The 65,536-nt window shown below is 62.9% G+C and overlaps 3 protein-coding genes across 11 annotated transcripts; 1 reads left to right on the top strand and 2 right to left on the bottom strand.

Moving 5' to 3' along the window:
* Positions 1 to 11,327: 11,327 nt before the first annotated feature.
* On the top strand, positions 11,328 to 21,808 carry MAFK (MAF bZIP transcription factor K). 4 transcript variants are annotated; one of them, XM_070363145.1, is made up of 3 exons: positions 11,328 to 11,519; positions 18,665 to 18,744; positions 19,461 to 21,808. In XM_070363145.1, exons 2-3 carry the CDS (start codon positions 18,709 to 18,711, stop codon positions 19,896 to 19,898), a joined length of 474 nt encoding a protein of 157 aa, XP_070219246.1. In that variant the 5' UTR covers positions 11,328 to 11,519; positions 18,665 to 18,708; the 3' UTR covers positions 19,899 to 21,808. The 4 variants fall into 4 exon arrangements, with proteins under 4 accessions (XP_070219246.1, XP_070219244.1, XP_070219245.1 ...); XM_070363143.1 differs by lacking the exon at positions 11,328 to 11,519 and adding an exon at positions 11,619 to 13,536; XM_070363144.1 differs by lacking the exon at positions 11,328 to 11,519 and adding an exon at positions 11,619 to 13,601.
* A 78-nt stretch (positions 21,809 to 21,886) lies between these two features.
* Positions 21,887 to 34,892, bottom strand: TMEM184A (transmembrane protein 184A). Of its 4 annotated transcripts, XM_070363140.1 has the most exons (11): positions 34,583 to 34,892; positions 31,454 to 31,619; positions 31,137 to 31,232; positions 30,299 to 30,487; positions 27,790 to 27,955; positions 27,306 to 27,396; positions 27,125 to 27,200; positions 26,904 to 26,995; positions 26,012 to 26,181; positions 25,363 to 25,560; positions 21,887 to 24,706 (listed from the first exon to the last, which is right to left on the bottom strand). In XM_070363140.1, the coding sequence occupies exons 4-11, from the start codon at positions 30,485 to 30,487 to the stop codon at positions 24,444 to 24,446; spliced, it is 1,245 nt and encodes a 414-aa protein (XP_070219241.1). In that variant the 5' UTR covers positions 31,137 to 31,232; positions 31,454 to 31,619; positions 34,583 to 34,892; the 3' UTR covers positions 21,887 to 24,443. The 4 variants fall into 4 exon arrangements, with proteins under 4 accessions (XP_070219241.1, XP_070219242.1, XP_070219243.1 ...); XM_070363141.1 differs by lacking the exon at positions 31,454 to 31,619; XM_070363142.1 differs by lacking the exons at positions 31,454 to 31,619; positions 34,583 to 34,892 and adding an exon at positions 34,259 to 34,382.
* Positions 34,893 to 37,932: 3,040 nt separating this feature from the next.
* Positions 37,933 to 39,665, bottom strand: PSMG3 (proteasome assembly chaperone 3). 3 transcript variants are annotated; one of them, XM_070363152.1, is made up of 3 exons: positions 39,645 to 39,665; positions 38,853 to 39,101; positions 37,933 to 38,393 (listed from the first exon to the last, which is right to left on the bottom strand). In XM_070363152.1, exons 2-3 carry the CDS (start codon positions 39,066 to 39,068, stop codon positions 38,241 to 38,243), a joined length of 369 nt encoding a protein of 122 aa, XP_070219253.1. In that variant the 5' UTR covers positions 39,069 to 39,101; positions 39,645 to 39,665; the 3' UTR covers positions 37,933 to 38,240. The 3 variants fall into 3 exon arrangements, with proteins under 3 accessions (XP_070219253.1, XP_070219252.1, XP_005887375.1); XM_070363151.1 differs by lacking the exon at positions 39,645 to 39,665 and adding an exon at positions 39,521 to 39,636; XM_005887313.3 differs by lacking the exon at positions 39,645 to 39,665 and having other exon boundaries at positions 38,853 to 39,485.
* Between the last annotated feature and the right edge of the window lie 25,871 nt (positions 39,666 to 65,536).

Below are 65,536 nucleotides of genomic sequence, written 5' to 3'. Positions count from 1 at the left end.
GCCCCAGATGCTGAGGTCGGGGTCACAGAGGTCAGAGGTCAAGGGGTGATGGACAGATCTTTCCTGTTGGGATACTGGGGCAGCAGCGCTGGAGGCCCGTCCCCCACAGCACCAGCTGGCCACCTGGAGCTCTGCCGCGCCCGGTCCAGGAGGGAGGAAGGGGCTGCAGGGACAGCGAGGGGCCACCCGGGCTGCCCCCAGAACTGGGGGCCCAGGAACCTGCTTTCCACAGGTTACCCGAGAATGCAGGGATCTCCAGGCCTGCCTGAGACCCCACTGCGTTCATTAGCTTCCCAGGGAAGCCCCTCTGCCGGGCAGCTGGAGCACAGGCGTGCCCTGCAGGCTGGGTGTTGAGGTTGGGCGTCCAAGGAGGGGCCCTCTGCCCCTTCCAGCTCACAGAGCACCAGCTCCTGGGCTCCGGCCGCACTCTCCATCTCTGCCTGATCCCCAGGCCGCCCCTCTCTGGTCCCCTTTTCTCAATGGATTTAGGGCCCCCCCAACCCAGACAACCCCAGCTTGAGGGCTTTCCCTGAATTAGGCCACAAAGACCCTGTTTCCCGACAAGGTCCACTCTGAGGGTCTGGTGTGGGCATGTGTTCTGGGGCCGCCCTCCCGCCCATGGCAGCTGCATTCCGAGGACCCTCGCCTGGTTTGCCGTGCGCCCCGACCCCGTCCGGCACCCCAGCCTTCTCATCTCTGCGCGCGCCAGGCTCCTGTCTCAGGGCCTCTGCCTGCCCAGGCTCTTCCTGCGTCAGAAACCCCAGGCGCCGCTGTTCTCACCCCAGGACCATGGCCCGGGCCCCCAACAGCTCCCTTTGGAGCCCCTGCCACCCCGAAATCCTATCGTTTACCTCCTTCTTTAAGGCCTGCGTCCTCCTGCCTCCCCCCCAGCAGCACCTCGCCGGCGTGTCCCCTGCCAGATGAACGTGGGTGGGGTGAGTGGACCAGGCAGGCAGAGCGAGGTCGCGACCTGAGAAGCCGTGATGGGCCGGTGCGGGGTTCAGCCTGGACAGACGCGTCGGCTGGACAAGCCCAGGCCTCTGACCCCCACTGCCCCAGGTCATCTGGGTGGTGACCCCGGAGCCACGGTGAGAACCCTCGCCCCCAAGACTCCTCACCTAGTGGGCGCGTGGTGGGCACACACCTCCACCAAGCCCCCACGGCTCTGCAGGAGACAGGAGGGCAGCCCCTCCCTGGCACCTGCAGGTCTCAGGAGCTGAGGGGGCCCGTAGATGGGGGTCAGAGGTGAGAGGCACCTACCCCGGCCCCCCGGGTGGGGGTTGGGGAGGGGGCAGGACTGCAGCTGTGTGTGGTCTAACGGCCTCCATGCAGGAAGCAGCTGCTCCAGTCTGGGGCCCTGGGCACCCCCTGAGCTGGTCTCCAGCCCTGGGGGGCGGGGTGTCCCCGGCTGAGGTCTCCTTGCCTGGGGCAGGGGTCCCCAGCCCAGCCAGGCCTGGCCCGGCCCAGCACTCACAGTGGGGGCTGGGAGATGGGTGCCCTCCAGCAACCACCACAGGCTGAGGACCCATCAGCTCCTAAATCCAGAAGCCACCTCGTCCGCGCTGGAGACCGGGTCAGCCGTGAGTCAGCGGCCGTGGGGACTCTCGGGAATTCCCTCCGCCAACGCCGGGCTGTCGGGGGGCGCAGGGGCCTGCCGCGGGGTGTGGCTGTGGTGAGGCCAGCTGGGGAGTGGGTGCCCTGGGCGCCTCCGCCCCCCCACCCCGCCTGAAGCCTCTCCGGGGGCCGGGGGGGCTGGGGAGGTGGAGCGGAAGCCCCAGGGAGGCCGCCTCTGGCCGGAGGTGGGAAGCGCCTTCCGACAATGGTCTGAAAATAGAGCTCCTGAGGAAGCTGACCCGCCAGGGGAGGGGCGGGAGCAGGAAGGCTGCCCGCCCGGAGGGGCCCCAGGCCTCAGTTTCTCCGCCGGCACAGCCCGGGTGTGGGGCCGTGCGGCTGAGGAAGCAGGCCTGGGGGGCAGCCCCCCACAGGAGAGCCTCTCTGAGGGCACGCTTCCCACCAGGCCGCGGGCATGCCCAGCAAACGGATTCCAGGGTTAGTCCCGTGTCAGCCGGCGCCCCCTCCCGCCCCGTGAGGGCTGGCACACTCTGGGGCCTGCACCCAGGACCAGGCTCAATGCCTCTAGGGACAAGACTGAGCCCAGGGCCCAGCTCCGGTGGGAACGCCAACCCACTCGCGACACGCTGCTCCCACGCCTTCGAGAGCCTGCGAGGCGGCGGGAAGCAAGTGTCAGCCACAGAGAGCAGGGCGGGGTGGAGCCGGGTGCCCCGGGGTGTGGGGGGCCGGACCCTTCCACCTGCGGAACCCTGGGGCCCCAGGGAACCCCGCTGGAGAACCAGGGCAAGCGGACTAAGCAGCAGGGACCCCAGGTCCAGCCCGACCCCCTGACCAGCGCTTCACCGGGTTCCAGGCTCCCCTAACGGTCGAGGCTGAGCACCTCCACCGTGTCTGGGAAGCCCCAGGCGCACCTGAGGGGCTGCTCAGCTACGGTGGGGAGAAGAGGTCAGGGTCAAGGGCACGGGGCTGGCAGGGCTGGGGTCACTGGTGTCAGGGCCAGCATCACAGGATGGGAGGAGCTCCTCCAGGCCTGCACTCACCCTGGTCAGCGGACGGAGACCCTCAGGCCAGCCCCTCCTTCTCGCCTGTCCTCCGACTGGTGGGCTGGACGGGGGTCCTGCGACACCCACGGCAGCCCCAAGCCCATGCTCCCGTCTCGCAGTCCCGACACCGCCTTGGAACCTCCCAGCTCCCCAGCCGGGTTTAGCTTCCTTGTGGGGTTTGCCCAAGTTGCCTGCTCAGAGCGTGCACCAGCTTTGAAATTAGAAAAACACCCTCACGGATTTTGCTTTCTTCTTCCCACTTAAAAGCAGATGCAGACAAATGTCCCCGAGGCTCCGGCCTCCTCCCAGGCCCGCTTCTCCCGGTTGACACTTTTCTGTGGGAAGTGCCCTCACAGGCTCACACTCCATCACGTGTTCCAATGTTTAGCTCAGGACTGAGTCAGATGTCCCCAGGTTGGCTTGGTCTCCGTGATATTCTCAGGCTGAGCAGAGGCCGGTGGGGGAGGGGGCCCGCCCCCAGGTGGGTGACTGCAGGCCCCACGGGTCACGGGACTCTGTATTCACCGCCCGTGTTACCACCTCTCCTGGCCCAGGGCTCACTGGGCTCAGCTGGGCAGTTCTGGGTGTGTGTGTGTGTGTGCGCACACACACGTGTGGGGCGGGGAGGCAGGGACAGAGGGCCGGACGGGAGCACCGCGGTCAGTCTGGTCAGGGGTCAAGACCTCCTCAGGGGCAGCTGCCCACGGCTCGGGCCTCCTTACTGCGGGACACCAGGTTTCCAGGTCAGGAGGCAGAGAGACAGGGCCCGGCAACCCTGTATAACAAGGGTGTGCACTTCCCCGGTGGCCCAGTGGCTAGGACTCCACACTCCCAGCCAGGAGTTTGATCCCTGGTCAGGGAACTAGACCCCCTGGACCACAACTAAGACCCACCACAGCCAAATGGCTTTTTTTTTTTTAAAAGGACATGTTTGGTCTCCGTGCAGACCTCCCGGCGGGGAGCTCCTGAAGCCCTGAAGCTTCCTGAAGGGTAGGGTTGTCTGCGGTTGTTCCTAACAAGCCCCCGTGGACCCCACCAGAGTTCATGCTAAGGAGGTGACTCCCGGGTGGAACCGCCCTTGTGAGGAGGGGGTGGACCTTACAGCTGCACCCCATCCCCAACTCCGAGGAGGTGGGGGTGGGGGGAGTGCCGGAGAAGGTCCGGTGAGTTCAATGGTCAATGGCCAGGGGCTGGATCGATCATGTGTACATAGCGAAACCTTGATGGAAATTCTGGAAGGAGCTCTCCTAGGAGCCTCCGAGCCGCTGCAGGCACAGCTGTGCAGGGAGGACGTCTGCACTCCGTGTGCGCCCTGGCCCGCCCCCTCACAGCCTGAGACCATGCCCCGGGGCCTCCCCACGCCTTCCCTGTGACCATGCCCCGGTGGTTCCCAAGTTGCAGCTTCAGCGACGCTCTGCCCTGAGTATAAGTCCTTCCTGTGCCCTGTGCATGGGTCTCTTTGAATGAATCATTGAACCTGAGGTTGGGGTCATGGGAACCCCCCAAATCTGTAGTCAGACAGGTAGATGAGAGGGGAGCCTGGGGACCTGGGGCTTGAAATGGGCTCCTGAAATCGTGGGGGGACCTTGTGGGACCGAGCCCTCATCCGCGGGGTCTGCACTGACCCTGGGAGCTAGTGCTCGAGTCAAACTGAGTTGTAGGACACCCCGCTAGTGTTGGAGAGTCACAGAGCTGGCTGGTATTTGGAGAAACCGAACAGCTCCTTTGGTGAGCTGGTGTGGACACCCCCCCAGTGTCCTCTGGGGCCCGGCGTGCTTCCGTCTTGAAAACGGGACTCAGGGCCCGGCCGCCACTGAACACGGCACATGGTAACAGCTATGCCTGCTGCTTGGAGGACGCAGCGGGTGCTGCAGTTTGGGGAGATTACGGATCAGGCCAAAATAAACTCCTGTGTGCAGGCCGGCTACTTGGACTGACTTCACCTGCCCACAGTCACCCGGACGTGGTTCTCTGTCCTCCGTAACTGGGAGGTGACGGAGCTGTGGCTCCGGGTCCTTGGCGGGGGCATCTGGTGAAGCCATCTGGTGGCCTCACCCTGCGTCTGGGGCCGAGAAGGACACAGAACGCAGCTGCTTCTGTCTTTGTTGTTGCGGGGCATGGGGGACACGAGACTCGCGTTTCCCCAGAGCAGTTTCTTACCATCCTTTAAAAAAATCAATATACTGTTTATTGATAGGGACTGTGTGGATATATTGGAGAAGGAAACGGCAGCCCACTCCAGTACTCTTGCCTGGAAAATTCCGTGGAGGGAGGAGCCTGGTGGGCTGCAGTCCATCAGGTTGCACAAAGTCGAACACGACTGAGCGGCTTCGCCGGCGTGTGTGTAGTTGTCGTTTGGCTGCTAAGCTTTGCCACCAGGTTCCTCCGTCCATGGGGTTACCAGGCAAGAACGCTGGAGTGGGCTGCCACTTCCTCTCGTTCTGCCCTGCAGCCTTCTTTGCTTTCTGGGGCTGCCCCGTGCATTCTGGGATGTTTAGCAGCATTCCTGGCCGCCACATGCTAGATGCCAGTAGCAATTTTTTTTCTCAATAGGACAGGGGAGAACCGCTCAAAATGTCCTCTTGAGCAGACCCACAGCATCGGCAGGGAAGGCTACAGGGCTTCTGTGTAGGTATCACACACAGAAAGCATCACTGGCTTCACTGGCGAGGAAGCCTCTGGCTTGCTCTCTGAAGCGAAGGCCACACGGCTGTGTAAACACGCACCATTATCGTGGTCACTTACGACTCCAGACGGAAAGGCATGACTTGGGAAAAGAATTTTTAGTTTTGGATCCTGAAGTCAAGTGCAGTTACCGAGAGAGGAACTTCTGGCCACAGTCTTTGTCGCTTCTCCAAGCTGTGACAACCCAAAATACAAAACTGTGTCCAGTCTTGACCAAGTGCCCCCAGGCCCGAATCATCCCGGTTGAGAACCCCGCCCTCCAGCATTTCTAAGTCCCACGGGCAGGAAAGGTGTGTCTCTTTGCAGAATCAAAGGATGGAGGGACCGTGGCGTGGCATGCGGTCTCCCTGCCCCACAGTTCTGTGAGAACCAGCGCTCGGAGCCGCCGTCACTGCGGGCCCTCCTCCTCCTTTATAACCCGCAGGGTCTGGGGGCCCCGAGACAAGGGAGTGAGCATCTTTAGTGAGACGCTGGTGGCCACAAGCCAGCTTGCCATCGCCTGAGTCTCAGGTGCTCCACCTGGGAAAGGAGGCCAAGTAACACCTGGATAGCCCGTGGGTGCCAGTGTGGGATGGGGCTGCAGACCATGAGGGCAGCCAGCATGCCCCCCCAGGCTGGCCGCTGCGGACGGGCTAGAAATGTTGGGGTGGGGCGGTCACGGGACCCTCACCTGGGAGCAGGAGCTTTGCAGGGCACCCGGCTGCCGCCCAACTCCTACAACTCAGTTCCACTCCATCACTAACTCCCAGGGTCAGTGCATACCCCATGGGTGGGGGTTCAGTCCCGCGAGGACCCCCCACAACTCCAGGAGCCGGTTCCAAGCCCCAGGGCCCCAGGTAAACACAGGAGAGGCGGTGGGCAGGGAGGTTGCGGGGGGTGGAGGGAGGTAACTTCTTTAGGAAACTTGATAGAGTTGTTCTCAAAACGTGACTGGAGACCAGCTTTATTACTCAGTAACACGTGAACCTGGGACCGTCTCGGCCGCGATAACTGAGGTCTCGTCCTTTCTCGGAGCGCTCTCCCGTGTGAGCCTCGGGCAGCTCTGCGCGATGGACGTGGAGAAGGCCAAGCGCCTTGGGAGCCTGACTCCGCTTCCTCCCTCTGCGGCCCCCTGCTCCCCTCCCAGGGTGGAGATGGAGGGGCCCCTTCCCCGGAGCTGGAAGGGGAGGAGACCGCTGGGACACAGAGGGTTCCAGACGGACCCTGGTCCTGGCCAGGCCACCACCTCCTTCGCCCCAGAAACCGGAGGCGGGGAACCAGCAGGCAGATGCTCCCAGCCGCCCCCTCACCCCTGCTTCCTGGCGGGGCCCAGGCTGCGGGGAGCAGCGGGGGGGCTCTGCACTCCCAGGAGGGGCCTTGGCCCCGGAAGCCCCCTGGGGAGGGACCAGGGCCCGGAGCGGGTGCACACATCTCCCAGCGAGGGTGGCCCCACACGGGCCTGAGGGCCAGCGGCAACCCATGGTTCCTCCAGAGCCCTGCTGGCCTGTCCGGGGCTGGGTGGGGCGTGCAGGAGGAGCCCCTGCAGTCTGCCCCCACCCTGCAGTCCAGCCCCCCACCTTTCAGGGGTCTGGGATCCTGAGGGCAACTGTGGGGACGCTGAGGGGTCGTAACTGCTGGGCCCCCCCACAGAGCTGAAGCGGGCCCCTCGTCCCCTCCCCTGCAGACAGAGTCACTGGTCTTCAGGCCTCAGTGTCCCTCCCTTTACCTGGACCTTGGCCAGGGCCACCTGAGTCTGCCCATGGCCTCCAGCTGTCTGGGAGGAGGGAGGAGCTGGGTGGACCCTGGGTGGAGAGGGGGGCCCAGACTCCTCCCTGGGAACCAGCTCTACCCAGCTGGGCAACGAGCAGGTCTGTCTACCGCAGGCGGGGGCCCTGACGGTCACAAGCCTCTTCCCAGGGCAAAGAGGAGCCGTTTATCTGGTAACCAGCTCTGCCTTCACCATAAAGCCGTCATAAATGGGCTATTTGTCAAGGCCAACCAGGACCCAGAGCTGTGCAAAGGTCTTCACAGCCATTTAGAAAGTGCACTCTCATGACAGTCGTGTGAGGTCAGCCTAGTTCCCTCCATCTTATTTCATTTTTAATTTGACTTTATAGCTTTGAATAGCTAACACGTTGCACGGTCTGCCAGCGGAACTGACGTAAAGAGGCTGACATGGCGCCTCGTTTCTGTCCCACGGCGTCGGCCCCGCCAGCCACAGGCAACCCCTGCCCCCGGTTTCTGTTCTACCCCCAGCCTGCCTTCTGCAGGAACAGACGTGAATGTGGCCGAACGTCCTCCATGGAAACCAAGCTCCAAGGATGCGCAAGTCCCTTCACAGCACAGGGGACTTCCCTGGTGGCCCAGTGGTTACGACTCTGCGCTTCCACGTCCAGGGGCCAGAGGTTCGGTCCCTGGTCAGGGAACTGAGATCCCATATGCCATGAGGCACAACCAAAAACATATTTTTTTAAAATCGCAGTATTTGCACGAAACCTACACACACATACTCTCAATCATCTGTAGATTACCTGTGACATTTAATGTGATGTAATTTCTATGTAAATAGCTGCCAGTGCATTGCAGACTCGAGTTTTTGCTTTCTGGAACTTTTGAGAAGTTTTACCCCTGAATATTTTCAATCTGAGACTGGGTGCACCTGAGGATATGGAACCGGAAGATACAGAGCGCCAACTGTATACGTTTTTATGTCCTTCCCTTGCTGACACTAAAGGCAGCACATCATCCGCTAGTTCTGCACCTTGATGCTTCGTGTATAACAGACCCTGAGGGCTTTGGTAACGCGCAGGACCTCGCGCGTACTTTTTGCATGGCTGCGTGGTACTCCGTGATGCAGGCGTCCGCAGTTTATTCAGCTGGTCCCTTGATAATGACAATGTGCTGGCTTCCCGTCTTCCTTTATCGTAGGTACTGCCACAATGGTGAGCTCATACACCCAGCTTCACATGTGACCAGGTGCCCATGTGGCACAGATTTCCAGAAGTGAGTGACTGGGTCTAAGGCTGAGTAAGGTCCAAGGCAACATGGAAGAAGCTGCCAGATACTCCCCCAACCCCCCAGCAGTGCGCTCCAGGGCTCCTGCCTCCAGCCTCTCCATCTGAGGAGGTGCTCTGGCCTTGGAGCCTGGAAGATGGGCCGGGCGTTGCGATGCCATGGTGGCGTGCGCTCCGTCTGCGGTGGGCGTCTTTGCTGCGTCTGTCGTGTAGATGTCCTTTTCTGTCGCTGACTCTTCCTACCCTGTGCTCCTTCTGTTGGTCTTTTACATTTCTAGGAGTCCTTTGCGGACGAGGAGAGGAGTCCTAGTCTATTCTTTGTGTGGTAACTTTGCTTATGGTGATTTTTGCCTTAATTACTTTTAAATTTTTTAGTGTTTTGTGGTTGTGCTGGTTCTTTGTCGCCCCCCCGAGCTTTCTCTAGTCATGTTGAGTGGGGTCTCCTCTTCGCTGGGGCGCGCAGGCTGCTCCTTGCGGTGGCTTCTCTCGCTGCAGAGCGCGGGCTCCAGGGCACACGGGCTTTTGTTGCTCCACAGCATGTGGGATCTTCCCAGACCAGGGACCGAACCCATGTCCCCTGCATTGGCAGGCGGACTCTTAGCCACTGAGCCACCAGGGAAGTCATTAAGTCATTTTTATGTTTCGACTTTTCATCATAATTAGAAGAAACCTTTTCCCACTGAGAAGTTATAAAGGAAGTCACTCGTGTATTCTTCAATATGTGAATGTTTTCTTAAGGTTGTTTTTCTTGTCGTGGCGACATACAAATAAAGTGTAATTCCCCATTTTAACCATTTTTGGTGTTTCAGCTCGGAGGCGTCAAGCACGTTCTCATTGCTGGGCAACCACTGCCATCCACTTCCAGAACCTTCTCATCATTTCATGGCTTCTTTTAAAATATTATTAATAATTACTTGATCCCTTCGAGATGCATAATACTGCCGTACCCTGTAGGTAAACCATGGGCCCAACTTTATCTTATCCTGAATGGTTATCATGTTGTCTCAACATCACTTTTAAAAAGCCCATCTCAGGACTGGCCTGATGGTCCAGTGGCTAGGACACTGTGCTCCCAGTGCGGGGGGCCTGGGGCTGCCAGCGCAGGTTCGATGCCTGGTCTGGGAACTAGATCCCACATGCCACAGCTAAGATCCAGTGCAGCCCAAGTGATAATTAATTAAAAATAAAAAGCCCGTCTTCATTTTGGTTTTATCAAGCCCATCTTATTTTTTATTTAAAAAATTTATTTTATGTTGGAGAATTGATTAACAGTGTTGCATTAGCTTCAGGTATATAGCAAGGCGATTCAGTCATACATGTATATGTATCTGCTGTTTTTCAAATTCTTTTCTCATTTAGGTTATTAGAGAGTATTGAGCAGAGTTCCCTGTGCTATACAGGGAACTTGTGATACAGGTCCCTGTTGGTTACCTGTCTTAACTACAGCAGTGTGTACATGTCAAGGCTAAGCTCCCAACCTTTCTGCCCCGCGAGACTCCCCACCCCGGTAACCATAAGCTCCTGCTCCAAGTTTCTGACTCATCAGGCCCATTTTCCAGCCGAGGAAACTGAGACCCACAAGTGGACCTGCCTGACTGGCCCCGGCACAGGCGCACCCCCAGCTCCCACAGCCACCTGCTGCCGCTTCTGCGTGCCGCCCAGAAGTGGACCTGCGTGACTGGCCCCAGCACAGGCGCACCCCCCAGCTCCCACAGCCACCTGCTGCCGCTTCTGCGTGCCGGGAGGTCACGGCACTGAGGAGGCCATTTAGACAGCGCCCTTGGTAACCAAGTTAATACAAAGAGTCTGCAGGCTGGTGAGGGGAATGAGGACAGGGAGGAGAGAGTCCGTCAGCCTGACCTCTCACCGTGGTGTCCTGCTGAGAGAGCCACAATCTGGGGACGGAGGGCGTGGGCTGGGAGAAGGGGAAACACCTTTCAAATTCCAGCTCTGAAAACATCCTGGAGAGGCGAACGCTCCTGTGTTTGTTGGCAGCTGTTACTGCTGAGGCCATCGGCAAAGTCCAGCATGCCTGGTGGCCCCACAAGGCCAGGGCACCCTGGCAGAGCAGGTTGCTCAGAAAGAAGCCCACCTGTCATGGGGACTGCAAACGGGGGACTCGAAAACCCCTTGGCACTTTCTCCCATTTGTTGCTGGGATACACTCTGAAGGGCCCAAGATGGTTCGAGGCCCCCTCGCCCTCATACCAGCCTTAGCGACTTTCCCTGCTCTCTCAGAACCCAGAAATGTGGCCTCATGGACGTAGCTCATTATTTCCGAGAAAGATCCAGAAACTGTCCAGGGATCTGGCATGCCATCCAAGTGCTGAGGAGGGGGGAATGGGTCAGCTCCCCAGCTTCAGCCTCCACGTGCAGCAGGAGCGGGCTCTCCTCTCCCGGGCTGGCCCTGGCCTGAGTCTGGGCAGCATTCTATTCTGCTTTTTGGGGGTCTTGCCACCCCACAGCAACCATCAGCTGGGCCTTAGGTGGGCACTGTTTCCAGGTCATGGGTCTTGGAGCCCCTTAACACTGAGGCTCTGGGTTGAAACCATTTAACACCATTTTATCTTGTTCTCTCTACCCATATCTAGGTCAAACTGGTAAATCAAGAGATCGGGGGTCTCTGAGGGCCCTGGTGAGTCTCAGGGATGCGCGGGCCTGGGGGATGGGGGCCGTTTAAGATTAGGTTCGGGAGGTCAACCGGCGAATATGGATGTGGATTGCAGACAGGAGTTTGCCCTTCCATCGAGCTGAGAGCGGACGAGCTCGAGGGAGAATGGGGTGCTCCCGGCTCTCGACATCTGGGGACTGCTGCCGCCACCGCGCGGCGCGCGGCACCTGCGGTCACAGGTACGGCGGGTCGACTCAGCGCAGGTGGGCTCGGGGGCGGAGCCTCCGCTGGGCGGGGCCTGGGCGGGGCGGGGCGCGCGGTGGGTGGTGCCTCGAGTGGGCGGGGCGCTGGCGCGCGCGGCGGGTGGGCGGGGCGGCGCGCGGTGGGCGGGGCGGCGTGACGCGCGCCGACGCCGATCCCGGAAGCGGTGTCAGATGCTGGGGAGCCGGGCGGGCGGGCTGGCGGCGGGCGGCGGGGGGGACTTGTTGTTCTCCGTGAGGTCGGAGCCCGAGCGCTCGGCGGAGGCAGCGGCCGACGGGAAGCGCGAGACTGAGCGCGAAGAGAGCGCGTGCCCGCGAGGACACGCCGCGCGCCCGCGCCCCCCGCGCGACGCCAGGTGAGGGGCGGACGGGCGGGGCCGGGCGGGGGGCCGAGGGGCCGCCCGGGGGGCGCCCGCCGCCGAGTGTCTGCCGCCTCGGACCCGCGGCCGCTGGTGTCGGACCTCGGGACCCTGGCCCGGTCGGCGCACCTGCGGTCGGGTGTCCAGCCCCGAGCGCGCCGCACGGGCGGGGGGCCCTTCCTTGAGGGCGCGCCCCCATCCCTGAGCCCCGGCCCGCGTCCGGGGGAGGCGGGCGCCTGGCGGGCCCGAGGAGGGACGGGTGGGCAGCGCGGCTTTTCGGCGGGCCCGGCGCCCCTGCCAGGCCCGCCCCACCTGTTCTGCCCTCCGGGCCCCCGGAGATGCGCTTGGGGGAAGCGGGGGCGCGGCGGGGGCCACGTGCCGGGGAGCGCATGGCGACCCGGGCGACCCGGGCCTCGCGCACCTGGGCGCTGCCCGGCTTGGCGGCGCGGTCCCGCCCCAGCGGCGCTCAGGCCGGGCCTGCGCTGCCCGCGCGCGCCCGGGTCCCTGCCGCGCCGGACGTGCGCAGGGCGAGGAGCAGGGGCCTCGCTGACCGGGTCCCTGTCCGAGCAGCCGACCTGCCGGGGTTCACCGAGGGAAGCCTCGGCGTGGGAGCTTGTGGTGGGGAGGGGGGCGACGAGCGCGTTATTTCCCGAAGTCCGTGGCTCGCGTCTCATCTTTCTCTTCTTTGAGTGGGGGTCTCCGCCTCTTCTAACTGGAAACAGAGACCCTTCGCTACTTCTTTTGAGTTCCGGACACCGCGCGCTTCCACACACCTGCCCCGCCACCTGGCCTCGGGTCTGCGTTGGGAAAGCAAGGTCGCTTCGCCCTGGCCCCCGTCCCCTGGCCCCCGAACCAGTGTCCTCACTCGCCACGTGTCCCGGAGCCCTCAACCAAGCGGCACTCGCCCCTTCTGCTCACATTCCGGGAGCTGCCTGCGGCCGCGTTGTTTCTGGAAGTCCCCTGCTCTCCGTCTTGTGTTAATGATTACGCTCTTGTTTACCTTCCCCACGGTAGGGCAGCCTAGAGAAGTGAGGTCCTCCCCCTGACAGTCCATTCAGAGTTGACTGCCACTCAGCCCCCTCTTGCCAGGCGCCTGTTCTCCCGAGGTCCCGGGACTCGGACGTCCACATGCAGCCCATAGTGACAGCTCAGTGGCTTCCCGGCAGTGTGGCTTGGCGGCCCATCGCCCTCCCCTCGCCCCTTTGTTGGCATCTACCAGGTTTTGCCAGCACAGTGGTTGCTGCCCAGGAGTCTTAATGAAGTGTGGCCGGATGCCTTGCCTGCCATCTCTGAAGCCCAGTCCGCAAGCTTGATGTCTTTGCTGGCTGGTGGGGGGTTGACCCTTTTTTAAAAAGCGTTCCTTTAAGCAGGTGGGAGGGCCTGGAACACTGAAGGTAGGCTGTGCAGGTGGGTGGGGCACACCTGCCTTGTGGATGGTTGCCTCCTATGCGAGAACTTCCCTCCCTGGGTCCAGTAGGGATGTTTGAGCTCGGTAGAGGGTGTCTGCTCTTACAACTTAAAGCTGGACCTCTCGGTGTTCCAGAATAAAACATTAATTCAGAACCACAAGCGAGGCTTCTCGCCTGAGCGTGTTTGTGTCTCGTGCTTGAGCAGGGCTGGCCTTTAAGGGACAGCTTCCAAGTTGAGCATCGCTCACTTTCAAGGTAGTTGCTAAAAATGGGAGTTGAATCGCGGCTACCGGGGAAGTCGGCTCCGGGGCTTGCTGTGTTCCAGCCCTTTCTCCAGCCCTGCACTGAGGCTGCCGCCAAGCGAGTTCGTTTTCCGGGCGTTCTTTGTCCACTGAAGTGCGTGTTTTCACGCTCAGGCTCTGCCGTAGCTGGAGAGTTTGTTTACAGTCTCAGGCAGCCCAGAATTCCTGCCCGTGTCCTGGCCGTTCCCGAGTCTAAAGGTTTCTGGATGGACTTTCTGGACGGCGGGTCCAGCCCGCACGGGAAATGGAGCCCCGGCCAGTGGGGACGGTCCTCTGCGTGGCTGCTCCTCGGGGCAGTAAACAGTGAGTCACTCTCCTCTCTGCTCCCCGCCTCCCTGTCCTCGGCTGATGGAAGATGCACTGCTCCGGTATTTACTTTTGCTTTTTATAAGTCACAGACTCGTCATGTTTCCTCTTTCTTACAGTTTCAGGAAATTGAGAGTGTCATCTCACAATTGTAGAATTTTAGAGCAGGTAGAGATGAACCTGCGGGATCTCAGTCTACAGACACACAGTTCTCCCCAAGGAATCTGAGCCCCACAGCGCCTCACCTGCCAGAGGGGCGGGCCCCACGCCCAGTGCCTGGTGTGGCTGGCCTGCCTTTCTGCGCTGCCCACCTGGGTGCCCTGGGCAGAGGGGCAGAGAGGACACGGGGTGGGACGCCCCAGCCCCTCCCTCACACAGGCGCTGTCACCTGCTCACGCAGCAGGCCTCCCACCTGCCAGGAGTCATGGGGAATGGGGAGGTGAGAGCGCCCCTGCCCTCCACCCATCGAGGGAGGCAGGCCTTGGACAGAAAGGTCAGCGCTGGTCCTGAGCGCTGCCCTGGATGCGTGCTCAGGAGGGGGTGCCCACCTCCCACACATGAAGCGAGGCAAGGAAGGGGGCAATGGCAGAGGGGCAGGAGCTCGGGAGTGGGAAGGCCCCCGGCACAGATGAGTGGGGGGCTTCAGGAAGTTTGTGGGGGAGGCCTGGCACGGCAACAGGTGGCCCCGGGAGTGGCGGCTTCAGGAGGGACCCCCCGCCTGCTTGTGGGGGCTGTGCTTGAGGCACTGGGATGGGAATCCAGACCAGACTCGGGGGCCCGTGCCCAGGCGGTGCCAAAGGGCTGCAGCATCAACGGGGATGCAGGCCAAGCCAGCAGGTGGGCGCGGAGGGGAGGGGGGCCTGTGGCCGCCACCCACGCTGGAGACCCAGGAGGAGCGTGGTGCGAGAGGGGGTGTCTCTGGGGCCGTGCGGGCTGGGGTGGTCCACCGCTGTCGCGTCCCTGGCTGGACAGAGAGGTGGGGCTGGTCGGAGCCCTGGTCAGCCCCGCTGGGCTGGGGCAGAGCAGAACCCCCTGCCGTGGGGGCTCCAGGGGAGCAGGGGCCCAGCCTGAAGCTGTGGCGGGGGTGGGGCGGCGTTCAGCTTGCTGTCAGCCTGGCGGCTGCCTGAGTCTCCTCTGGACATGGCCAGGATGACACAGCTTCCTCGGGCTGCAAAGGCAAGGTGACCAGACGTCCTCCAGGCCAGGCAGACAGTCACGTCTTGCCGGAGGGCAGCCAGCCAGGGCCAGCCTGCAGGCTGGGTGTGGGCTGGGCCGGTGGGGTGGCCGGCAGGGTGCGGCGGGACACACCCCCGTCTCAGGGAGCTGGCGCAGGCGGCGGGCACCCTCCTGTTTCTGGGACCTGCCTCTGCTGGCTCCTTCCAGGGTCGGATGAGTCGACGGGTGCTTGTTCGACAGACAGGCTCCTGCTGTGGCACCAGCCCCAGGGGCAGTCGGCTGAGGGTCTCTCAAGAGGAGGCCCCAGTCCCCAGAGCAGAGGCAGCACGGCATGGTGGTTCTGGCTTTGGGGTTCACTCTTGGCTGCCACGCCCCCCGGACGGCCCTGAGGCCTGGCAATGGGAGGTCCGCTCCGACCCCCTCTCTCAGGCTGAGCGCTGTGGGCATCGGGAACCTGCCCTGCTCGACGCTGACGTTGGAGACTCGGCTTCTCCCGCCCGGGCTCACGACCTGGGCATGCAGACTGGTCGTGCAATCCAGTGAGAATCTGAGACTCTCGAGGCCCCCTTTGCTCCTGGGTGATCTAAGCCCAGGGCTGCCCAGGTGGGTCGCGCCCCCGTTTGCCAGTGGCTGCCCTGATGAAGAACGGGTTTCCTGGGCCCCGGACCCTGGCCCGGCCTGGTGAAGGCTGGAGCACACAGGGGCCGGCCAGGCCGTGCGTCACCCCGGGAGCCAGGTCTCAGCCGCAGCAGGGACTTAGGAGGAGGGCAGGAAGTGATCCTGGCCCCGGCTCACCTGCCTGCTGGAAGGGCAGTCCTGTACTGTCAGACCTGGGCGCCCTGCCCTGCCCTGCTTCTCATGGGCCCAGAAGGGGAGGCACGCTCCCGAGTTCACTGCAGGCCGTGTGGTCTCCAGGTTGCCTCTGTCTACGCCGCTGGGTCCCCTTCCCTACAGAGGACGTCCTCTTTTGTGTTCAGCTGGAACAGAGTTTCTGGCTTTGGGTTGAAAAGCAGCCTCTGAGCCGACAGTTGGCTGGGAGGTGCTCCTGGGAGAGGTGCTGGCTGCGTGCTGCACCAGCAGCTCCTCGGGGCATGAGAAGGGGCAGAGCAGCCCCGTCCAGTGTCCCAGCCTGGCGCGGGCCCGGCTTTGCGGGTGGCGGCACCAGGAGGAGCCGCTGGCCGGGCTGTCGGGAAGGTGTGTGAGGGTCCAGGCTCTGACGCAGCAGCGCTGGCCCTGGGCATCCTGCCCACCCCGGCCGCCGTCTCCCCTGGCCGGCTCCCACCTCTGCTGGCCTGCACGGCTGCGGGGGTCACAAACACCTTTTCAGGGCAGCTCTTCCCCAGTCAGTTGTTCTACAAACTCTCGTTCACACCTGCAAAACTCTTCTCTGAACCTCTTTCCAAAAGCAAGCTGTTGTTTTCTGAAGCCTGAAGTGACGTGAGGTCGGTTCTGGGGGTGTTTCGGGTGTTTTGGGAGAGCCGAGTAGCCTGCCACTCCTGTTCCCTTACTGAGTCCATGGAAGGGCTCTTGGCCCGCTGACCCACAGCCTGACTTCAATGTGAGCCCCCGGGCCCTGAGGGCGTTGGAAGCCGAGCACTAACGCGCCTGGGTCTGTGGGGGTCACGCCTGGGTCTGTGGGGGTCGTGACGATGGACAGGGCCGGCCAGTGTCTGCTTGCCTGGGGCTCGCCTCCCTTCCCCTGGGGTGGGGGTCCTGTGCAGACCCTGGGGTGAGCGCCCAGGGTCAGGGTGTTGTCTCTGGGCATCACCGGAGTGGCCCAGCTGAGGACGTTTGGCACTGGGCCCTTGGTTCCGATCCCCTCATTTTTCAGAAGAGAAGACCAAGACCCACAGAGAGGAGAGGTGTTTCAGAGGCTGGGGACCAGCCCCTCGGCTCTGTCTGGTTGGTGGGGGCCTGAGGACTGAGGGCAGGCCCCGGGGGGACCCCAGCCAGGCTGCTCTCCCCCGTCTCTGCCAAGGCTCCTCGCCCAAGTCCTGGGCCCAGAGGCCAGGCGGTGGGCCAGGTAGACTCAGTGCCGGCAGATGTGGGGCCTGGGGTCTGCAGCCAGCTCGACCCGGTGGACGGGGATGCCGAGCCCCAGTCCCGTGTGCGTCCTGGGCCCTGGGTGCCCACCCGGTGACGTCACGGTGGGCAGGTCCCCAGGGGAGGCGCCCCTGGGAAGGCGCTGGGGTCCCAGCCAGGCTGGCGCGTCCCTGAGGGTCTGCTGGGTCCAGCACAGGCCCCTTGCCCTTCCTTTCCCACCGGGGGTGGGCGGGGCCTCCGCCTGTGGGAATGTGAGCCCAGCTCTGTAAACAGCTGGTGACTCACCGCCCAGCTATGCCCTGGCGTGCTGGGAGCGGGCTGGAACGATAGCGGCCCCTCCTCGCTCGACGTGGAGAAGTTTCTCATGGCCTCTCGACCGCCCGGCCCACCGGCCCTCCTGGTGGCTTCTCCAGACCGGGGCTGACTCCCGAGCTGGAGGGAGGGGTGGCCCACGGGGCGCCCTGGGTCCCTAGGGGTCAGGCCGCAGTCAGGCTGCAGTTCTCACCTCTTGTGGGTTCACCTCCTGGGTTCACCCAGGACACGCAGCCGTGTGTCCACCGTGGGCACAGGCGTGAGCTCAAGAGGGCCCAGGGGCCCGGTGCCCCCAGGGCTGGGAGAGCAGACTGGGCACAGACCGGGATGCTGAGACTGTCTGGTACTGAAGGGTGGGCGGGCTGCCAGAGGCGGGACCAGTGCCTGGGGGGAGTCCAGGTGGCACCACCATGAGGGTCCCAGGCTGTGGGAAGACTGCCCAGCAGGTCTCCCTCACCGTGAGACACAGCCTCTGCTGCAGCTCCACCTCTGGCCCCAGACCCTCCTTGGGTGTCTCTCTCTGCTCAGTTCACCTCAGAACCGGGGCGGGCCCCGAACCTGTGAGCCCGAGACCCGTGCATGAGTCGGGGCCGGGTCTTCTGCACCCCTTCCCCGGCTGTGGGCCCGGGGGGCCTACTTGCCGCCCCACAACCTGTCCTGTCGGCGCAGCCTGCCCAAAGCCATTGTTGCTGTGGGCTTCTCCGTTTCCATGACGACCATCAGGGGCTGGCTACTTCCCAAGGTCGCCATGGCAACTATCAGAGGGGAATCATGCTTGGGATGCTTTGGCTGGCTTTTTCATGAATGATTAGAATGTGTGACACAATGCAGACGCGAAAATGAGAAGGGCGGGCGGTGGGGGCTGGCGGGCGGCGGGGACAGCTCCCGCCAGACGGTCGGTGGGCGCTGGAGGCGGTGGGAGCCCCCACTCCGCCTCTGGGCCTCGGGTCATGGCTGTGGGGCGGCCTCAGTGGAGGGGGTGATGTCACCGCTGCAGTGCCCCAGGAGGAGGTAGGTCTTCCGGGGAGGATGGGGCTGCCCCACCGGTCGTGGGGGCGAGCTCAGCAAGGCTGGAGTTCCCCAGAGGGGGCCTTCCTGTTGGGGGCCAGGTGGTTCCAGGGTGACGGGGTCCTGCCAGGGTGGGCGCGTCCCTGGGGCCAGCGTGCTTCTCGGCTGAGGTGTGGCCTCCTGGGAGGGACTCTGCTGCTGCGCACGTGGACCCCAGGTGAGGCGTCCCGCGCTGCCCAGCTGCCGCCGTCCAGCTCAGGGCGAAAGCAGGAGGCAGCCGCGGCTCCTGCCTGGTGCCGGCCCTCGACGCTAGCGCCTGTGGCCAGGGCCCTGCAGGCGGGGCAGCTGTTGTGACCGCTGCTGGACGAGGTGTGTCCAGGCCACCCCGATGGCGGATGCTGGACTGGAGGAAGTAACCCGGTGTTCCCTCTGCCCTCGGCAGAGGTTCAGGCCCACCAGGATGCCCTTGCTTACGGGATGCTGTGACCCCCTGCAGGGGGCCGTTCCCGCTCAGGTCACTTGTGACGGCAGCCTGTCCCCCCAGCCCCCACCATAAACTGACTGCATGCATCTCTCTGATTTCCAGCTACCATTTCCAGGTGGTTCTGTCCGGGTGACTGTGCCCAGGTTATGACGACTAATCCCAAAGCGAACAAGGCGTTGAAGGTAAGGGAGGGTGGGTGCAGCCCCGTCTGTGTGCCAGGCACTGGCCTGGGAGAGGCCCCCTCTGGCCCCAGAAGCCCAGGACCGCCCTGGTGTGTATGGAAGGGCGCCTGTCAGCAGGGTCGGGAGGGGGCTGCGGGCTGGAGGAAGTACCTGAAGGAGGCGGGAAGAGTCGGGGCTGTGGCCTCAGGAGACGTTGGGGAGGAGGGGTGGGTGCCTGCTGGCCAGAATGTGCTTGTCAGCCCAGCACCCGGATGTGGGCGCGTGGCCTCTGATCCTGCAGAGCCCCTAGGGCTGGCCGGAGTCCGTTCTCCGTGTGTGGGTGTGTGTGTGTGGGTGTGTGGCCTGCAGACCTCCAGGCCCTTGCTGGGTCCCGCTGGGTCAAGGTGGCCTTGGGGACACCCCATGGACCGGAGGGGCGCACAGGGTGGGGCAGCCATCTGCCCAGCAGACCGGACCAGGCACTGGAGGTCCCCAGAGGGCAGCACAGCTGGGACAGCCTCACGGGGTTGGAGTAGCCGGCTCACAGCAGGGCATAGCCAGTGGCTCCCTCAGGATGGCCTGCGCCCCACGCCGTGTGTGCCCGACGCCCGGTGAGGCCGCGGTGCCTGTCCCGAGCCCAGTGGAGGGCAGCCTGGGGGCAGAGGGGCCCGGTCCCTCGCGCTACTCACCGCCCGAGTCCTGGCCCCTGGAGCTGACCCTGCACTGTGGCCCCGCAGGTCAAGAAGGAGGCGGGCGAGAACGCCGCGGCGCTCAGCGACGATGAGCTGGTGTCCATGTCGGTGCGGGAGCTGAACCAGCACCTGCGGGGCCTCACGCGGGAGGAGGTCGTGCGCCTGAAGCAGCGGCGCCGCACGCTCAAGAACCGGGGCTACGCGGCCAGCTGCCGCATCAAGCGCGTGACGCAGAAGGAGGAGCTGGAGCGCCAGCGCGTGGAGCTGCAGCAGGAGGTGGAGAAGCTGGCCCGCGAGAACAGCAGCATGCGGCTCGAGCTGGACGCCCTGCGCTCCAAGTACGAGGCCCTGCAGACCTTCGCCCGCACCGTGGCCCGTGGCCCCGTCACGCCCACCAAGGTGGCCACCACCAGCGTCATCACCATCGTCAAGTCCGCCGAGATGGCCGCCTCCGCCTCCGTGCCCTTCTCGGCCGCCTCCTAGTGCCAGCCCGGCCGAGGGGTGTGGTCCCGCGGACTCCTGCGGACCGGCCGGCGGGAACAGACGGGGTTCCGCGCGCCGCCCGCCCTGCACACGCGAACATGCACGCGCACCGCACGCCCCGCCTGCCCTGGGCTCCGCCGCCCTCTCCGGGCCGTCTCCCGCTCCGGGCTGCCTCCCGGGCTCTCTGTCCGGCGCCAGCGGGGGCAGGGCGTGTGGACGGAAGGCCCTCAGGAGGCCCCTGGCCCAGACGTCTTCCACCCCTCCCCAAGCTGCCCGTCTGCACGAGATAGCGTGTCCACACCCCGCACGGGCCCCCAGCTGGGCCAGCACCCCTTCAACACGCTGACTGCACCTGGGCGCCCGGGAGGAGCCGCCCCCCACGGGGTCCAAACACTGTGATCCTGCTGCAGCCTCGGCCAGAGGCCCAGACCCCCTGAGTGGGTGGAGGAAGGGCTGTGCAAGCGTGTGCGAGGGTCACCTGTGCGTTGAACATGTGCGCACGTGTGCCTGCCCTCCTGCGGGGTGCTGCCGCTCTGGGGACCTCGGGAGCGGCTTGTCACTGGGCCCGCCCACGCTTTGCGTTTCCTCTCCGTGTCGGGTGGCCCAGGGGCGGTCCCCAGCGAGGAGCAGCAGCCACCTGGCCGGGAGAGGGGAGCCCCGGGGGTCAGGCAGGGGGAGCACGTTTTCTGGGGAGCAGGTGTGAAGTTGGCAGTGGCCGAGGTCCTGCTGGATGAGACGGAAAGCACGGAGGAGGGTAGGTTGGAGGACGAGGAGTGTTGTTGGTGAGGATGGGGGAGGGGTGGGCGCTGGACTGGGGAGGCGGCAAGGACCAGCCTCCTGGGGACACTTGGACGGTCTGTCGGCAGAGGACGTGGCACTCTGCCACCTTGGTGCTTAATCGTTGCCTGGAACCTTCATCCGCTCTTCCTCTTGGCACTCAGAGCCACTGATGATCGGGTGGCCTTTGCTGGGTGTCCCTTCCCTGAGTGTGGCCAGGCTTGGGCGCCCCTTCCCGCCCTTCCTGGGAAGGTGCCAGGCCGAGAGGCGGGTGGTGGGTGGGTGGTGAGCCCCAAGCCCCCCGCAGGCCAGAAGCCCTGAGCTCCAGCTCCCGGCTCCTTCTCTGCTTGCTTTCCACCGATAGCCCACCCAGGAGGAGGAGGCAGCGTGTGGGGTGGGCAGAGGGCCCCAAGGGCTGCAGATGAAAATTGTCCCCCTGTCTGGGGGGAGGTGCGGCCTCGGGGATGTCTGGGTCCCTTCAGAGCCAGGCGGGCATGTAGAGAAGCTGTCCGCACCATAGCCATGGTAGGTAATCCACATTGGATATCAATAAGGACCATGGGGATATTTAAAAGAGAAAAGTATATATATATATAAAATTATATACACATTTTATCGTTCAGATTTTCGTACCTTTTCTTCCTATTTGATACTGTAAATCTCTATAGAGCAGAGCTGCCTGGCAGTGTGGGTGGGGGGGACCCCCTCCCATGCCTGGCCTCTCAATTCGGCTGCCCACCGCCCAGTGCTGCCCGCCGGACCTCCCTGCTCCCAGGACCAGGCCTGGGAGACCCGTGTGCCCCCTCCTCCTTTCAGAGCGTTGGAGTTTCATTGTCACAGTTTTAATATATGGGTTTTTTTATTTAAGAAGACAGGCCCGTACCCCTGCTCCCTGGCGACAGGGCCCTGTGCGTCAGCTCCACACCCGTCTTCCACACCTCCGGCCACTCAGCAGTTTCATTTCAATATTTATTTTTGTGCTGCTTTTATCATGATATAAATTATTGAGAACAGACCCTATGTCGTGGCCCCGAGGTGGGAAGCGGCCCGCCCGGCTGGCCACACCTAATTTATTGCTGTACATCTCTGCTGTGACGCTTTTGTACCTTTCAATAAAGAGTTTTCTGGTTTCACGTCGTCTCGCCGCATGGCTACCGCTCAGGGACAGCTGTCTGTCCGTCCTTCCCCTGCCCGAGGGGGTTGTCGGCGCTGCACGTGCCCAGCCATCGCCGTGACCACGCCGCCCCGGGGCCGGGTCAGCAGCGGAGCTGCTGGGGGTGGGCGGCCCGGCCTGTGTGGGGCGGGGTCAGGCGCCGGTGGGTGGGCTCCCTGGGACCCCACTGCCCCGTCGCGGACGCCCGCACAGCTGTCTTGGCTGGGGCTGCAGTGAGCCCGCAGGAGGCGGCAGAGCTGGGGTCTGCCCGGAGTGTAGGGAAAGCAAGGAGTCATGCTCCCTTGAAAGCCAGTGCTGGGGCCCGGCCAGCCTGGGCCTGCGGGGGTGGGGCGCCCGTCCTCAGATGCTGCCCCCTCTGTGCTCCACGGACCCACCGAGGGTCAGGCGTGTTAGTACTCGGCCTCGGCCTCTGAAGAGAGGCTTGCAGGGGAGCTGCTCATCAGCGTTTCTGACCGCTGTCGGCCCTCCCGCCCACCCCTGCCTGAGCTGACCCGGGCAGCACCTGATAACCCAGGGACTCTGCTTCTGCACCAGCCACTCCATGCGAGTCCACGCCTGGCCTCCACCGGCTCGTCCTGCGTGCACTGAGTGCCCTTCCGTGGAGTCAGGTGAGGGGACAGGTGCGCTCAGCTCCCCCCTGCCTTCTCTCAGCGAGGCTGGACCCCCGCCCCAGCCTGCTGCTTCTCAGGACCCCCAGAACGGGGCCAGAAACCAGGGCAGGCAGCAGCCATGGGTGTGGGCCGGGGAGGCACGGAGCATCTGCATCCTCTCCCTTGGCTTTGTCAGGTCAGGAGGGCCTGGCCACAAGCAGAGGGGCTGCGGGGCCAGGACCGGGGTGAGCCGCCCCCTGCTTCCAGGCTCTGTGACCCAGGCAAGTGGCCCAACCTCCCTGGGCCTCCCTGAGCCTTCGTCAGGGGGTGTGTGTGTGTAGTGTATGGGTGTGTGTGAAAGAGAGCCACACACACACAACGGGTGCTCCCTGAGTGCCAGGCCTGCCCAGGAGCCCCCTGCCCCAGGACCCCACCACCCTGGGGTCTCCAGGAGGAGGCCTGGCCCCGGGCCCTCCTGGTGCACAGCTTTGGGCAACTCACACCACACGGAGGTCCCTGTGGACAAAGCCTCTGGGCTGCCGCGCCCCCGTCTCACCACGGTGCCGCAGAGGCCTGTTCTACAGCCTCCAGAAAACCTCCCTCCTGGGCCGGCACGTCTCTGGGGAGCCCCGTGGCTGCTCCCACACCAGCTGACAGACGAGGGGCCTCCCCGCGCTGGTCTGACAGCCGCAGAGGGTGATAAGGCAGGTGGGGACTTCCCAGGGGGTGGCAGGGAGGAGGCCGGCCTATCTTATCAGGCAGGCGGGCTGGGCCCTGGGAGAGGCCGCTGGCCTTGAGCCCCGTGTCCCCGGGCCCAGGGGTGATGCTCTGGCCCGGACACCACAGGCCATTTCTGCCTGGCTGAGCCTCCCCGAGCCCTTCGGCCATTCGCTCTTTCCCTGGTGAGGTGGGGGCCAGCGACCGGGAGGCGGGGGGCATCGCACCTGGGTGGTGCCCGGGCCTTCCTGCCCACCCAGCTGGGCCACTGCCCCCACCCTGCTCCTTCCCTTAGACACACTGGATCGACTCAGCCTCCCGGGTGGCTGCTGCCCCCTCCCCAGGTGCTGAACCCCGACGCCTGGGGCCCACCCTCACTTCCCCAGCTCCTGTTCCCCTTCCCGGGTCCCAGGCTCCCCCCGCACGCCAGCCTGGCACAGGGAAGGGGAGAGGATGGGGAGGCAGCTCCAGGGAACAGTTCCTTCCTTGGCCTCTGGGCTCTGCACACCCAGCCTTCTCAATCCATCCCAGGCAGGGCGGCACAGGGCCTTGAACCGGGAGAGCAGAGGCTCTGGATCTCAGGGCCTGCGAGGGGCAGGCCGCCCCATCTCAGGTCCAAGCCCCTCGCCCGCCTGCTCGGAGCTGTGACCGTAGCCGGTCGCCCATAGTGGATGCGACCTTCCCCGCAGCACCCAGACTAGGGAGGGTGGTGTCAGCTGTGCCCCCCACCCTGCAATCCATCCGTCAGAGTGCTGACCCTGCAGGGACACAGCTCGCTGGAGGCACTGGAAAACCTGGCTGTTTATGTACGAACATGTGCAGCTCACCAGGAGACCCTGTGCCCTCCGCAGGGGGCCCTGCCCCCCCAACCCACAGCCAGCACACCCTCTGCCTGGCGGGCCGGCTGACTTGGGGGCTTGCACCTCAGCCCCTCCCTCCAGGGCCCACCCCGCCTCCCGCGGCCCACGTGGAGCCCTCCCGTGTGGCCTTCAGCTCCCGGCTGCCCCGCCCGGGTTCTGTCCATACGGGGAGGCTGCCTGAGCTGCCGGCCGGGGGAGCCCGGCAGGTCCCTGGGGTCACCAGGTGGGCGCAAGTGCCTTCTTCTGGGGCTGCGGGCCCACCGGGTGAGGGAGCGGCCCCTGGGCGCCTGGCAGGGCTACCAGGTGACCCACTCCACCGGCCGCAGGTGGGTGGGCAGGAGGCTCCCAGGAGAGGCCTGACCTTTGGCAAGATGGTCAGCGGGCAGGGCGCCCTGTCCCTTCCAGGCGGCCGCTAACCGCAGGCCCCCTACAGCTCCTCCGCGGGTATTAGCATCCTCTTCTCCACGTTGCTGCCCTTCCTGCCCCCACCGGGGCCGCCATCTGGGCTGTGGGTGGGCGTGCGGGGTGAGGGCACACTGCCCTGGCCGGGCCGGGGGGCCTCCTGTGTGGCCTGCTGCGTGTACTTCTGGTAGGCGGGTGAGAAGTTATGGATGGCGTCCTGCACGATGTCCTGCGGGCTCATGGTCTCCTTGAGGCCACTGGAGATGCTCTGCATGGGTGCTGAGGGGGCTGGTGGCGGGCGGTGGGTGGGCTGGGCGCACCCCGGGCACGCACCAGCCCGCCCCTCATGCGCCCAGCCCCCAGGACCTGGCTTCCTCCCTGCCAGCCTGCGCACTGCCCAGGGCTGAGGCCTCTTTTCTGCATGTCCAGGTCCTGGCTCAGCCAGCAGGGGGTGACTCCAGGACCCCTGGATCTCAGCCCAGCCCTGGGGCACTCCCAGCCCAGACCCTCTGCCAGGTCGCCTTGGGTTGGCCCCCACCTTATCTTCACCTTGGGGTGATCCCTTCATCTCCTCACCACTCCAGGCTGACCAGTCCAGGCTGAGGCCCGTCCCTACCCACATGGGCCTTTCTCTAGGGACACCAGCGCCAGCCAGCTCCCCGACTCTCCTGCCAGGCCTGTCTGAGTGCCTGGGAGTACTGGTGAGGACCCCTCAGGCCCAGGGGCAGGGACTCACTCAGCTCATCCCACCCCTGGTCTCCTCCCTGGGACTGTGTGAAGGTGACGCCCCTGCTGGGGCTCGTTCCTTCCTTGGGGCCGTCTCCCTGCCCACCACGGTGAGATGGGGAACAGAGGCGTGGTTTGGGAGCTGCCCAGGCCCCCCCAGCACCCCTGCCCTAGAGACGGTCCAGGAGCTCCTCACCCGGGCTGCGGGCCCTGCATACCTGGTGAGCTCTCTGTCTTCTCCGAGTACACCTGGCAGGTGAAGGCATAGCGCAGGGCGATGGACGCAAAGAGCATCTCAATGCAGATGATGAAGTTCTGGTAGCCGGCGGCCACTGTGCCGGCCCCCACTGTGCTCCCATCGATGACCTGGACCTCGGGGATGACCCCACACCTCTCCAGGATGGCCAGCAGCAGCCCTGGGGAGTGGTGATGGCTGCTCAGTCAGCTGCTCTGGACAGGAGGCTGGACGGGAGCCGACCCCAGCCAAGACCCCGCCCGCCCCCCCACCCAGCCGAGGCTGCGTGAGCTTGGTAGGGGTCTGCAGGGTCTGAGCTCAGTTCAGGGGGACTGGGTGCCTCCAGTGCTGGGTCCTTGGCGGCACAGCGGGCATCAAGAATTCCCAAGGGCCTGTCTTGCTCTCCCCCTGGCCCCAGCTGCTCACTGTCCTCTGAGAAGTGGGGGCCGGGAGTGCCCAGGGGGTGGTGGGTGCATGGCTCCAGCACCCCTCTGGGCGTCCTGACTCCCCACATCAGGCCCCATCTGCTGGGGGGTCCTCGCTGTCTCCCCTACTGAGAGGGCCACCGGCTGACCAGGGCTGCAGCTGGGGGTGGGGCTGGGCTTGAGGGCACCAGGAACATGCCCACCCACCCTGCCAGAAAGAGAGGAAGATGACGGCCTTGATGGTGAGGAACTTGAGGACGGGCTCAAAGGGCTGCAGCAGCTCCCTGGTGGCAGAGTAGAAGAGGAACAGGGCGTACAGCGCCAGGCTGACCGAGGCGTTGTAGACGAGGGTGACGTACAGGTAGCCGCTGCGGACGCTGCGGGCCAGGACGGGAGCCCGTTAGGGCGGCCACAGCGCTGTGCCCAACCCCATCCCACCCACTGTGCCACCGGCCTGAGCCCCCAGCCTGGGCACCGCAGAGACTCAGACCTGGGCCCCCCTCCAGGGCCGCACGGGGCACCTGGCGGGGAGGCCGAGGAGCTGAGGGGCGCTGGTCTCCAGCTCCCGCCCCCTCCAGGCAGGAGCCCCGCTGCCCCTCCCCAACCTCCCTCCATAGGAACAGCCCTGTGCAAGGCAAACCCACGTCGTGTGCGGGCCTTGGTGTGCATGTGACTGTGTGAGCAGGAACATGTGTGCACACGCATGCACACGTGAGCCTTATGTGTGCACGCGCATGTGTGCGCTCCTCTGTGACAGCGTGTGCCTGCACATGTGCATGTGTGAACATGTGTGCACGTGAGCAGGAGTGCGCAGGCGTTTGAGATGCGAGCAGGAGTGCGCATGCGTGTGGGATGTTCCTGAGGCCCTGGCCCAGGGGCACGTACGAGGGCGGAGCTTGGCTCCCTGGGTGCCCTTAACTCCACCCCGGCTGTCCGGGGGCCGTGGGGTCGGGGCCGCGAGGCCCTGGGGTACCTAGGCCTCACGTGGGAACAAGGGTCTGTTTGCCACAGCCTTGCCCCCGGCCCTTCCCCCTGTGCTAAGCCCTGCCTCCCGCTCCGGCCCCCACCCCGCCCTGCCCGCATCCCGGCCGGGCCTCACTTGAAGTCCCCGTCGTGGTATTTGCCGAACGCCTGCAGGACGATGGTGACCAAGGCCATGATGGGCTTCACAATGCAGAACTGCAGCGTGGCCTGGGGGTCGGGGAGGGGCTGAGGATGGTGGCTGGGGGCCACTGGTGAGGAGCCAGCCCAGTAGAGCCAGCCCAGCATGCTGGGTGCGCAGGGGCTGTGGGGGGCTGGCCGGGTGGCCCAGGGACTCACCTGCTTGCAGAAGCGCAGAAAGCCGATGGAGTAGGTCATGCCCCGAAGGCAGCAGGTGCCGTGGAAGCAGCTGGTCCTGGGGTGCAGGAGTCCCTGAGGCGTGTCCCCGGAGGATACCCCCAGAGTGTCCTGGCTGCCCAGCAGGGGGTGGGGGACCCGCGGGCTCTGGGCAGAAGCTTACCGGACGGGCTTTCCCCGGATCTCAGCCATGATGGCGCTCTCACCCCCCAGGTACTGGAAACAGAGGCTCAGGAAGCTGTAAATGACAAAGGCTGCAGAGCAGGGTGTGGGCAGTGAGCCTGGGCCGCCCACGAGGCCCACTGGCCACGCAGAGCTCCTGGGCACCCCCTGCCCAGGAGACACAGACACACTCCTCACGGGGCTCGCAGCCCAGCCCTGGGACGTTCCCCCGGGCAGGGGGGTGGGGCCAGAGCAGTCCCTGTGGCTCTGACTCCCCCACGACCTGGCCCACGGCCTCTCCCAGGCTCCGGCCGGCCCAGCTGCAGCCCCTCCCCCACCTTGGGAGCCCGGGAATCTCCTTGGCACCCCTGATCTGGCCATCTGGCGGGGCCCTCGCTAAGCCAGACTCAGGCTGGCAGGGGCTGTGCAAGCCCCTGGGAGCCCCTCACTCGCTCCCGGGGCCCTGGAGAGCTGGCAGCACCCACCTTCGTAGCAATCCCTCACGGAGTCGAAGTAGATGTAGTGCTGGTGGCCCCCCAGGAGGAGGAGGCTGAGCCAGGAGTCGAAGGCGTAGACAGGAACGATGAACAGCAGGCGGATGATGTAGCGCTGCTCGTGGGGCACCGTGTAGGAGCGCAGGTGCAGGTAGATCTGGGCAGGCAGAGAAGGCAGGCCTGGGGCTCGCTGCCCGCCCGCCCCCAGCCCCCAGCCAGCGGGAGGGAGCAGAGCCAGCCTCTCTGGGCCCTGCCCTGAGCCGACGCTGTGCACCAGGAGCGTGCATAGTCACGGGCGTGCTCATTCATTCATTCAGGGGTGGGCATGTACGCTGGCCTGCGGAGCACTATGGCACGGCGACATGGGGCATTAGAACAGCTGATGCCTCCGACCCCTCCTCGGGACTTAGCCCACGGAACAGATTTATTCAGAGACAAGGACAGGATTCACGTTCAAGGATGTTCATCGTAGGGACACAGGAGACCGAGCCTGGTGGTGGGCCCTTGACTGCCTTGCAGAGGGCGACCCTCAGCCCCGGGCACCAGCCTGGGGGGCTGCTCCGAGAGAACGCAACAGGACGGCAAAGCAAGTAGGGCCCAGGTGTGTGCCAGAGCTGGGCAGAGATGAAGGGGAGGACATCCCTGGATGAAAGGGACAGATGGGTAGTCCCCATGATCACCTGTAACCTTCCTACGTCATCTTTGTTTTCTACGAGGATATGAAAAAGCAGTGAGGGGAAGAAGCACAGGGACCCAGGCAAACAGGTAGCTGGCCATGGGCCCCAGCACCCCTGGGAGGCTTCCTGGAGGAAGCGCCATGAGGGAAGGGGGAGGGGCAGGCTGAGCGCAGAAGCCCAGCCTCTGGGGGCACAGCCCGGGGTGGCGGGGGCAGGCTGGCATCATCAGGCTCCTTATCAGCTGCTCCCTCCCCAGCGGGTGCATTGGGAAGGGCACAGCTTGACCAGCTATCAGGAGACAGACTCGGGCCCTTGGGCACGCACTGCCCACTGCGGGCCTCGGCAAGCCGCTGTCCCCTCAGGCCTCAGTGCCCCGTCTTTAAAGTGAGAGTTGAGTCGCTTTCTGTCCCCCTGGGTGGAGAGTGAGGGACTCCCTGTTGGGGTGGGGGGAGGAGAGGAGGTGGGGGGCCTGGGAAATGCCGCCCACAGGCTCTCTGTCAGCCCTGCCCAGGCCGTGGGGCCCCGGGACACTGGGCTCCAGACACACGCTCCCAGAAGGTCAGGGCTGAACAGAGGGCCAAGCCAAGGCCCAGACTGTGGCTGGAACTGGGACAGCCTGGACCCAGGACACTGGGTGCCCACCCCCCCGGGTGCTCGTTGTCCCACAAAGCACAGCCGCCTGGGAACCTAAAGCCATGCTGCCACCAGGAAGAAGGCCTGGCTTCCGTGTGATGCAAACGCACCACCCACCTGTCTTGTCTACCCATCCAGATGCTCCGGGACAGCTTGCTAAAACTCAGGGCAAATACTGCCTCCTCCAGGAAGGCCTCCCGGATGGCCCCAACAGGAAAGGGCCACCTTCTCCTGCCGCTCTCGGCTGCACCTGGCCCACCCTAACATGCTTGCCCTGTCCCCCTTATGACCGGTTATCTGAGGCCACGCCTAGACATGCACCAGCCTGGGGGCGACTCTCACTGGGGGGGCATCGGCCCCCACGGCCCTGCCTCGAGGCCTCTGGCCTCCTGCTGTCCTGCCAGCCAGTCTCCTGACTGCCCCTGCCGCAGGCTCACTCCGCCAGTCCAGCCTCTGCAATGATGCCAGCCAAGCCATCCTACGGGGCTACTCTGCCCTTGGTGCCCAACCGCAGCCTCCTCTGGCTCCCCAGCACCCCTGGCTGAGGGCCAAACTCCCACATGTCCGGGGAGTGCCTCCAGCCGGGGAAGCCCTCTCCTGCCAACCTGCACTCGTGCCTCTTTGGGCTGGTCCTGGGCTCCCGAGCTGCTCGGCTATCTGTGATGCCTGGTACCCACTGCCCAACGCTGCCCCCAAGCACCGCCTCTCACCGCCCCCCAGCCACTCCCTCACTCTCTCTGCCAGGCCTGGCAGTTCCACCTGGGGCGACCTGGGTCCCCAGCTCTGGGCCCCTCCAGCCACGCTCTGACCCCCGGGAGTAGAGGACTCTTCCCCTCCCAGCAACGTGGGCCTGGGAAAGACCCCCAGTCTTTCACAGCCTCACTCTCCTCGTCCGTGAAAGCGGACCCTGCCGCTGACCTCAGCGAATGGACCCACGGCCTGACAAAGCGCCCCGGGGTTGGGTGGGGGGGCCGGGCATCCAGCGAGAGTTCTTCCCACTGCTGGGCGGAAGCTATCTGTCTTCCCGCCCGGCTCTCTGTGTCCCCTGACCCTCCCTGGCCCCACGTGGCTGTGGTGAGCCCCGGGACGCTGCTCCTCCAGCCAGCCAGGCCTCAGGGTCTGCCCCAAGGCCGAGCAGGCCCCCTGGGGCTGGGCTGCGGGTCCCCAGGGGGCACCGAGGGGAGGCTCACCTGGTGGCCGGTGAGCACCAGGGCCGCCCACACGAAGACGCCCGAGACGCCGCGGGCCAGCGGTGAGGTGAGGAAGAGGGGCCCGGGGCCCTGGGAGCCGTTCCCCGCACGCTCCATCTGCGGTCCCGCAGGCCTGGCCGGTGGCGTCCACGCCAAGGGGGTGCCCAGGAGCCCCGGGGTGTCAGTCATCTGTAGAGGGAGGAAGGGCACATGGGGCGTGGAGAGGGCAAAGGTGCGCTGGGGGCGGGCGGCATGTGGGCGGGCCGCAGCGCCGGGCTGTGCGGCCAAGCTGGGCTTTGGCCAACGGCCCTCCCGCAAGGGTGCCAGGCAGATCCTCCTGCCTGCGTGCCTGGGCTCTGGGCAGCCCTCTGTGTGCAGGGACCCAACTCCGAGGCCCGGCCCCGAGGTGCTCTCCTTTCTGGTGTCTGCCGCCTGGGCGCAGACACCGGCCGCCCGCCCGTGACCTGGGGCGATGCCCCCTCTGGTGTCCTGGGCTTGGGGGAGCCTGCGTCCAGGAGCCAAAGACATCAGAGGAAGTCGGGGAGTCCCCGTGGCCCTGCCTGCCGGGGGTGGGGTCTGGGAAGCCAGCCAGACTGGCCCTGCCCTCAGCAGCGGACGGGGTGGGGGGCGCGCCCGGTACCCACCCACCCAGCCTGCCTGCCTGACCATCTGGCGTCCTGCTTGGCCAGGGCTCCTGGCCACCCCAGGACTGCTCGCCCGTCCTGGGTGCCCGCTCTGCAGCCTCTTGTAACCTGCTGGGGCGCCAGGCACCTCCCCGCTCTCGCACTCGAGGCCTCCACCCCGCCCTCCGGCCCTGGTCACAGGGCCCAGCACCTACCTCTCAGGCAGGAAGCTCCCCGGCCAGTCCTGGGCGCTGGGCCTCTAGGGAAGCCAGGCTGGTCGTTCGCGTGGCCAGTGAACCCGGCAGGCGGCCCTGGTGGGGGTGGGACCGGGCTACCTTTGGGAGGCCACACTAGGCCCCGGGAGGGGCGGCCACCAGCAGGCACAGCCCCGTGGCCCCCCCAGCCTCAGGCGGAGGGCGGGCCAGCAGAGGGGCGGCGCGAAGGCGGGCCCCTCCCATGACACTCTATCCCTCCCCCGGCTGCTTGCTCCAGGCGGCTGGCTCCCGGACTGCCTGCCGCCAGGTGCCCTCACCTGCCTGGACCAGAAGGCCAGGCCCACGGGGGCCTGAGACAGGGGGCGGGTCTGCGGCGGGCCAGGGTGGGCTGCACTCCTGTGGGTACAGGCTTCCCGTTGGGCTGATGGAGTTCTCCGAGGAGACAGTGGGCATAGCGTGACATCGAGGGTGGATTAAATGCCCCTTAAAATGGGTAAATCGATTATTGGGTCCCAGCCCCCAAAAGTCTACTGGGAATGTTCCTGTGTTTGTCTGCTGGAGGAGGGGAGGAGGGGCCTGGGTGAGTGAGAAAGGCAGCTGGGCCTGCGGGGTCCGCCCTGGCCGGGGTGGCAGGGGGCGCCTTGGCGGGCGTCAGCGCGGGCACCTGCCCACATGGTCTTTCCTTGGTGCTGCCCACCCTCCCTGAGGCCCTGGGTCAAGGCATCAGGCTCCTCACAGAGGCGGGAGTTGTTGGGGAGACGTGACTGGGCTCCCCAGGGGTGTGGGGGTGCTCCAGAGAGGCTGCCGGCCCCTGCGCCTGCGCCCGTCCACCCATATGGTTGCCCAGGGAGCCCCCAGATACGCCCTGAGGCCCTGGTCCTGACCCAGAAAGCCCGGGACTGCCCCTCCCCCAGACCCCTGCAGGCTGCCTTGGCCAGAGTCCCCTGGGCCCAGTGTCATCCTGCGTCCCAAATGTCACCTCCTTCAATTCCACAGGCGCGTCAGAATCGCTGTGCCCTGCCCAGCCCACGCCCGGGCCCCGGGGAGCCAGCGCCCTGCGCGTGGGCTCCCACGCTGCCTGGCAGGTGGCTGCTGCGGCCTGTGGCTTCTCCCGCCGCCATGAGTTCCCGCGGGCCCCCGGCCCCGTCTGCCCACTGCGCGGTGGCCGCACGTTGTAAGCCTGGGCGCCCACCCGTCCTGCGGCTTCCTGATCAGGTCGCCCCAGCGGCTGCCTCGGCCCCGCCTGCCGCCGGGATCCCGGCCTCCTCGGAGGCCCCTTCACCTCACTGTGCCTCTGTTTTATTGTCTGCAAAGGTGAGTCTGGGTTCCACCAGCCCTTCCGTGGGCGGCTGTGTGCAGACTGCAGGCCCTGCCCCACCTGCTCCTTCCTTGAGCCCCAGACCGCAGATCGCAGACCGCAGAGCAGGGCCACGTACCAGGCGTGGCAGGACCAGGAGCCCTGCGGGAGTGAGGCGTGGCTTCTCCCGCTTAGAGGGAAGGACCAGCTGTGCCAAGCCCGCGCGTGACTGGCGAAGGGTCCCGGGTCTGGGGAGGCGAGGACTTCAGCACCCAGTCCTGGGAAGGGCCAGGGCGAAGCTGACCCTTCAGCCACCATGGGACTCTTCAGCCAAAGGAGGCCTTACGCTGTCACAGCACTTCCTGCTCGCCCTCCTGGGGCTGGACACTGACCGAGCCTGTCTCGGGACAAACCTGCCCACCCAGAGGCCGAGGCCCCTGAATGCGGGTCCCATGACAGGTGACGGGGCCCCAGGTGGCTCCCGGCTGGGTTGCGGGAGGCTGGGACGCTGCAGACCCATCACAGACCTCAGCGCCCTCGTCCCAGCGCCTGCCCCTCACCTCAGGGACCTGACACCCGGGGCACTCAGCCTGGGTCGGGCACCGAACCTCCCTCCAGGCATTCCTGCCGAGCCAGCCCCTTTCTAGGCCGGCCTGCTGCCTGGGGACATCTCCGGGGTCATGCGGGGGCAGACTCCCTGCCCGCCCTCCTTGCATCCAGGCCCTTCCCGTGCCGAGAGCAGCCCGCCAGGGTCCTTTGATGCCCCCTAGGCCCTCGCTGACAGTTCCCACAGGCAGTGAAAGGACTCACCCCTGGGCTGTGGCTGCTGCCAGCAGAACGGCCGGTGACTCAGCCCACACCCGCACGGCCTGCACAGGGCGGCTGTCATGCCCCAGGACGCCTCTGCAGCCCGCGGGGGATGAGTCCCGGCCTGGCCGCCCACCAGCCTGCAGGCCCCGAGCCCCTCCTCCACTCCCTCTGTGCCTCAGCTTGGCGGGGGGGGGGGGAGGCGCTGAGGGGCCTTCCAGCTCTAGTTTGGGGGCAGTTTTGGAAGCATGGCCTCTCTCTGTCCAAGGTGCTGGCTCCTCACCTGGGCGGAGCCCCGGGCCTGAAGCCGGGGGTGCCCGGCCCCGGGCAGAGGCAGGCCTGGGAGCCTGAGGGCCTCTCACTGTGTCTGTGGCCATGGCCGACTGTGGCCTCTCCGGGCCCCGGTTTCTGCGGGCGATGATGGCCGTGTCCGGCAGGGCAGCCCTGGTCAGCACGGGACTCGGGAGGCGCTGCCGGCTCCTCCCAAAGGCGGCCTCGGCTGCCGCCGCCGGGGGCTGGGCGAGGGTCCCGCCAGCGAGCGCACGTGGGTGGCCTTCTGCTGCCCAGTCACCGAGCCAACCAGCCCTGCCCCGCGATGCGCGGGGACCCACACGAGGCTTTCTCCTTGCATCCTGCCCGTGCCCAGCCGAGTCCCTGCCAGGCCTGCTGCCTTGGTCCCCGGGACAGCCTGTGCCTGCCTGGGGCCTGTCCATACCTGCCTGTTGCCCCAGAGCAGACTGGGGTGCTGACCTGGGCCTGGCCTGACCGGGATGGCCTGAGGGCCTCTTTGGCCACGGGGTGGCACCCGGGGCACGGGGTGCCTGGCAGGGGGCACAGCCTCTGGGGTGGAGGTGGGCTGGGGATAGAACTGCTGTGAAGCTCAGAATCTCAGGGTGTGGGTGTTTCTCTCCAGGGGTGCACAGGGGTCCAGCCTGGACACATCTCTCTCCTGGGTGTGCGGGCACGCCCACACACACACACACACACGCGCACACACACACACACACACACAGCTCACCTCCCTGGTAACGCCCTCAGCCGTCCGGCCGGGCCCCTGAGGCAGGTCTGACGCAGGCCTCCGGGCCTGTCGGGGTGGCGGGCTGTCCGGAACCACCGCCAGACCTCCAGGCCTCTGCCGCACCTCCTCCCGGCGGCTGGGGTCAGTCCGATAGGCCTGCTGCTGGGAAGGTGCTGGCCCTGCCCCAGACCCAGCAAATGTCTCCCTGCTGCCCGCCCCAGCTGCCCTGCCAGGCCGGCCCTACCTGCCTGGGTAGCCCAGCCACACCCTCCTCCGTGCTCTGCCCAGGGCTGGGGCCAGCAGTCCTTCCCACCCACCACCCACCTGGCTGTCATGGCTCCAACCTCCAGGCGTGGGTCTTGCTGGACCAGTGACTGCTGTGGCTCTGGGTCCTGCGTCTGCCCGGCCCGTCTGTGTGGCCGGGGGGTCCGAGGCCCGCTTCACATGCGGCGAGGGTTGAGTGGGGTGATGTGGCGTTTGCCACACTCGGAGCACCCCCACCCAGCCCTGCTCTGTTCACGCTGCTCCGTTCACGCTGCTCCACTTTCCTGTCTTCCGTCCCTTCTGCCCTCAACTGCCCCACGTCAGGGAGCCGCGCCTCCCGGGGCTCCGGCACCTCCCATGTCTCGCAGTCTGTGTGGAATGTACCCTTCTGATGTCCCTGGTCCCCACAGGAAGCCAGGCCTGCCCCCTGCTCTCCAGCTGTGACTGTGAAAGCCAGCGGCGCGCTCACCTCCACACCACTCAGCCAGCTCTGAGCTCGTTCTCGCGGATCCGGCCATCACCCTCGTCCCCTGCCCAGCGCCCCCTCCTGATCTCCAGTTTCCCTCCAAGGCACGAAACAGAACAGCCGATGCCAGCTTATCTAGCTGGGCCTGAACCCGCTGCCTCATTCAGTGGGCTGTCTGTCATAATTGGTTCAGGAGGATCCAGGGCTCCATCAAACCCCGGACAAACTGCTTGGATGGATAACGGAGGATGGCCGCCCTCCTGGCCTCTCTTGACCGCCAAGGGACCCACTCGCCCTTGACTCTGAGCTGGGGCTGCAGGCCCGCCCTTGACTCTGAGCTGGGGCTGCAGGCCGTGTCCACTTAGGAAAAGGCAGCAAGTGGGAGAACGTGGGCTTCTCTGCTTGCAGCTCAGCAGCAGGGGTGTCTACACCACCTCACCCCACCCCGCGTCCACCCCATACCGCGCGTCCCCCCCACACTGCGTTGGTCCGAGGGCACGGCCTTGAACAAGGGCGCTTCCTGCACCTGTCGGCGTTGCAGGGGCTGGCACACCGACCCCACGTGTGTTATTCACATTTGGCCGTAAATTGCTGGGAGTTGTAATTACAGTTTGATTGCTGGGTAAAGCACCATATGCAGCCTTTCCATCTAAAGGAATAACAATTTCCACGAAGCTGACAGCCCTGCCTGCGGAAACCGCGGCTTTATGGATCTCTTTATTGGAGTGTGTCTCTCCTCCTGAATTACAGCAGCTGCGAGCAGAGCACCGCAGAAAGGGCCAAGCGCCTTCTCACACGAGCCGCCCGTCTTGATTTACAAGGCAGAGCAGAGCAGTGAGGCGTTGGCTTCAGTGACGGAAGTCTTTGCTCTCGATAGCTACGACAGCTTTGGGCAGCTGTAAGTACCACTTGGGACAGCGCTGGGGACCCTGGTTTCAATTATACGTCAGCCGTCCCCCCACATTCCCGGCGGGCAGCTGTGGGACAGCACAGATGATGGGCTCAAGTGCGTTTGCATCCTGGGGCCGGTCCCCTGGGGGCCTGAGCAACTCGCCCCGTCCTGCTGAGCCTCGATTGCCTCCACTGCCCACCTGCCTCCTAACACAGTCACCAGGACTCGGTCAGACGGCAGGGGCGCCGCCAGGGCCTGGCGCGCAGGAGGCCACAAGGCTGCGCACGAGCCCTGCACGCAGAGCACGGAGGGACGTCCGCCCGCCGTGTCGACGAGGATGGCCTGTCCCTTAGAAAAGGGACCAGGGAGTGCCAGCGTGGGGCTGGGGCCGGGTGAACAGTGTGGGAAAGTGAAAGTTGCTCAGTTACGTCCAACTCTTTGTGACCGCATGGACTGGAGCCCGCCAGGCTCCTCTGTCCGTGGACTTCTGCAGGCAAGAGTACCAGAGCGGGTAGCCTTTCCCTTCTCCAGGGGATCTTCCCAACCCAGGGATCACTCTGGTCTCTTGCATTGCGGGCGGATTCGTTACCAGCTGAGGTACTAGGGAAGCCAGTGTGGCCCATCCAAGGAGTCAGTGTGAACGGCGTCCCTCGGGGCCCTCTGCTTGCTTCAAACCCCAGCCCTGCCGCTTGGTGGCAGCGTGCCTCTGTTTCCTCAACTGCTGTGTAGACCTCATTGGGTGGGCGGGAGGATTAAACGTGTTACCAGGACTGAAGGGTGAGCCCAGAGCTCACCAACAGGCAGGGTGAGCCAGACCTCTCGTACATTTAGGGGCCAAGTCAGAAAACCAAAGCTGCAAATCTGGACTTAGCCCCAGGCTGGAGCCTGACCCGAGGTTCAGGTTCCCGGCTGGCCAAGCAGGAGAAGCGTTTCCAGACTCGTCTGATGCCTAGACGACAAGCGTGCTAATTACAGGCTGATACGGATGGAGGCGGCTCCGGCCCAGCGGTGCTCGCGTCGCCCCGTGTGCCCGGCCAGGCGCCGGTCCTCCAGGAGCTGTGACCCCCATCATTCCCAGGTGCTGCTGACCTCCCAATACACCTCTTCTACTCCGGTGTCTGTGTCCCCACACCTGCCGTGACCTGTGTCACCCCTCGGGCCCTCTCATGTGGGTGGACAGGCCTTTCCCTTCTCCTGTTGGTCAGCTGCTTTCTGGCCTTTAAAGCGTCCGTGCAGGCCCTCCAAGTGCAGACGCCAGGCAGGGTCTTCTCAGGAGAAAGGCCAGGGCTGAGAGCGAGCAGCAGGGAGGTGGACCCAGAGCCCCCAGCCAGATGTGGCCGCCGAAGAGCCCTGAGCTGCCCAGCATGGATCTGCCCGTTTCCCCTGGTGGGGCCTGGCTCCCAGGTCCCTCCAGCTCCCCACACAGGGGCATCTGCTCCGCTCTAGGAAGTCTGGTGGACCCTCGTGTGACTGCCTGGCCCTCCTGACACAGGTCACCGGGTCACCCCACAGCTGGTGTGTGCCTGTGGGTTTACCCGACGGTCCTGAGGGGCTGTGAACGTGCCTCCCCGGGGGCCCCGGCATCTGCTGAGGGAACGAGCCTTTGAACAAGGCTGTCTTCTGTCCCATGCTCAGCAACCCCACTCGAGTCCTTCTCAGCTTAGACCAGAAGCGTGGTCTCGCCATCACCAGTCCCCGACAGCCCCTAACGTCCCAGTTTGAGCTTCTGCACCCCGGCCGTTCCCACGAGCACCTGCGTCGGTGGGGGGATGCACCTCTACCCTCTGCATTTAAGCACGTGGCTCTGGAAGCTAGGGTGCCAGCCCATCGAGAGGCCGCGAGCGGCATCTGGGCGACGGAAGGATCAGAAAACCCACGGGAAGAGGAGCAGGATGAGGGAGGGGGCAGAGTCAGCTCCTGGAGCCGTCTTACCATGTGAACCTCAGATCGAGCTTTTGCCAAATAGATTTTCCTTCCCCCAGCTGTTCACTGCAATGAACGTATGTCGTGTGCCTGACATTTCTCAGCGTTGTTAAGAAGAATGGTAAGGTATTTGGGGATATGCATTTATTTTTAATAATAAAAAAAACTTCCCCCAACAATTGAGGGCCATGGCTCATCCGTCACTTCTCACACACGTGAGGCTCTGGACCTGGGGAGGAGGACTCGCAACCTTCTCAGGACGCGCTTCCTGTCCCTCCACAGGGGCCGTCAGCCTCCAAACCAAGGCCAGCCCGAGGCATCTGTTTCTTCCAGCCAGAGAGCTCCTGCTTCTAACCAAAGGAGCACCTTCAGATCCTTGCGAAGGTGTCTAAGTTGCCGCATGGCCCTCCTGGATGGCAGGGGTGGCCACGCCAGGGTCACCACACCTGGCACGCCTGGATCACCTCCTGCAGGGCCTTCACTGCCTCCATGCTCTTGTCCTTCGTGGCCAGGGCAAGAAGAACGGCTCTGTTCCCAGCTTCTTGAGACACAAATGCCACCAGGTTCTTTGCGAAGACATGGACGAGAGGCTGAAGAGGGAAGGGGAGAAGACCACTGTAACTGAAGGAAACCTTTTTCTTCTTAACGGCTTCACGCAGTGCCTCTCAGGAGCCCAGGCCAGCTTCCCGGCCCCTCTCTCTCAGGGTTCTCTCTACTCTGGAAGGGCCATGAGAGTCCACAGAGGGAAAGCCTGTCAGACCTCACAGATGATCTTTCCCGAACGGGGCAGAACGGCTCTCACTACCATGAGGTACTATGATGGGGTCAAACTGTGGCACAGGCTTGCATTACAAAACCAATGCCTCTGCGTGTGTCTGATAAAATGCTGATGGGCTGCATGCAGCAGGTGGACACCCTCCAATTATCTTCGGGGCCCGCGCAGTGCTGCCCTGGGCTGTGGTGGTGGGGGGACAGGGGTGCGCTTGCCTACTAGATGCTCCACATCCTGACAAAGTACGGGCACTGGGAGCCCTTCCCAGCCACATTACCTCATCCTTCCCGAGGAGGACTTTGGTGGTCAGCACAGGCTTGCCGACGTCACTAGTCACACTGCTGGGCTCCAGGGAGACCAGGGTACCCATCTTCCCCAGCTGGGTCACCACCACCAGGATGTGGCTGCTGAAGGCCGTGCAGACCACCTGGGTGGGGACTCCGCACACCACCGCAGTCTTCTGCTTGGACGTCAGCAAGGGTTTACCTTCCATTGCGGAGTCTGCTCGATGGCACCTTACATTTATCTTAAGAAAAAAAAAGTAAATCAATCGATGGCAGATAGCCTGGGAGCTCCAGAATAAACACTATTTGGCATTAAAAGAGAAATGCCCATTCAAAAGCCTGTCTGTTCGCCCACACAAGCTTTATTCGCCCGGAACTTTCTGGATTCACTCAGACACAGAGGTACCCAGGCTAGATATCAAAGAATGCTGCTCCCGATGGAGGCAGACGAGGACTCTTCTTCCCCGCGCGAGGGCCCCGCCCCACCCCGAGGGCCCTCCCTGAGTCCCGGCGGCCCGCCCTCGCAGGGGGAGTAGGCGCCGCAGGTTCGGAAACCCGGCAGAGCAGCGGGCCGCGCCTCCGCCGCCCCTCCGGTCCGCCCACTAATCGTTTCCTGCGTTTGAGGAAACCGTCGGTCCCACAGAAGCAGCAGCACCCCTACCACAGCGCGGGGACGAGGGCGGCGGGGGCCAGGCGGAGCCCCTGGGGGCGCCCAGCCTCTCCGCCCGGCTCCAGCCCCACCGGACGCCCACTACCCTGCCACCCGCCATGCCGCCCGCGCTCACCGCGCCGCGCCCGGAAGTGACGCACGCGGGCTCCGCGGGCCCGCCCCCGACAGGCCCCGCCCTGCGAGCGCCGAGCCCTCCCCTCCCCCGGAAGTGCAGCCTGCGGGACTTCCGGCTCCCGCTGCGGCCTCGGGACTCTGTGCTGTGGGGTTCCGCGCGCCCGGGCAGCGAGGGCTGGGCGCCATGTTTGCGAAAAGGGGCTGCAGCACCAACCCCTGGGCCTCTCGGCACCTGGCCCTCAGGCGAGGGGAGTCTGACTTCTCCAGAAGGGTGTCCCCGCGCCCTCCTGAGGGAGACTCTGCAGCTCTGTGGTTGAGGAACCTCAGAAACAGGGTTTCTGGCCCCTTGGCCCTGGGTTCCTGGACCTTGAAGGAAGCACGGGGAGCTGAGAGAAAAGCAGGGCTGGACGTCACTTTAAGCGCCGAAAACATCCCCGTCAGGACCCTTAACGTAGGGCGCAAGAGACCTCAGTGTGGGGCCCTCTGGGTTCACCCAAATGCCTGTTAACTGAAAAAAAACACACGACCTAAAAGTCGGGAGTTATGTTTTATTCCTTGGACAAAACTGAGGACTTAAGCCCAGGACGCAGCATCTCGGATAGCTGAGGGACTGCCCCGAAGAGGTGAGGGCGGAGCCAGGGTATATAAGGGTGTTTGCAACAAAGACTAGGTAGTCCGAAAGTCAGAAGATTGCTTAATACAGGAAAACCAGGCATCTCCAGGAATTCAGCGCTTTCTTACGTTCCTTTGATGTGCACTTCAGCTTCCCGGGGCCAGCGTCCCGTGCTTTCTCACCCGAGTCCCCTCAGGGTGCACCGTCGGGCAGCTGTGATGTGACGGCTTGTAGGCTGCAACATCTGCTTACTGATAGAGCAGGTGACATTTTTCACTTAGAGCAGCAGGAACCAGTGGGGATTTACAGCCAAGGTTCAGGATAGGGTCAGTGGGTGGGAAATTACTAAGAGGAAAAGGGGGTGAGGGGTTTCTAGGCAGGAAAACCCAGCAGAATTCCTGCTGGAGGCAGGCCAACGTGGCCTCAGACCACCTGGGGGACGGTGGAGAATGAGGAGCTGGTTAGACATTGGTGGTTACCTGACATGCAGGATGGGGTCGGGGGGCAGTTCTTGCTAAGACTGGAAAATGCAGAGATACCACAGAAGTCCAAAAGTGAGTGCCTAGTTGGGAAAGAGTTCAGAGGGACTTCCCTGGTGGGCCAGTGGATAAGACAGTGCTCCCAGCGCAGGGTTCCATTCCTGGTCAGGGAACGAGATCCCACATGCTGCCGCTAAGCCCAAGCTCTGCAGTGAAGACCCAGCGCAGCCAAGATTAAATAAACTGTGGCAGAGAATTTTTTAAAAAACAGTTCAGGGAGTAGTCTGGTCTAGGAGAGAATGTCAGTATGCTCTGCCTGGCAGTAACAAAAGCCTTTTTTTTTTAAAAAAGTATCTTTTGGGGGCTTCCCTGGGGGCTCAGTGGTAAAGAATCTGCCTGTCAGGGCAGGAGACAGGTCCAATTCGTGGTTCGGAAAGAGTCGACATCCAGAGGGGCAGCTCCACCTGTGCACAGCTTCTTAGCCTGTGCTCCGAAACCCACAGGGAGAGAAGCCACCACCATGAGAAGCCCATGCACTGCGGCTAGAGAGTATCCGCCACTCGCTGCAGCTAGAGAGAAGTCCTGGTGGCGACGAAGGCCCACACAGCAAAATGCATATATTTGAGAGTCACTGAGGTTGTAGAGACCGCTTTTGGTTGCACCACGTGGCATGTGGGACCTTAGTTCCCCGACCAGGGATTGAACCCGCGTCTGCTGCATTGGAAGTGTGGAGTCTTAACCACTGGACCTCTCGGGAACTCCCTGACTAGGGCCTTTGAGCCCCTCGTGGTGTGCCAGGCGCCTCTGCCCTCACGAGCCCCTCTGGGCCAGCCGTCCACGGCCGAGGGCATGATGACAGCTGGCATTTATCTGGCACTTAGTGTGCGCCAGGAGTTGTGCTCAGTGCTTTCCTGCAGTAACGTGTTTAATCTCAACCCCACTGAGTAGACACGTTACCATCCCTGTCATATAGATGGTAGGTTCAGGCTCACCGGACTCGCCCAAGGCCACACAGCTGAGAGGGGCGGAATCTGGCCTTCCGAATTTTACCCTTGATTACTGGTCTCATGATGCGCTCGCCCAGGTAAAGGGGAAGAGCAGGGGCAGTGCTGTCCTGAAGCAGGATAACTTCTAGTCCCCCCAGGGGTCTGAGAGCCCCCCACACGCCCTGCACACATCTCTCTCTCTGAGCTGAAGTGGTGTTGGCAGAGGAGGGTCTTGTGCTGACCCTGAAGTAATCAGAGTCTTGAGCCTCTCCCTGGAGAGATGAACACCCCTGAGGAACCTGTCCGTCTTCCTGACGGCCTGTCACGGCGGACTCCCCCCGGCCAGGCCTGTCCACATCACTTAACCCCTTAGGAAGCCCTGTTGTCATGTCCAGCTCTGCGACCCCATGGACTGTAGCCCACTAGACTCCTCTGTCCATGGGATTTCCCAGGCAAGAATACCGGGGTGAGTTGTCATTTCCTCCTCCAGGGGGTCTTCCCGACCCAGGGATTGAAACTGTGCCTTCTGCCTTAGCAGGCAGACTACCCCTGAGCCACCTGGGAAGCCCTGGGTGGCACCCTCCTATCCTTACTGCTTTTTCTCAGGGTTTGATAACTCCGTGCACAATCCAAGTTATGTCAAATGAAGCATGCTCCTTGCACAGTGATTTCTGGTGGCATGAAAGAAAAAGGCTTGTCTGCAAAAAATGATCAAGACAGACATAAAAGTCAAGAGAAACCTTGTATTTTGAGCTTTTTTGCAGCCAGTTCACCAAGGGAAAGATTAGGAGAAAGTGAAAGTGAAGTCACTCAGTCGTGTCTGACTCTTAGCAACCCCATGGATGGCAGCCTTCCAGGCTCCTCCATCCATGGGATTTTCCAGGCAAGAGTACTGGAGTGGGGTGCTGTTGCCTTCTCCAAATATTCAAAAGAAGAAGCATACAGTTTCTCAGGCAGGTCTAGGTTTTTGTTGGCTCTAAATTTAAACACCCATCCATCCTCATGTGCCTCAAAAGCCAATTGCCAATGTATTGCCGTGTGAAACCTGTAAAAGGTTCATTTACTTTTATTTACCAACTCATGCATTCTTTCTCTGAAGGCAAATAGGTACGAGAAATCTGACCCCCCCCGAAAAAACCCACCCAAACAAAACAAACCCCCAAGTCTGGAATAAGCTTATCGCTTTTATTAACGAGATGCTGAAGAACAAAGTAGATAGTTTTTAAAGATTCTTTTTGATGACCATTTTTTAAGTCTCTGTTGAATTTGTTGTAATATTACTTCTGTTTTATGTCTTGGATTTTTGCTTTGAGGCTTGTGGGATCTTAGCTTCCTGACCAGGGATAGAAGCCACAGCCCCTGTGTTGGAAGGTGAACTCTTATTTTTGTTGGACTGCCAGGGAAGTCCCTAAACTGGATAATGTTTTTATGATGGCATTCTTTGGTTTAGATCTTTGGTAAAGCCTGAGTATGAAGGACATATGAGGTGAGATGCTGTCCCAGACTGAGGTGATGGCCGTCCAGGCAAGGGACTTCCTGGTGGCCTGAGTGGGTGTGTGAGCAGAATTTACACAGTTATAATATCGAGCCTGCCCTTGACTACTTGAGTGCAAGATGAGACTTGAACTGGAAAGAAAGATCCCTTAAATGAATTCACTAAAAATGGGAATGACATAGTAATGATGTCAGTGGTGGGGCAAAAGAGTTTGAGAATTTCTCTTGAAAAAAAAAAAAAGGAGGGGGAGTATCTTGAATTTGTCTCGTATTCAAGGAAATTTAGGTTCTTAATGCAATGATGAGTTGTAGAACCAGCGAAGAATTAATCAGGTGGAGTGTTGGCAAGTCATAATTTTCCCAACAAATTGTATGCTTGCTCTCCACGTTCTCCTTCACATCGTGTATGATTTCCCCAGCTCTGTCATAAAAAGGGTCAGTTGTGCTGAGATATATACGCTCAGCATCCATTTCCCCAGGAGCCTCTCCTAGCCCCTTGCTGTTCACGTCACTCACAGTGGGAGCCCCAGCCTGACACCAGCTTTGTCAGTTTCCTGGTCCTCGGTTGCACAGTCAGGCCCTCCCACACTTGCCAATGGCTTTGGGCCAGGTCTGAACATCCCTCAGCATTTCATTTATGGACTTTCTGAAATTTTGCATCTTTTGCAAGATTTACAACCTGACTTGATCTGCACTGCACTTCCACAGCCTCACAACATGATTCCCAGGGCGTTCAGTGTTGGGGGTGTGTGAGAGAGAGAGAGAGAGAGAGACAGAGAAAGAGGCGGAGAGAAGTAGATTCTGGAGCTACACAGTGAGGGACGCCTGAGCGGAGTCCAACTATGCAAATAGTCAATTCATTCATGAAACTTCTTGTGTTATGACAATGTCTCTTCCTCTGCAGCCTCCTGACTGCAGGCACTCAGGCAGCTGAAACCTGGACCAGCAAGACTTCCAGGTATCGCAGTCTTGGAACAGGTAAGGCATTGCCAGGGTTTGCCTTGGTCTTGTAGAGGCAACATCCCTCTAAATTTTTATGAGACGCAGCAGTTAGTGGAACCCCTTTACTTATTCATTTGACTGCACCTCCTGGCTTTCAGGATCTCACTTCCCTGACGAGCAGTTGAACCTGGGGCCGCAGCAGTGAGAACACTGAGTCCTAACCACTGGACCGCCAGGGAAGTCCCGCTTTGTTTGTATAAAGGGTGCTCGCTCTCACCTCTCTCGGCCAGTCCGGGTCGCAGCCATTGGAGATTACATTTGTAATGCAGGCCTAGACGCAGCCGGGGCGCAGGGCTTTAATATCAGGAGTTCGCTGGCTGTCTGGTGATTAGGACTTGGAGCTTTCACTGCCGTGGGTTCAGTCCCTGGTCGGGGAACTAAGATCCTGCAAGCTGTGTGGCTCGGTCAAAAAAACAAAAAGTTAATGCAAAAGCATTAACCCGTGTATCTAGGAGTTTAAACAGTGCTCCTAAATACTATATGTCAAACAAGACGTTGTGAGTGGGAATGGCAGAATATTTAGGACTTCCCAGGAGAAGGCAATGGCACCCCACTCCAATACTCTTGCCTGGAAAATGCCATGGACGGAGGACCCTGGAAGGCTGCAGTCCATGGGGTCGCTAAGAGTTGGACATGACTGAGCGACTTCCCTTTCACTTTTCACTTTCATGCATTGGAGAAGGAAATGGCAACCCACTCCAGTGCTCTTGCCTGGAGAATCCCAGGGACGGGGGAGCCTGGTGGGCTGCCGTCTATGGAGTCGCACAGAGTCGGCCACGACTGAAGCGACTTAGCAGCAGCAGCAGCAGTGGAAACCACTCGTTTACTTCCTGCTTCTGTGGTTCAGCCTGTCCTGGGCATTTCCTTCAGATGGGCTGAGTTCTGTGGCCTGTCATGTCTGACTTCCTCCCTCAGCCTTCGAGACTCATCTGTGCTGTGGCCTGGGTCAGTGCTTTTCCCTCTTGGAGGAACCCATTCTTGCTCGTTCAACACTTGGGAGGATTAAATGACATCCCACTTGCAGAAGGGCCTCCTTTAGGGCCTGGCCCATACGAGGCGCTTACAGTCTCCTTCCGCTCACGGGTCATTGAGTTCCACTGGCAGTGCCCTACGCACAGGCCCTCTCGTGATCCGTGACACCAACCGCTCCGTGCGCCAAGCTTTTGCAAGCAGCAGAAAGACCGGGAGAGGCTCGGTCCCTGATTCCCCTCGATGCCGAGTCTGGTATCAGAGCAGCATCCTGGGGACCGTCGGGGCGGGGAGGTACTGCTGCCATGGCCCTCTCTCTGGAGAAAGGCTGTGATGACGCGGACGCCGCGTCTTGCTGAAGCAGGACGTGTGTTCAGAAGCAGGCGCAAGAGCTGCGGGGCCGAGAGGGCCAGCGTGGCAACCACGGCCAGCCTCAGGGTGTCCGCAGACCTCGGTCCACTCGGCAGCCCTGCGGTCAAGGATGGGGCACCTTCGTGCTTGCGGACCCCGCTTGTCACCCCCAGCCTGCCGCTGCTCTTTGCCCTCGGCAGGGTGCAGCCTAGTCTCAAGGCGTGGCCGCGTGCCCGGCAGTCACCTGTGTGGTGTGGGGCGCCCCCGCTCGGCGGTTGCAAAGAGCCTTGAATGAGCAGCAGCATGGTCCCCAGCCAGGAGGCTCTGGGCCCCAGAAGCGGCCTTTCACTGAACCCAGTTATCTGGGAAAAGGTGGTGCACCGTGACTTTTTTACGAACTAGGTTTATCTAAGTTGAGGGAGGGGGAAGGATATAAAGATTAAAGGCAACCCATTGAAAATCACATGTATTTTATTGCAGGAACAAAACCCTGGGACTCCCTGAAATTCTGACTTTTCTTGAGGGAAACAAACACCATCGACACCGAGCCCAGTTTATAAGGGTCTAGGGAGTGTTTCACCAGAAAGGGCATAAATCCTCTTCCCCAGGCCGGGAGTGGAAGCAGCACCTGCTTGTGGAGGCCGGTGCCAGCTCTCCGGCCAGGTGCCCGCGCGTGGCCTGGCGGTGCCCCCGGCTGTGGAGCTTTATGTCAGCAGGAGTATTTTTATTTAACGTCATATGGTAAACACAAAGAAAATCCTCTGTTTTTGCACCTAATTTCAGCAGGGCACAGAATTAAGAGTTTAGCTGGTTGCCTTGTTTTCTGCTGAACTCAGGCTTCAGTATTTTTGTTCCTGGAGCGAAGCTTCCTGCCCTCATTAGAGAGATTGAAAACTTCCTTGTACTCATATCTTACACTATTTGTTTAGTTCTTTAATAAATGAAACCCTAATCCAAGTGCAATTTCCAAAAGCCTTTCTTTCAATATTTTAAGAAGTTATTTCCCCTGATGAGAAGCCGTCTTATCGCCCCGTGTCGAGCTGAACGACAGAGCCTGCCAGGCTGGTTATCGGTCATCCTGTCCTCTCTTACAGGGAGAGGACAGAAAGCCAGCACATGGCTTTGATAAAGCTTGGCCAGGTTGGATTGTATTCTAGTTGGTGTGAGACAGGGGTCCAGGGTAGTGGGTGGGCGTGGGGAGGGGTAGGATGAAGCCCTGTCCCTGGGCCCTGGCACTAACTTCTGATGACCACGGACCATGCCCTTCTGTGCTCTGGGCCTCCATTTCCTCATCTGTAAAATGGGAAAATAGGCTGGGTGGCCTCCAGGTGCCTCTGATCCATCCTCTGAGCTCCGGGCCTGCGATGGGGACAGGGCCGGGCGGGGTGGGGGGAACCCGGCGTCGGTCTCGTCCAAGCAGGGAGGGCGTGGAGCTGTCTGGGGAGGTCAGAGGCGGGCTCACCTTCCTGAAGGCCGTTCTGCATCTGCGCACTGGGCTGGGGCCTGTACCCCACGGAGGGTCTGGGAAGGCAGACTGGGCACAACACAGGGACCGTCTGGCCACCGGGGACGCTGGGCCTTGCACGGGAGGTGGTGAGCACGCTCCCTCCAGAGGTGCTGAGGCTGGGCGGTCACTGGGGTAACGGTTGTGCTAGGGTGTCTGTGCTGAGGGGACTGGACTCAGAAGAGTTTGAAGGCTTTTCCAAACCTAGCATCTGCGGTTCTGTGAGTCAGTGTGGGTCGATGACTGCAAGAGATGTGGCTACTAGAGCGTCTCCAGCAAGACACACAGCTGAACTCCGCAGGGACCCCCCACGCCAAGTGCTGGGGGGAACATGGAGCAGCTGGGGCACCCCTGCACCACTGCTGGGGATGCTGGGCAGGGCGGGCACCTTGAAAAGCAGCGTGGCTGCTCCTCGCGGAGGTGAACACGCGCCTGCCACACGACTCCCTACGCATTGCTGTTTGCCTGGGAGACACGGATGTCATGCCCGTACCAACGCCTGCACACAGGCGTTCTCACTGACCAAAACCTGAATATGACCCAGTTGTCTCCAGCAGGCGCACAGACGACAAGCTGTGTGCATCTGCGGACGGAGCACTGCTCTCTGATAGGAAGGAAGGAGTCATCGGGGCTTCTGATGGTGGGACGGGTCTCAAGAACAGAGCCAGGAAGGAAGCCAAACAGGGAAGGCAGTGTGCTCTGCGGATCAGCTCAGGCGATGTTCTGGAAAAGGCGGGATTCTGTACGGATCAGTGGTTGCAGGGCAGGGGTGAGGGGCAAGTGTGAATGAAAAGGGGACGCTGGGGGAGGACGGATCTGCCGTGTCCTGAGTGTGATGGTGCCTGAGCACTCGTCTACACTCAGAACTGTGTGTTGTGAGTGAATCCTAAGCTTTGTAAATTAAAGAAGGGCAAGGAAATGATTCAAGCGAAGAGCAGACAGAAACAGTAGGAAGCTCCCACCCCCACCCAAGGCAGTGACTGCCTTTAAACAGGGGCCCGTCACACCTGTTGGGATGGCTCGTGTATACACAGATGTGGCGAGAACAAGCGTTGGCCGGGGTGTGGGGGAGCTGGGCGCTGTTTGGGGGGCTGTAAATGGTGCGGTCGCTGGGTAAAGCCATGTGGCGGTTCCTCAAAACACGGAATCATGATGTGATCAAGGTGGGTCTGCTCAGAAGAACTGAAAGCAGGGCCTTGAAGCGAGATGTCAACATGCACACACGTGTTCACCGCGGAATTGACCCCTGTAGCCAGGAGGCGGAAGCGACCAAGTGTCCATGGACAGGCAAACGGATAAGCGCCGCGCGCGCCGTCCCTGCGGTGGGAGGCCGTTCAGCCCTCAAACCGCGCGTGCATCTGTACGTCCATCCATTCATACGTTCATCCCTACACTCTCTCCACGCGTCCGTCTCCATCCACCCGGCGGTGAAATGTTTGCTTGCTCACGCAGTCAGCGGACATCCTCTGCGGGGAGCTGGTCTGAGGGCCCCCAGATGCCCACCGCCTCACTGCAGACAAGAGACGGACGATGAGCAAGCGGCTGCGGGTCAAGGCAGCGTCAGGAAGAAGCAGGAGAAGCCCCACCCCAGCAAAGGAAGCGGATGAGACTTCCAAAGCAGGCCGGAAGCACAGTGCCAACACTCCTCGAGGAAAACAGCTCTGAGACGTAAGGAGACGGATGCACACGCAGCGAGGTCCTGAGACACAGGGCCCGCTGCCTGCTGAAAAGGCCCATCACGACGCTGGCCTTCTGGGCTGGTGGGGGTGAAGAGTTAGGTGGGGCTTTCGGTCTCCACGGCCACGCATCTCTGTACCATTTGAATCTGTAGCATATTTCAGAAGGGAAGTACAAAGGGGAAAGAAGGAGATGTAGTCCTGGCTGTCAGGGGGTTCTGTCCCGTGCACACGCACCCAGAGCCCCGGGTGGACCCAGGCTGGGGCCTGAGTAGGGTCTGGGACCAAGGAGCTGGGCGGGGAGTCCCTGCGTTATCAGCGAACACCCCTGGGGGGCAGCAGAGGCCACAGAACTCACTCAGCGTATGGAGCAGGGACCAGCCAACCCCAGTGCGGGCAGAGGAAGGGCCCTGTCCGCCTCCTCCCCTCAGGCCCTTCCACCTCATCAGCCATCCTGCGTCTTCCCAGAGGCCAGAGGCCGATTCTGCTCTCTGGCTCCCTCCCCCCGCTGCCCACCCACCCTTCCTCCCACCCCAGCCCACCCACTCTCCCGCTCTGTCTCTCCCTCCCCTCCCCATGCCTCCCTCTCTGTCTCTCTCCCCATCCAAAGAGCCACCTGATGACAAAGCTCTTTGTCCTTCAGAGGTGTCAGCATCTGTAATTTGTCCTGGGGCCTGGACTCTGAGCCACGGGCTGCAGGGCTAGCAGGAAGCTCAGGTCCAGCCCCCACACCTGGGAGACCGTGGGGCGAGCCCCGTGCGGGCATTGCCCTCAGCCGTAGGAAGTACCACAGGCCGAGACCGTGGGGTGAGCCCCGTGTGGGCATTGCCCTCAGCCGTAGGAAGTACCACTGGACGAGACCGTGGGGTGAGCCCCGTGCGGGCATTGCCCTCAGCCGTAGGAAGTACCACTGGCCGAGACCGTGGGGTGAGCCCCGTGTGGGCATTGCCCTCAGCCGTAGGAAGTACCACTGGACGAGACCGTGGGGTGAGCCCCGTGCGGGCATTGCCCTCAGCCCTAGGAAGTACCGCAGGCCGAGACCGTCGCGGCCGTGGGTCCCGCCAGCTTCTGGGCCCCACGTTCGCTAAGATTGGCCTCAGGTTTAGCTTTGCGCTTCGGGGTGCCACCGAGAGAAGGGGAGCAAGGTCAGGCATCCAGGTGCCTCCCCTGCAGTCCATGATCAGAAGCGTGGGCTGCGCAGACTCCGCGGGGAGGACGGGCCTCTCCAGGCTTTCTACAGGGGCCGCTGTGGGGTCCGAGCTGCCCCTTGCTGGGATGTGGCCCCGGAGCATCACTCAGACAGGACTGGATGGCTGGGGGACGGAGAACAAGCCTCCCCCGGGGCTCAGCCTTGGGGCCCTCGGGGCTGTGACTTTCCCTGAATAAACAGTAGGACTCTTAGAGCAGGTTTTTAGTCTTCTTAAAAATTGAGGCTTGACATCCATGCGGGGGATGCCCTTGGCATGCCATCCTGAGTTCTGACAAATACATGTCGTCACGTAACTGCGATCACATGCCCCGCCCCCAGCTCCCCTGGCTCCCCGCCCGCATGACCCCTGGGCTCTTCTCTGTCCCCGCGGTTTTGTCTTTTCCAAGACATCACCTGGAGAAGGAAACGGAAACCCACTCCACTGCTCTTGCGTGGAGAATCCCATGGACAGGGGAGCCTGGCAGGGTACAGTCCATGGGGTTGCAGAAAGTCGGACACAATTGAGCGACTAAACAATAAAACAACCCCCTGAGCAGAACCGCACGGTGTATGCTGGCAGGGCTGCTGGGGACGGTGCGCTGTGTGCACACGCGTGGGTAAGCGTTTGCCCGTGTGTGCACCTGCGTGCCTGCAGCTGTGTGTCTCTCGTCCCTCCTGGGGCCCCACCTGCCCTCCGCCCGCCGCCCGGCTCACCGCCTCTACGGGGATGAGCTCCCGACCCTCGACCCCATCATCTGACAGTCCTCCTTGTACTCAGGCTCCTCGCCGCCCGCCCCCCACGAAGGGCATGGCCCCTCCTGGCCACGGCAGGCACTTCTGTAGAGACGCACGAGTGGCCCTGGGAAGGGAGGCTGTGGGGGGACCCCCGTGGGCGCGGCCCCCTCAGGGGCCTTGCACTCCTGCGCGCCGTGTCTGTCCTCATCCTCGCCAACGGGGGCAGGCGGGCTGCGCCACACCTCCATCCTGGCCAACCTCCAGAGTGACTGGTCAGACTCCTGGTGCGCGGGGGCATGCGGTGGGGGCTTGACATCCGCCCAGGTTGCGTTCTGCTGGGCCCTCCGGCGGTCAGTCAGCTGCCGCCAGCAAGTCCCCTGCTGTCCGAGCCCTTCCCTCGGCTGTGCCACGCTGGGGACAGCAGGCTTCGCCCAGCGAGGCTGGAGACAGTAACCTTCTCCGCTGACTGCCATGGTTGTCGACACACAGGCCTTGCATGGCCTCGGGCCTGTTGAGGGGCTTCTTCACCCGCCGTGTGTCTGGGGGAGACCCCAGCACCCCTGCATGGGGCTGGGGGCCGGGGAGTCTCTGGGGCATGGCCTGGCACAGTAGAGATGCCCAGGGTCTGGATGCAGCGTGGGCCGTGGCGCTGTGGGGTGCAGGGTGAGGGCGCGGGTGAGAACCTGCTGGCCCCCTGCCCATCTCCCTCGAACATCTCACTTGGCTCCACCAGCAGGAGGAGCTTCTCTCCTGTACCCGAAGGCCTCCCAGCTCCCGTCTGTCCCCACAGCCGTGTGTCCGCTGTCCCTCAGCAGCCCTCCAGGGCTGTGGCCCCCGAGAGCCTGCACTTTGGGAGCAGAGCGTCCTAAAACCAGAGAAACGAACACGGGGGATTTGACTTAAACTCATTACACCCCCGACCCCGCCTGCCAGTGATCCCGGCCTGCACGCCCGGCCTTTTAATCTCGTCCGGCCTGGGGATAATTTGTTTAGCTGTGCTGATCAGTTGAAGGTTGATTCAATTGCACGGGGGTTATTTATTTGTGCCCGGATTTGCTAAGTGTTACTGGAGGTGCATGAGGTCTTCATTAGGGTGGCGAGGTGGCTTCATCAGGGTGACGGCCCCTCCCTCCCACCTCCCCACCCCCTCCCCTGCTCGGAGCACGGGGGGGGGGGGGGCAGGCGGGGCCATGGCCACCTGCAGGTGGTGCCTAGGGAGGGCATGGCCACCTTGGTTGGGGGCGGGGCTGGTGCCCAGGTGCCCCCTGGCTTTGGGGGCGGATGCTGTGGGGGGTCCAGACCGGGGTTCTGATTCTTGCTCTCATTCTCGACCACCTGCAGTTCCACTTATGAAAACGCCAGCTCTGGATGAGTTCGGGCGACCTGCTCATGTGCACTGCTCCCCGCAGTGTGTGTGTGTGTGTGTGTGTGTGCGCTGGGTCATGTCCAACTCTTTGCAACCCCATGGGCTGTAGCCCACCAGGCTCCTCTCTCCACGCCATTTCCCAGCAAGAACACTGGAGTGGGCTGCCATGTCCTTCTCCAGGGGATCTTCCCGACCCAGGGATCGAACCCCGGTGTCCCACATCACCTGCGTTGCAGGAGAATGGTTTACCACCGAGCCATCTGAGGAGCCCACTCTCCCCTTTTAGCCCCCTCCTTGCATAAGGGCCCCAGGAGAACCCTAAAGGCACCCCCTCCCCTCACACTGGGAGCACCCACCTTCCCTCTTGCTGCAACCCCCCTTCCAGGGTGGGCTGCATAGTCCGTGAGACCCCGTGGCTGGTGCCTGTGGACAACGAGGTCACAGGGAGGGCAGGTGGGGCCAGCTGGCCGGCACACTGCCCAGAGCTGGGCTCACTCTCCGGGCAGCTGGGAATGATGGATGGCCCTGTGATGCCCGCCCAGGATGAGCGGCCCTGGCAGCTCGCCGCATTCCTGGCCCAGGGTCAGATGCCCGGCCGGCTCCTCCTGCCCGGCCTGTGTCCTCCCAGCCCACCTCACCATGACTCTTGCCAGGGGCAGGCGGGCGGGGGGCCCCACCCCCGTGATGGTGCACAGGGTCACCTCAGGGTTGCTCATCCTGGCCGGCAGGCTGTCCGGCCCAGAGCAGGTGCAGCGAGGACAACAGGCACATTCTGGGTGGGGTGGGGGGCCCGGGGCCGGGGGCTGTAGTGACCACAGCTGGGGAGGTGGGCACGGGGTGGGGGTGCCCCCAGAGACTGCCCGAGGGTTGGAAGGCGGCCGTCATTCCTGTCTCTGATGCAGGAGCCGGGGCAGGGTGGGGCGGGGAGGGGTGTGGGGGCAAAAATCCCGCCCACGTTCCCCACCCAGGGGCACCAGGACCAGCTTGTCCTTCCATCCCTTCTGGGGAGGAAGCAGGGCAGAGCCAAGTGGCCCCCTAGGCAGTGCTTCCTCAGCCAATAAGCTGAGTTCTGAGAGCTTGGCAGGTCTCAGCTGCTCAGGCTGACCCCTCAGCTGAACCTGGAGGAATCTGAGGCCCAGAGAGGGGACGCAGGGCCTGCAGAGTCACACAGCACACCAGGGGCCCCGCAGGGGCCCCTGTCAAGGGCCACGCGAGGAAGACGCTGGTGATGACCCAGAAGCCAAGCCCTCCATCCACAGACATTGATTTGCTAAGGCCCAGAGAGGTTAGGTGACTTGTCCAAGGGTGCACAGCTGGCCCACTGAAGAACCGACTACAGACCTGTCTGCTTCTTCCCCAATCCCCGGACCTCCCTGTGCAAGACAGGCTTCAGGGCCATCCTGGGAAAGACTCGGGGATACCCCCACCAGCCAACCCCGAGAGGAGAGTCTGAGCAGGTGTGTGCAGGGTGGTGGTGGGGGGTGAGGCAGGGGAGGGGCAGCCATGGAGGGCAGGGCTTCATACAGGTCACCCTGGGGGCGGCTGTGGCTCCCTCTGCTGCAGGGCCCTGGGCAACGCCGTGGGGCATCCCTCGGGGCCGGCCCCCCTCCTGCAGGTGAGGGGGCGTGTCGTCAGGCGCTGGGGAACCTCTGTGTCCTGGACCGTCTCCTCCTGACACTATGGTGTCTGGTGGTCGTCATGTCACAGATGGAGAAAGGGGCTCAGAGAGTCCTGGCCGGCTCAGAGCCCAGAGGCCCTCCTTCCTTTTCCCCGGCTGGGTGCCCTCATTGAGCTCTGTGCTGCCCCGCGTCACCACTGTCCTTGCCCTGAAGAGCTCGTGTGAGCCCCCAGAGAAGTGCGTTTCTGACTCACCTGAACACCCCCAGATGTCCCCGTGCTCTGGGCACCGCGAGAGGGTCAGTCACAGCCTGGTCAGTGCCTGGACTGTCTGTCCTCCTGCGTGCTCCGGTGACCCGTGCTGTGTAACGAACCACGTAACACTCACTGCCACTCGAGACACTGGCTCAGGAATCCGGGCGGGGCTCAGCTGGTGCTCCTGCTCTGCGTGACGCTGACCAGAGGCCACTGGGGCACTCAGCCCGGGATGGGCTGGACTGGTGGGTCCCAGACAGGGTCAGTCACATGCCGGGCACCGTGACAGGGATGGCTGGACGGCTGGGCTCAGCTGGGATTGTCCGCTGGGGTTCCCACCTGTGGCCTCTCCAGAGGAGCTGGACTTCTCATGTGGCAGCCCAGGGCCCCCAGAGCCAGTGTCCTGGAGGCAGAAGCTGCCAGTGTCTTTGGGCTGGACCAGAAGCCAGCAGCGTGGCGCCGGTCCCCTGTTCCCTTTCTGTTAATTGTGGCAAAACACTCAGAACACAGTGGGGCTTCCCAGGCGGCTCTCGTGGTGAAGAACCCGCCTGCCAATGCAGGAGACAGAAGAAACTCAGGTTCTATCCCTGATAGAAAGGTCAGGAAGATCCCCTGGAGGAGGGCATGGCAACCCACTCCAGTATTCTTGCCTAGAGAATGCCATGGACAGAGGAGCCTGGTGGGCTCCAGTCCATGAGGTCGCAAGAGAGTCAGACACGCCTGACTTAGCACGCACACACGTAGAACACGGTAGTCATTACCCCGTCTTAACCATTTGTAAATGTCAATCCAGCGACATTAAAGTTACTTACGACGTTGTGTAACCATCACCATCCATACCTGAAATATTTTCATCACTTGGAACAAAATCTCCGTCCCCATTAAATGCTGACTCCCCCCGCCCTCTCCCAGGCCCTGGCTCTCAGCCTCTACTCTCCGTCTCTATGAATTTGACTCTGGGGGAGCCGCCTCTAAACGGAGTCACACAGCATTTGTCCTTTTGTTACTGGCTGACTTCAGCGAGCATATTGTCTTCCAGGTTCATATGTCTTGCAGCAGATGCCAGCATCTCCTTCCTCTTTTAAAGTTGAATCGTGTCCGTTGTGGATGGACCACATTTTCTTATCCATTCATCCACCGAGGGTCACTTGGGGCTGTTCCACATTTTGGCTACGATAATGGTGCTGTGATGGTGGGTGAACAAGTATCTGAGTGCTTAGGCTTTTTTTGCAGGGGGCGTGCCATGCCGTGCGACCTACAAGATTTAGTTCCTCAACTGGGGATTGAAGCTGGGCCCTCAGCCGTGAAAGAACAGTATGGTAACCACAGGGATGCCAGGGACCCCTGCACGCTCTTTTAAAAAAAAAGTTAATGAATTGATTTAATGTTGGCTGCGCAGCGTCGCTAAGAGTAGGACACGACTGACGCGACTTAGCAGCAGCAGCAGCAGCAGCGGAGCTGCGTCTTATTGCCGCAGGGCTTTCTCTAGTCCTGACCAGCGGGGGCTGCTCTCTAGCTGCGGGCACAGTTCCCTTTGCTGTGGCTTCTTTTGCTGCAGAGCACGGGCTCCGGGGCGCACAGGCTTCAGCACCTGTGGCGTTTGGGCTTAGCTGCCCCGAGGCACGTGGAATCTTCCTGGGCCAGGGATGGAACCTGTGTCCTGTGCATGGGCAGGTGGATTCTTGTCCACTGACCAGCAGAGAAGTCCCCCCATGCACTCTTGATAAGCACCCACGGAGCCCACAGAGTCAGGGGAGGGCGTGCGGGCTCCATGTTAGCAGGAGGAGGGCAAGGACCCGCAGGGTCTTTGGTGCCCCCCGCCTGGATGCTTCGGGTCATGTGGTGAGTCAGGAGGCAGCAGCAGGGATGGTCAGAGTGGAGGAAAGCGGGCTGGGGGCCCGGGGTCTGGGGTCTGGGGTCTGGGAGGGTGGGTGGAGGCAGAAGTGGCCTGAGAGGTGAGGGCTGCGGCTGAGGCCTCTGGGGAGGGGGGGGCCCATGGTCACAGAGGACGCAGGGGGTCTGGGTATAAGGCTGGGCTCCGCCCTCCGGGAGCTTTGTGACCTGAGTCTCAAACGTCCTCCAGAGAAGATGGCGGGGGTGTGGCGGGGATGGCACCGCCGCCCTCAAAGGACGTGGGGCGAGTTCAGTGGGGCCTCTTGCCTGGCTCCCAGCTGCCCAGGTGACAGAGGGCTGTAGACCCACCCACAAGGGTCCAGGGCTATGCCCCCAGGGGTCAGAGTCGGGAGGGCTGGGGCTGGGGGCTTCCCAGAGCTCTGGGCAGAGGGGCTCCTGGCTCCCTGCGGTGGAGCAGCACTCACCCGCCTGCACTGGTGCCCCCAGGGCCACCCTCTGGGGGCTGCGGCACTGGGCGGCTCCCTTCCTGGGCCCCTACCCTCGGAAGGCTGAGCCAGCTTCCTTCCCAGGACAGGGCCGCTCGGGAGAGCCTTTCAGGGGCTTCTCAGGGCAAACTTGGGAACATGGAACTTCACCCCAGCAGCATTCCAGCGGTCAGATGTGTCCTGGGAGACCCAGGGGAGGGCCAAGGGAGACCCCACAACTACAGGGGGCGGGGGGCCGGCCCGGAGCCCTTGACTGCGGGGCACAGGGCCCTAGGACACAGCATCAGGAGCGTCCAGCAGGCACCGAGTGTGTGCGCGCCACAGGGCTGTGCAGTGACTAGGCGACCCGGCGGGCCCTGCCTGCTGGCAGTGGGCACCGGGGAGGGAGTGAGGCCGAGGGGGGCACCTTGCAAGGGTCGTGCCCGCACACGCCTCCCCTCGCCCGCGCCCGGGCCTCCCACCCTCCCTGCCTCCCCCTCAGCCCGCCTCTCTTTGCTCGTCAGCCAAATTCCAATTCCCCCAAGGCTGCCTCATCAAATATTCCTTCTTTCTCATCACCATAATGTTTCATTTGTAGGTTAAGCTGCACCTGGGGTTCTCAGAAACCCACTCGCTGCCCTGCAACTTGCCAACTTCTCAGACGTCTCGTCCTCCTCCTCCGCGTCTTTCCTTCTGCAGGAGGAGCCGGGCCGTGGGGGGTGGGGGGCGCCCGGTGCCATCTGCAGGAGGAGCCGGGCCGTGGGGGGTGGGGGCGCCCGGTGCCATCTGTAGGACTTTGCTTGCAGTTGGTGGGCCTCGGGCCCCGCTCTCAGCTGGGAAGAAGGAGCCCTTCCTGATCTGTCTGTCCATCTTTCCCAAGCACGGTGGACTAGAGGGGTTAGTCAGGCACCTTCCACGTGCCGGGCACTCTCTACCGGACCCGCTGAGATTATCTTGTGAACACTGAACTCCACACCGCCTGGTAGGCCCCTGTCGTCCCCGGAGAGCCAAGACTCGGGAAGGCTGCGGCCCCTGGTCACCTGGATGGTAGCGAGCAGAGCTGGGGTAGAGCCCAGGGCTCTGGGGTCTCAGTGTGCTCAGGAAGAGGCACGTGGACAGGACACCAGGGCGCAGAGCAGCTCGCGGCCTTGGGCAGGGGCTCGGCACAGGTGAGGCGGGAGGTGGGGAGCGCGGGGCGGAGTGGCTGGATGTGCCGTGGAGGGTCAGAGCACAGGCCGGGGCTGGGCCCATCCTGGGCAGCCCGTCAGAGCCCCGAGCCCCGGTCTAGAGGCGGGGGCGGCTCTGCTCGCTGGCAGTGTCTGCGGCGAACCTCTGGCGGCCCTCTGCTGGGGGGCGAAGGCACAGCCCCACCCGCAGCTCCCCATCCAGGATGCCCGCCCCCCAGCAGGCCCGAGTCCTGGGGGGTGGACGCGAAGACAGGCCGGGCCTCTGTCCCCAGGCGGCCCAGGCGGCGGTGTCGCTCGGCCTCGACAGGAAGCAGCTCCTGCTCCCCGCACACCCTGAGGGGCTGGGTGGTGTGTTTTTACCCATTACACGGATTATTATTCCATTAGTGAGGTCACACAGTGGGACCGTGAGACTCTCATCTCCAAAAGGCCTTGAGAGCATTGATCACTAAAAATTAATTAAAGCATCTAATCTCTAAGTGCCTCCAGGCTGCAATATTCTCTTCCTGTGTCAGCTGAGAGAAACACAGCCCTGGTTACGGGAAGCTTCTGGCGGCCGGTGGGGGGCAGGGACCGCGCAAAGGCAGCCGGGCAGAAACCAGACACCTGAGAAGGGGGCGCAGGAGGAGCAGGGGGCACAGGGGGAGCAGGAGGTGCAGGGGAGCAGGGGGCGCAGGGAGAGCAGGGAATGTAGGGAACAGGGAGCAGGGGGCGCAGGGCCGCAGTGGGAGCAGGGAGCATAGGGAACAGGGAGCAGGGGGCACAGGGCCGCAGTGGGAGCAGGGGGCGCAGGGGGCACAGGGGCGCAGGGGGCACAGGGGCGCAGGGCTGCAGTGGGAGCAGTGGGAGCAGGGGGTGCAGGGGAGCAGGAGGCGCGGGGGGAGCAGGGAGCATAGGGAACAGGGAGCAGGGGGCGCAGGGCTGCAGTGGGAGCAGGGGGCGCAGGGGAGCAGCGGGCGGGCCATCCCCCTGCTGCCTGCACTGAGGTGAGGCTGCTTCCTGGGCTGAGGTCCCCCGCCCTCCTGCGAGGAGGCCACTTGCTGACCTTGAGGGCATCCCTCTGCTTCCACTGCGTCCCCGGGAGGATGTGAGGAGGAGCAGGCATGACTCTCGACGACCCCCCACCCCAGGCCCCGCGTTCTCCTCAGTTACTGAGTCTCCGGGACCCCTTCCCACCCTGACTGCCCTAGATCCGAGAGAAGCTTCCGGCACTCTGCGGCCTTGCCAGGCTGACTCTCGGGTGTAAACGTCTCACCAGCCAGAAGGTTGAACTAATAACGAAGGTTCTCCAGGTTCATTATGTTCCCGGCTTTCTCTCCCCGCGGGAGCCCTGGACGTCAGATGAGAAGGTTTGGGAAGCAGAGCGTCCTGGCCGAGGGCTGTCCTCGGAGTGGGCCATGGCGGGCTCAGTGGGCATCAGATGCAAAGGGCAGGTGCGCTGGGGGGACCCGGGGGCCGTCGGCCTGGGCACCATGTGCCCAGCGTGTGGATGTGTGTGTGCACAGTGTGTGGCCCCCACAACCCCAACTTCAGAAAGCCAGGGCTGTCCAGGCTCCCAGGGCCTCAGGGGTGCCCCGGGACGGGCATGCCCGGCCACGTGTCCAGGACACAAGGGTAAATCCAGGTTCCTCGTTAACTTACGGGGTGTGGTCGTGCCTGCTGTCGGGACTCCTGGGAGGACGTCGATGAGGTGGGGGTTTGCCGGCCCTGGGTCGCAGGGCACAGTCCCGGTTAGCGCTGACTTAGCGGAGTGCGGGCGTCAGGGGCCCCTCAGCCAGGCTTCAGGCAGGTCCAGCAGCTAGGCTGGTGGCAGGGCTGGAGCGGACGTTTGGTGAGCAGGAGGCCAGGGCTGAGGGTCCTCCCGGGAGACAGGGCGGGCGTGCTGGCTCAGGACTGCAGAGACATCTCTGAGGAGGGCACTGCCGCTCTAGCAGTCACTGGTGGCCGCTTGTGTCCGGCTAGTGGGCGAGGGGGTGGGAATCTGGGGAGTTGCGACCAGGAAGGAGGCTCTGGATACTGCTGCAAAGGCCATGAGACCAGAGCCCAGTCAGGAGCCGGGAACCAGGGCCTCGGGTCACGCGCCTCCGTGCTGCGAGAGGGGAGTCACCCGGCCTCCAGTCCTGGCCTGGCCTCGGAGGAGCTGGGCGGCCTCGGGCCAGCCAGTCTCTGAAGGGCGGAGTCCTTGTAGGCACACTGTGAACCCTGCAGTGCTCCAGGGTCAGCAGTCACTGGGGTCAAACCCCAGCCTGCCGCCTGGCGCAGCAGGAGCACAGCCCATGGGTGTGAGTGTTTGTTTTTCAAAGAGAGCTTGAAAGTGAAAGTGTTAGTGCTCAGTTGTGTCCGACTCTTTGGACTGAAGCCCGCCAGGCTACTCTGTCCAAGGACTTCTCCAGGCAAGAATACTGGAGTGGGTTGCCATTCCCTTCTCCAGGGAATCTTCCCGACCCAGGGATCAAACCCAGGTCTCCTGCATTGCAGGCGGATTCTTCACCATCTGAGTCGCCACGGAAGCCCCAAAAGAGAGTTTATTTTTATTTATTTATGTGGCTGCACTGGGTCTTGGGTGTGTGCCACACGCAGACTCTTCAGTTGCGGGAGGTGGGATCTAGTCCCTCGATGAGGGTCGAACCCGAGCCCCCTGCACTGGAAGCGTGGAGACTTAGCCACTGGACCACCGGGGGGTCTTGAGATAGTGTCTGATCGTTGACCGCTTAAGGAGTGAGGCTTCTGCCAGGGTGGGGGGAGCGTGGGTGGGCAGGGCTGTCTTCAAGGAGCTTGCCTTCTCGCTACAGGAACGAACACTCAACAAGCAGCTCCAGTCTCAGGCACTCAGGGCTGTGATGGGGAGAGGGGCTGTGGGCGCCCAGACCAGGGGGCGGGGTTCCCAGGGGAAAGTGCTATGAAGGGCTCTCGCAGCTCAGGCCTGTCGCTGAGTAACTCTTCTCCAGTGCAGATGTGCAGAGTCCTGGGCGGAGAGGCCAGCACGCACACAGGCCGGGGAGAGGGTGCGCCCAGAGCAGGAGCCGGTGACGCTGGTGAGCGCCATGCTGCGCTGGCGGTGACGCTGACAACTGCGGTGATGGTGGCGATGGCCACGAGGTGGCAGAGCGGATGATGGAGGTGGTGATGGAGGTGGTGACGAGGGCAGAGGGGTGATGCTCGTGGTGGAGCCGGTGGCGCTGATGCTGACGATTATGGTGATGACTCAACCGTCGCAGAGCCTCCTCCACCCGTCAGGGGCCCAGATCAGCTGACAGGGCTGGAACCAGAGCGCTGGCTCGTCGGGAACCGGCTGCCTCTTCTTGCGTCTGAGCTCTGCTCTCTGACCCCCCTGCCTTTCCCGAGGCCCCATGCGGAGTGCAGGCCCGGGGCTCCTCCCGTCTGTCCCCACACAGAGCTTTGGTCTGTGCTGTGTCCCGTCTCAGGGGCAAGGACCACCCAGGCTTCGGTGCCCCTCAGCCGCACCCCAGGTCACTCCCAGTCTGGTTGGTTGGGGGAGGTGAGCCTCCATCTTGGAGGGGTTGGCCCCCTCTCGCTGAGTAGCCCTTATTGGGAGGTGACAGCTGGCGGCTGCTGGACCACTGTCTCCAAGGCTGGCTGTGACCAGGGGTCTTATCAGGCAGGGCTGACCACCCCACCCCCTGGTCCCCCCCAACCCTCCTCCTGGACTAGCCACATCTTCCTTAAGAGCAAGTGATTGTGATTTGAAATTAAGATCACTTCGGAGGTTCTAGAAATCCAGAGAACCTCCCTACAGGAGGTCCCTGTAGGGACCGCATGCAGCCATGGTGCGTGCACGGTGGTTTTATTGGAAGGGAACCAATCTGTGAGCCTCTGCCCCTAGCTGGCCCCCAGCCCTTGCAGACACCGGTCGCGGAGGCTGAGGAGCCGGCTGAGAACACGGGGCGAAGGCTCCTTCCCAGGGCTGCGGTCCATGTTCCTCACGCTCCTTAGTCTTCTCCAGGCCCTCCGAATGTGCCCTTCCCTGGCCCCTCTCTCACACCCCATCGGGCACTCAGCGGGCACCAGGCATGGGTCTCCATTCATCTGTTTACGGATGACACAGTGGAGGTGCCCGAGGCAGACCTCTCCAGCTTCTGAGCCCAGATGCTTGGCCAGGGCCCAGCCCCCTCCCCGCCCTTGTGTTCCAGCCGCACGGGCTCCCCTGAGTCCTGCTCACATGCGCTGGAACAACCTTCTGACCCCAGCCCAACTATCATATCTTCACACTCCCCGGACGTCTCCTGTCTCTGGGGCTGAGCCCTGGGTGGGGATCCCCCCAGAATAGGCAGGTAAGGTGTCATCCCAGGGCATGGAGCCAGCTCACAGTGAGGGGGGCGGTTGGGAGGACCAGGCCTATGAGTGAGAGCATTCTCCTGGTTCTCTGGATGCCCAGCAGGCATTTCTAGGGCCAGGCGGGGCAGTGATGTCCCTGAGTCCTGCCAGGGTGTGGGGTGAGAGGACCCAGGTGGGGGCGGTAAGGTGATTGCCGATCCCGGTGCTGGCAGAGAGGCAGGGAGCTGGGGAGGGGCCAGGGGTAGCCAGGGCCTCTGGTGTCCGACGGGCTTAGGTGGCATCCGTCCGGGCGTGGGGACACGTGGGAGCTTGGGGCGGCTGGGGGCTGCCACCATGATGCCACATGGGGAGACCGAGGCCCTTCTGCCGTGTCCTGCCCACTTCCTATGACACAGACGGGGAGCAGCCAGGAAGAGGGGCCGCTCAGGGTCCTGGCCCCCCGAGCCCTGCATGGGTGTCCCCAGAGGCTGGTGGAGGGGCCGCAGCCTGCAGGGTGTCGTGACCGCTGCAAACGGCCTTGAGAGAGGACAGTGAAGAGCCACCGCGTGACCGCGCCAGCAGCCGTGTGGACGCCGGCCCTCCCCTCGGACGTCCCCACACAACCCGCGACGCTCACGAGCTTGGCAAGCAGCTCCCAGCTTTTAATTTGTGGGGAAGCGACCTTTTATATTTCAGATCACATGAAGCTAATTTGCACTCCAAGTTCAAGAGAGCTTCTGAGAAGGTACAAATGTGATTTCTTAACAGCTGTTCCTGTAGGACTCAACACGACAGAAATGAGAAATGAGGATTCATCTTTAGAGAGAGAAAGAGACGCTCCCTCCCCAGGCCGGCCAGAGGGTGGCCGTCGGAAGAGAAAAGCCTGTGGCAGTGTGGGAGCCAGTGCTCAGCTTGCTCGCGTGAGGCCCCAGCCTGCAGCTCTCCCTGCTGCTTGAATGCCACCAATGATGGGGGGCTCACTGTCTCCAGGGCAGCTGTGTCTGCGGCTGCTCAGCTTGGCTGTGGGAAGGTCTTGCAAGTGTTGGGTCAAACCTGCTTCTGCTGATTGTGCTCTGCCCTTGGAAGATGCACAGATGACCTCCCTTCCTCCTCCTCCTGCCCTTCTGGTGTCTAAAAGTGGTCAGCTCATCCTGCCCTCTGCTGACCACCTCCGATTCCTTAACAGCGTGTCTTAAGCTGGCGTCCAGGTCTTCCCACCCTGTCCCTGAGAATGTTCTGATCCACCCAAGTCTCTACGATCAGCCACTCAGAACCAAACGGAACGTGCCTTTTTCTGACCAACCAGCCAAGATCCCTGTCACCTTCCCGCCTCGGGACACCGCACATCCAGCCTGACGGCCGAGGGTCACACTGGGCATGGCCTTCAGGACACTGCTGGCCCGACCAGTCAGCATCTAGGGAGAAACCGCACGGGGCAGTTCCGTGCCGATCCCCGCTGGGGGTCGGGCAGGGGGCGGCCGCAGGGGCAGTGGGTCTAGTCTGAGGACCAGCTGACACTGGCTGGGGCTGTGGCTTCGGGGTGAGCCCAGCTGTCACACTGCCTTCCCTGCCATCCTGACGACTGGCCCCGGGCTGGTCACCTGACTTAAGCTAGACCTATTGGACTGGGAGTCGGGATAGTGGGTCAGTCCCTGCAGCTAGCCGAGGGGGCGCTCTGTTCCCACGCGGTCGGGGAAGTTTGATGTCTGTCTGCAGAGACGCGGTGGGGGGGCCACGTGGACAGAGGACTAAAACAGGACACAGATGCAGAGAGGTGGGGATGGCCCCCGCGTCACCTGCCCCCCATCCACGTAGACCCGAAGGTCCCAAGGGAAGGGTTGGTGCCGGGTATCCGGCCCCAGGACTTGGCTCCAGTTCCGACCTGAGCCCCTCCTGGAGCCAGGATTCTCCGACGTCCTCTGCCTCATGGGAAGATCCAGGTAGCCCTGAGGCGCCAGCCTCTCAGGCCCACCCTCCTTGCTACCAGGGTTGGGGCTGGGGGGCAGGCCCGTTGGCTGAGGCCCCTGGCGGCGGCGCGATTTTGCTCCTTTTGTGATTTGCTCCTGCCACCCTTGGGGACAGTTCCTGGCTTCTGGCTCTGTACCTGCCCAGGTGTGGAGCCCCCTGCCAGTTGGGGCTGGGTGAGGCCTGGAATCGGGGCGGGCGTCCAGGCCGAGCAGACGCTTCGCTGCTTGGCCGAGAGTGGTTGAGACAGCCTGGGTGCAGTCTTGCCTGGGCCCTGCGCGAGCCGGAGCCTCTGGTCTCCGCCTGCAGGACAGGGGACGGTTACGTGCCCCACCTCCTCCCAGGCCAGCTGTGACGGCTCTAGGTAGGACGCCTGGCATGGAGCCAGTCCTGGGGGAGGCTGCCTGCAAGGTGGCGCGCTCAGGGGCTGCAGGGGTGCTGGCTGAGGGCCAGCGTCCTCCTTCCCCTCCAGGTGGGTCTCCCCACGCCCGGCCCCTCCCTGCCTGGCCCCACGCCCCGCCCCCAGCCTCGTAGTCAGCGTGTGTTACACGCGGAATTGAGTCCCCTCCAAACTGTGGAGTCCAGAGTCCTAGCAGCTCAGGCTGCGACTGTGGTGGAGATGGGTCTTTAAAGGGTGAACTAAGGTAAAACGAGGTCACGTGTGTGGCTCCTAATCCAGTCTGACAGGTGTCCTAATAAGGAGATTAGGACACAGACGCGCAGAGGGACGACCACGTGGGGCCTGGGAGAAGACGGCCATCTGCACACCAAGGAGAGAGGCCTGGGGAGGCGCGGGCCCTGCCCGCACCCGGCCCTGCGGCTTCCAGAGCTGACGGGAAACAGGCGTCTGCTGCTTCCCCCGCCCGGGCGGCTCTGCAGCTGCGCGGCCCCGGAGGCCATCAGAGGCCTGTCCAGGCGGAAGGAGGGGCCACAGCGGCCCCACCCCTTGATGGGGGAAGGTTCTGGAAGAGCAGGTGGCCCTGGAATGTCATTGCTGGGGAAGTCCATGTGCTCCAGTGACGCTCGAGGACAGTCCAGGAGGGGGTTCAGGCAGGAAGCGCGGGAGGGGCGGGTGGCGAGGGGGCCGACCGCATAGACTGCGAGGCGGCGGCGTGGAGCGGGAACTGGGGTGAGCGCCGAGGGTTAAGACGGTTAAGGAGCAGGAGGTGCCCCGGGACAGCAGGGAGCCTCCCGCACACCTGGACACCAGGGCCGCCCGGCGCCCCGGCCCCGCCCCCGGCCCTCCGGTCCCCCACCCGCCCCCCTGGGTTTAACAGGCTGTTACAGCCTCTCAGACAGCGTGGGGCGGTGGGGAGAGGCTGGAAGACAGGGCTGCGGAGCGCAGGTCCCGGGTGGGCAGGGTCTCCCCGGGCCCACCCCGCGCAGGTGGGCTTGACCAGCCTAAGCCACGCCCCGCTTCAGGGCTGCAAACCCAAGACTCTCCCCTCGTTTTTCTGTTCTCTCTTCTCCCCGGCCCCCTTGGTTCACCTCATTTCATTCACTCGTTCACTTACTCATCCATGAAAGGTCCCCTTGGTGCCAGAGGACGCAGAAATAAATGAGAGGAAAAAAAAATCCCAGTCCCCAGCCACCCGCTGGACACAGCACAGCCCCTGCCCTGAAGGCCCGCTGTGTTTCCTATCCTTTACCCTCAGAATCGCTTCCTTCGGGGAGTCCAGCTGTTCCAATGGTTAAATACAAAATTACCCTGTGACCCAGCAATTCCACTCCTTGGTATTCGCCCATGAGAAAGGGAAATACATGTTCACAGAAAAATCTGCACAAAATGTTCACAGCAGCATATTCACAACAGCCAAAAGGTGAAAAGAACCCTAGTCCATCAGCTGATGAACAGATGATGAAATGCGGTCTATTCACACGGGGGAATATTAGTATTCACAAGGGGAATATT

The sequence above is a fragment of the Bos mutus genome, chromosome 25 (assembly GCF_027580195.1).
Source record: "Bos mutus isolate GX-2022 chromosome 25, NWIPB_WYAK_1.1, whole genome shotgun sequence".
Lineage (NCBI taxonomy): Eukaryota > Metazoa > Chordata > Mammalia > Artiodactyla > Bovidae > Bos > Bos mutus.
This window is presented reverse-complemented; position numbering and strand designations above follow the sequence as displayed.

Coding starts and splice junctions, on each gene's coding strand:
- MAFK (XM_070363143.1), top strand. CDS start 13,200: ATGGGAGTTGAATCGCGGCTACCGGGGAAGTCGGCTCCGGGGCTTGCT. Junction 13,537..18,664: donor GCTCCTCGGGGCAGTAAACA/GTGAGTCACTCT, acceptor TCTGATTTCCAG/CTACCATTTCCAGGTGGTTC. Junction 18,745..19,460: donor AAGCGAACAAGGCGTTGAAG/GTAAGGGAGGGT, acceptor GTGGCCCCGCAG/GTCAAGAAGGAGGCGGGCGA.
- TMEM184A (XM_070363139.1), bottom strand. Junction 27,956..30,298: donor TGGTGCTCACCGGCCACCAG/GTGAGCCTCCCC, acceptor CTGCCTGCCCAG/ATCTACCTGCACCTGCGCTC. Junction 27,397..27,789: donor CGTGAGGGATTGCTACGAAG/GTGGGTGCTGCC, acceptor CCTGCTCTGCAG/CCTTTGTCATTTACAGCTTC.
- PSMG3 (XM_070363152.1), bottom strand. CDS start 39,068: ATGGAAGGTAAACCCTTGCTGACGTCCAAGCAGAAGACTGCGGTGGTG. Junction 38,394..38,852: donor TCCTCCTCGGGAAGGATGAG/GTAATGTGGCTG, acceptor TTCCCTCTTCAG/CCTCTCGTCCATGTCTTCGC.